This window comes from Pteropus medius, unplaced genomic scaffold (assembly GCF_902729225.1).
Source record: "Pteropus medius unplaced genomic scaffold, Ma_sr-lr_union100, whole genome shotgun sequence".
Taxonomy (NCBI): Eukaryota; Metazoa; Chordata; class Mammalia; order Chiroptera; family Pteropodidae; genus Pteropus; species Pteropus medius.
The window spans coordinates 11840067-11912155 of record NW_024354499.1 but is presented as its reverse complement, the minus strand read 5'-3'; the positions used below and the strand labels follow the sequence as shown (position 1 = coordinate 11912155).

The 72089-nt window shown below is 33.8% G+C and overlaps 1 pseudogene; it reads right to left on the bottom strand.

Moving 5' to 3' along the window:
• Window positions 1–36910: 36910 nt before the first annotated feature.
• On the bottom strand, window positions 36911–63755 carry LOC120594486 (serine/threonine-protein kinase 35-like; annotated as a pseudogene).
• Window positions 63756–72089: the final 8334 nt, after the last annotated feature.

Sequence of the window (72089 nt, the reverse complement as noted above, 5' to 3'; positions counted from 1 at the left end):
ATGATTTCTTCAGAGAACATAAACAATATAATAGTCTAATGTTACTATATGAGTACCATTTACTGAAACTTCATAATGCTTAATGGCTTATGTAAAAGAAATGTGTATGGATAAAGCTATGCATGAAAAACAGTACTCTAAAGAAGGCCTGATTTCATCATCACTTGCAGCAAATGAGAAAAGTATTTGCAGAAGCAAACATGAGAGAGAGAAGGATTTAGATTTCTGGTGGAAGGAATCAGAATTTCTGATCATAGCAAACTCCTCATGGTTCTATAATACTAGCAAAGAGCAAAGCAACCCCAAGGTCAATGAAATCTTTACTGTGATGTACAAAAGATCTATTTCAAATATTTCTGCTGAGTCTATACAGAAAATAAGCTAAAATTACATATATTTTTTCTACTCCTTGGTTCATTTCCATTTCTATTCAACTAAAATAATTCTAATAGCAGCTAGAGCTATGAAGGACATTTTATACAGGCATTATGTTTATATGTTTCCTCTGTAAACTGACCAAACAAGCCAAAATATTAAGGAAGCAAATCTCCAGTAGATCTCAATTCATCTTCCCCTTCCAAGAGAATCTTCACTTCAGAACAGAGCCTGAGGTTATAGAGCATCAAATGCCTATTTTATTATTCTGATCTATAATCTGAGACGAAGAATACTGAAAAATTTTGAAAAGAAAAAACCCTAAGCTCTACCTTACTCCTCCAAATGTACTTTCACATTGATTCTGCACATGCCTATTGGTACATTGTTTTTACAGAGTTTCTAGGACCCCAAACGAAATGAACTTGTCTACACAAAGTTCAAAACTGTGACTTTAGCATTAGCAAACCTCAGGGGAATAAATATAAGCAACTGCTCTCAGATAAAGCTGAATCACTTACATTATCATTTCAGCTGGCTATCATTGTGTGATTGGTGGAATATCAATCCAGTTCTTTTTCTTTATAAAATATTATTTATTGTGTTAAAAATTAAGCTGAATGGATTTTGAAGCCCCACAGAATTAGATTCTAATTCTAGCATTAAATACTAATAGTCTTAGGCAAGTGTCTTTGAGGTTTAGTTTCTTCACATATGTGATGAATGCATTCATTATACTACATCTAAACTTCCATTTCTTGCGTTATGATAGATTATGTATCCAGAATAATCATATAAAATAAAGTGCCAAATAATATGCAAAAAGGATGCATTGCTGAGCAATATTTTTCATCACAAAACCTTCTAAATATCCCAAATGTTAATCGATGATGGTTTGGTTGAACAAATTATGGTAAAATCATACATTGTAGTAGGTAACTAAAAAAAAAAGTTATATCTTTATATATTGCAGTGAAATATATTCAGATTACACTGCTGAATTAAAAAGATAAGTGTATAAAATATGTACAGAATGCTAAAATTTATCAAAATTGAAGTATGTTTATATTTAAACATGTTAAAACATCAAAAGATTATACATAAAACAAAATGAACATTACCAGAAGGAAAGTGAATGAAAAGGATGGAATGAGATAACATATTTAGAAGCTAGATTTCTTAGAATATACCTTGTTTTTTAGATTTGCCTTTATAACCATATAAATAATTTACAAAACTTTAGAATAAAAGTAAGTCCAAAATATTGATATCTAAAAACAATGAGTGATTTGCTGGTAACGGGTATTATTAGTTTCTAAATAATTTGTGGGTTTCTTGAAGTAATGGCTGATTCTTGGTTGGGGAAGAAAATACATAAATGACCTGAAAATACCTTGTGGTAACAGAAAGAAAGCAAACTATCAAAGACTATGAGGGTCATGTTCAGTTCTCAGGAGCCACCTTAAATGTCAACTAGACAACTACGGGACAATTAGATATCATCAAGGAAAATGTCTACAATTAATTGATTCACATAAATTATGTTAACATCCATAGATTTATAATGATAGTAATAACTCCCATACAATTAAACAAACCACTATAAGGTGCAAGTGAATTAACTCATAATTTTGCAAGCATCAAATAAAGATAAAGAATCAAATATTTATAATGTATCTTCTATACAGTTTGAAAGTAAAGCTTCCCCAAACCGGCTTTTAACCTTGCAGATCTCTTGACGGCAGAATGTTGTGCAAAGAATAAAACATGAATCCTTATACCCAGCCAAACAAGGAACTCTAAAGGAAGGGTTCAGGAAATAAAATATCCCTCTGAGAACTCATAACAACAAGCCAGCCCAAAGGCAAGTTTGTAGTAAGTTTTTTATGCTATCCATGTCACTGGAGAAACCTCATTTTTCTAAAATGTGGTCCTGAATTAGCAAGAGATGTTGGCCAAAAATTTAAAAATTAAAAATCTCCAAAGGACCATAAAATAATCAGGCCATAAAATAACCTATACAAATGAATTTCAAAAAAAATTAGTACTTCGTGTCAAAATTTAAAAACAAAAGAGAAAAACAGGCACTGAGTTGGGAACTAGATAAAATAAAATAGACAAAATCAGACATGCAGGACCTTAGATGTTAAAATTTTCTATCAAAGCATTAAAGATAAGTAAGCTCACTCATAGCTGTTAAAATAAATAAGCACTGTCCATGCAACTCTACTGGGATAGGACAGCGATTACTATGAAGCTAAAAATGCCCTCCACAGAAATGAGAGGCTCAGGAAAATGTAAATAAGTAATGTAATACTCATAGTTGAGTTACTGACTCAAAATTATCAGATGCTTATGATGATTGATTATGACAATGATACTGATATTTTTCAATAGCCAATATTAGTGTCATACAAGTAGATACTAACAAATATTTATTATATTTACTTATGCTGAGTTTAATAAGAGAGGTAACTATAAAATAACTCTGGAGAATACTGAATCTCAGAAGTGTACAGAAATCTTCAGTTTTGTATCAGTTTTGCTATTGACTTGATCATTAACTTTGCAAAAGGCACTCCTTTTTCTTATTTGTAAGGCAAGGGATTTGGATCCCAAGATATCCAACGATTTTTTTTTTTGTCTTTATTATTCTGTCATGGAGTAGTCCCAAATTTCGGGTGGCCAACTGGAGAATATTTCATAGAGAATGTTGTGTATATGTGCACGTGCTTTGTCCTTGGGATGTTAATCTCTTCTATGTTAAAAAAAAAAAAGTTTAATTCCAGATATTGAAAGATTTTTAAAATTCCTTTTACATTAAGGTTATTAACTTAAAAAAAGTACCTAAGACCAGATCCACAACAAAGGAGATAACCCTGATTCTGACAGCCTTTCTTTCACACAACCATGTATGTTTATAGCATATACTATAATCGAAGGAAAAGAGTAATCAATCCAGAAAAGCAAAGCAGTTATCTCATTTGTTCTAATAATTTCTTTCAATGATATATTTAGATTCAGTATGTTGAGGTAGTGATTAAACCATGTAATCTGGAATTTGATTGTTTTTATTCAAATGTGAACTCTGCTAATTATTTATGTAACTAGGTTAGCTACTAAACCTACTACTCAGTTCTTCATTCTTAAATGAAGTATACACCTACCATTCAGCTCAGCAATCTCACTCCTAGGTAATATCTCAAGAGAAAAGAAAACATAAGTCTCAATAAATGTATATCTAGACAAAAATTATCTGACACAAATATTTAATGTGGCTTTATGTGTGATCACCTTAAACAACCCAACTATCCATTAACTTGTAAATGGACAAGCTATGATACATCCATATAATGTACGACTACTCAAGAATAAAAATGAATTACTGGTAAACGCATGGATATGTGCAACGGTGTAGATGAATCTTGAATGCATTATGCAAAGTGAAAAAAGCCAAAAGTAAAAGGCCGTATATTATATAATTCCATTTGTATAGTAATATGAAAAGGCAAAAGCATGAGGCCACAGTATAATTCAGTAGTTATCATGAGCTGTGGGTGAGAAGAGAGTATTAACTCCAATAAGGCATGCGGGAATTTTGGGAATAATGGAATTGTTAAATGAAGTGTGATTAGATGACTTCATGTTTTTATCAAAGCTCATGGAACTGTACATTAACAAAGAATGACTTTGTCAGTTATACCTCAAAACACCTAAAAAAAAAAAAGAGGCATGATAGAACTACCTACTTTATCAGGTTGTTGTGAAAATTAAGAAAAATAATGTATAGAAAGCACTGTAGTGTTTAACATATTAAGCACTCAACAAATGCTAGCTATCATTGTTTACATAAACATGATTTTTCAGAATTGTAATGGTGACTATTCTGTTAGCTGAAAATAATTTCTATATAAAAAACAGTCACTCCTTAATAATTAACATTTTATAAAAATTGATGTTTTTTGATTTACTAATAGTTTGGTTTATAGTGAGGCCTACCTCTTCCTAACATATTAAAAATGATTACTATACTCTCAGGACTGTGATTTCAAGACAGATTCATGTATCGGGGCTGCCCATGAATTTTAGTGTCAAATAAGATCTAGTCATCCTCAAAACTAAGATGAAAAGGAAATCTGCTTACTTTTCAGAGCCATTCATTTTTTTTTTCCAAAGCCCCCAAACCTCTAGCCTAGAGACCAAGATCAGGACACTTCCTTTATGTCTCCAGGGTTTTGCTCTCTTTCATCTCTATCTTCTCAGCACCTTCTCTCAGTTCCCTTTTACACAGACCCATATTATGAATAAAAGACATGGAATTGCCCATCCCCTGTATCCATGTCACATGCCTCCCAATTATATCCCAATTTTCACACCCATCCAATTCTGTGATTGGCTAAGCCAATCGAATCATCTCATCTCCTTTAAAAGGTACCTCTTTGTTCCTTAAACCAATTGGAAATACATTAATATATTTAACAATATATAATAATATTAATATATTTAATAAAACTTAATAAAATATAGTAAACTGGCAAGTAAAAGCATCTCAACCAATAATACACTTACTTTTCCTATTAATATTTCAGTTTTTCAAGTCCATAAGGTTCACGATAGCTGAAGCTCAACTAATGTGATAGATTAATATATATTAAGCCTGTAGTGACATGTAATATACCGATTCTAACGGATATATACCTTTTAATAGATCAGTTAGAAATTTTAGTGTTTTTTTTTAATGTAAATTGGATAAAACAAGGCAGATTTTATAAAAAATGTTTTTAAAAAGCCAGGAAATTTCCTGTCAAGTCCTCACAATTTCAAAATAATCAAATAATCTATATTTCTTCAACTGATTTCGAACATCAAATAGTGTTTGATAGATTAAAAGTGCACAATTTCTTTGGTTCACAAAAATAAATAAAATTACTTAGAATTTTAACAAGTACGTCTAAATTAAGTGTAGAGACTGTAAACTAATTTCCTTGACTATTTCTCTAAAAAATAAAGACTTCTTTAAAAATGGTATGATTTAAAACTTGAAAAAGTGTACATCAGATATCTTGCACAAACACTAGTTCTTTTGAGTGAAAACAAAACTTGAGTGAAGATATCATCAATGATGAAAATAAAACAAGTGATTAACAATAAATCATTTGCTTTTTAAATTTATTTTATGTTATAGCAATCTTATACACCAAGTCATTACATCCTGTCATTCTTGGATTTTCAGTAAGATCTCTGTATCTACAAAACTTTCTTACCCTTGACCTTATTTACATTTGAAGTCTCATAATGGGAACTTTTCCCCAATTTATGTGATTTTTTTTCATTCAGAAACTAAAATATCCTATGAAGGAGTTAGTACTTCAATTTCTGACTACTTTCTGGAACTCAGTACCAACACGGTCATTTTTTTACTTCAAGTTTTAAAATGAGTAATCGAGAATAAATGAAGACAATTAAAATACATTGAAGTAGAAAAAGAGACAAAACTGTTAAAGACAGAGGCTCACAATGAATAAACAAGTTGAGGAAAACAGAAAAGAGAAAGAGAAGGTCAAGTCTGAATGACCACGACCGCTACTTCCAGTGCTGTCATCTTTTATCCTTGGGATGATCATGCTCTCCTGCCACATAAGGCCACCAGAGGGCCTAGAAGTAAGCTTGCCAACTAAGTACAGGCTCTGCTTAGGGGTATAAAAGAGGATGGATAAATCCCTGCCTTTAGGAAAAGAAAAAGAAAGAAAGAAAAAAATAAACAAAAGCTGATTGCCAAGAAAGGACTACAAAGAAAGAAGCCAAACTGATAGAATGGATTAAATAAATTTCACAACCAAAAGGAGAGAGAACTAGATTTCTTAAAGTTTACCTAGTCCAAAAGTTTTCAACCTATGCGGAACCCCAGCCTTGATAAATATAAATATCTTATACCTCTATTAAAATTATTTGAAATTCATATTAAATATTATTACTAGAATATATCAAAGAAAACTGACTTTTCCTTTCTTTATTTCCATGACACACAAGACTTCCTTGTAATTTTTATATCATAGCTCTCCTATTCCACAACATTCCTTCCTCCCCTAATTTCAAAATAACCAAAAGAGTCTAATATGACTCTCTCAATTTAAAGAAAATAAAAAGACAAAAACAAACTGTGACCCCATTGTATTAGAGTAAAAGATATGCTAAAGGCTACCTAGATAGCGAGAAACAGAACAAGAAATGAATCTTGTATGCCTGACTGGCATATAATCAACTCCTAGAATGTAAGGGAAAGATAGAACTACAAAATTTATTCTAAGAAGGGAAAGATAGACTGATTAACAGCACCCTCGGGGTCAGACCGCCTGGGTGCACATAAAGGGTCATCCATGTGCTGCTCTGAGACATAAAGTAAGCAATTAATGTCTCTGTCTTTCTGTTTCTATACCTGAAAATAGAAAGAGGATGTGGTTGTGAGAAAAACAGATGATGCAGGTAAAGATAAAGAACACAGCATGGTTCTCAGGACATAGAAAGCATACATTTAACTGCAATTATTATTATTATTATTAAAAGACGTCAAAGTGAAAATGGTAGATGAACTATGTGGGACCTGTCCAACCTCTCTCTCTGTTATGGACTAAACTATGTATTCCCAAAATTTATATGTTCAAACTCTAATACCCAATGTGACTGTATTTGCAGTGTCAGCCGATGGTCGTCGGTGCCAATTCAACAACAAAAGAAATCCCCAATTTGGGGCATTGTGAAGGACGAAACTTTATTCAGTAGAAACAGCTCAACTGTAATATAGCATGGCTGTGGAAGAGCTCCACAGTGTTACAGCTCAATTGCAGAACAGCAGGACTATGGAACAGCACAGCTATGTGGCTGCCCTAAGGCCAGACAGCCCTCAGATGATGTCCCTCTCCAGTTAAATGCCTCAGCTCCACTCTGGTCAGGTCCACTCCACTCCAGCCTGCTTTGCTCTGGTTCAGCGACACATCATCAGTGTTTCAGCTCCAGCCAAGGAAACGCAATCCTCAGACTTTAGTGGAAAGGGAAAGTGTGCTTCTGAGCCAGAGAGCAGCTTACCTATACAGCAAAAAGTCCTTGCCCTGGTTCCTGATTGGTCTGGCCTCATGCAAATGAAGACTCCAAATACTCACAGTTTGATTGGTCCAAAAAGCATTGTCTCTATCAGTTGTAATGGAGCCAGTCTGATTGTTCAGTGAAGATGCTAATAAGGAAATAGCTGTGCAGCTCTGATGGGACAGGGAAAGTCTCAGCCCCATTGGTTGAAATACAATTCAAGAAACTCCTTTATAAGGACCGGCTCAGACAGCAGGAAAACAGTACAGTCAGTTCAGTGCGGGCAGTGGACAGTTTAGTTTAGGCTTCTCCCTGAAGCCTGGCTTGCATGAGAGGCTCCTGTTTAACAATGGCTGCTAGGTTCTGTTTATAAATTTGAGCCCAGTTGGCCACCAGGAGCCCTTCTCAACAGGTCCATCATTCTTAGGATCAACTGTAGATAGGGCCTTTATAGAAGCAATTAAGGTGAAATGAGGCCATAAGAGTGGGGCCCTAATCTCATAAAACTGGGGTCCTTATAAGAAGAGAAGAGACCACAGAGATTGCTCTTTCTTTACAAGCATACAGAGAAAAGTCCATTTGAATACACAGCAAGGAAAGCCAGGAAGAGGAAAGCCAGAAAGCAACTCCACCAGCACCTTCGCTTTGGTCTTCCAGGCTACAGAAATATAAGAAAATAAATTTCTGTTGCTATAGCTGCCCAAGAAGATGAATAGACTACTCATTCTTGCTCTATCACTTCTGAGACTGGAACTTCTAATAGCTTCTTCCTCACAAGTGTGTGAGGCCAAAGAAGGTCACTGACAAAATGCTGCCATCAATTTCTGTCTTACACCAAGCTGGCAAACTTTTTCTGTACAGAGCCAGGTAGTATTTTAAACTTTGCAGACCATATGGTCTGCCATTGCTACTCAACTCTGCCATTGTAATGTGAAAGTCACTATAGATAATACATAAACTTGTAAATGTGATAGCATTCTGATAAAATTTTATGTATAGACATTGACATTTAAATTTCACATTAGTTTAATGTGTCAAAAATATTCTTTTGATTTTTTTCAATCATTTAAAAACGAAAAAAGCATTCTTAGCTTGCCACCCCGTCTTAGAGCATTTGTTTAATTACCATTTACTCTCTCTTCAATTTCTTTTGTATTGAAATGGCTTTTCCAACTTCTATTCACTTATGTCAATGCACACTGTAAAGTTTTACTGATTAAAGAAAAGTTTGGAAATCTGTGAGCATCCCCAAAGACCCTGGTTCCTAGATCTTACCACCTTGCCTCAGATCACAGGAATGCACTCTAATAAAAGAGACCGTTCCCTCTGCAGAATCCTTTCCCCCACGGGACAAATTGGATTGGTAACTCTTGCTTTCTACCTGGTTTTAATATCATTAAATGGGATAATTATGCAAAAGAGTTCTAAAAGACTTAAAGTACTATTTAAATAAAAATAATGCGGTACAATAAAAATTCTTTAAGGCCAGCCACTCTCTCTCACACACACACACATATATCTGAGACCCTAGTAAAATGCCTGAGAGGTAACAGACTCATCAATAACAATTTATATTAAATTAAGTAATAAAAATGATGATGATGATGACTATATTTAATACTCAAAAGGATCACTAATTTTTGTTCCAGTCTTGTCCAAACTACTCATTATTTTCCCCATTAATCCATGCACTTGACACTCTTGTGCATAGCTGAATCATCATTTGCCATATGGTTATCTATACACCACTGTCTTTCCAATCATTTTGGAAGAATGTAACTCAAAAGTCTAGAGTGAAAAAGCAGATATATTTTTTACTTTCTTTTCAGTTCATCCACATTGGTCAATCACCAAGTTATGCAGAGCTAATCACTATAGCTCTTTCTCAGCTGCCCGCTCTTTTTTTTTTTAGTATTTCTAATCTGGGTTCTGGTGTTCACTATTTCCAACATGTGTGAATGTAATATTCTCTTAGTCTTACTTCATATCTTCTCATTTATTTTCCTACTCAAATTTATCCTCCCCAGTACAAATTACTTAAAAAATCCTTTCACCTCAGCATTTAACATTCTCCATCTTTGTGCTTTGGCTCAAGCTCCCCACCCACCTGGAATTTTTACTTATCTCTCTGCCCACATATCATAATTCTATCCATCCTTAAAAGTTCATCTCAAATATGTCTGTCACCGAAACATTTCCCAATGCCCCTACTCAATGTGTCTTCTTTGCATCTCCATAGTAATTTGTTTCTTGCCTACGTCATTGTAAATGCCCTATGGTTTTGGATATATCTTTATTCTTTCCTTTAGTGGATTCTACATTTCTGAAAGGCACAGACTATTCTTTTAAACTTCGTATTCTCTGCCTCCCTTATATATTATAAAGTCAAGAATAAATATGTCGTTTGCCTCAATATCTCCTCCCAATTCAAAATTGATATTTCTTTCTCATCTCAGGCATTTAGCAAGGTCCTCTTTGAATGTGGACAAAAATGAAGTTGATTCTCTGATCACTTAATTAACTAATCACTTAATTAAACTGGAGTCACAGTAAGTATAATTTGTGCTTAAAATGGTGGCAATAAAGAATTTGATGTTAATGAAGTTTTTATTCAATCTTAAAATTATTAAGATATAAATACTCTACTTTCTTTTGAACAGCTAAAATCCTATTGAATTAAGGGCTCCAAGAATTTAAACAGGAACATTATATGTATTACTAGTTAATGTTTATTCTTTTAGACTTCATTTGGAACATGGCCTCATATTTATGCACACTATCTCTCTGCTGAAGTCATCTGTCCATTATCACTTGCCATTTGCACCATGCTACCAAGGAGTGGGCAGGCAGTGTTGTCAGACTTAATCCAGTAGATGAAGCAGTGCCAGTGAGAACAATCGAAAATGGATGTGTGCTAATTTCAGACTTTTAGTTAAAGAAAGAGAAGCTGTGAGGTATAATGTGATAATGTAGTTGAATAGAAACTTCATTCTTGTTAAAGATATCTTATTTGTCTGGGTTATTCTTTTGTTTTGGCCTGAAAATTTTTAAAGAATTTAACAAAAGACTGATTATATGCATGACTGAACTGTCTTATCACTGAAGAAATAGAACTGGTGTGAAGTTTCTGTTCTCTGGAGGCTGGAGATGCAGTGTGATTTGTTGTGACATTTTGAAGGGTGTGAATTGATTTAGAAGAACAGTGTAATGGACACAGATTGCATTTTAAATGAGCTACAAAATGGTTTTCTAAGCTCAAGAAGCATCAACGAATTTACTGATCTTTCATTGTTTTAGAGGCCAAACATGAGTAGGAATATTATACTAATTTATTTAAAGCTGATTTATATTAGAGTTTTCAAAAGCACATTATCAAAGATATTAAAATTTCATGGAGGACCGTGACTTTATATAAATGTAGACCCATGAGAAACTGATATTTTATCTGTCATCTAGATATTTTTTCCCTATTTCCCAAGGTTTGGAATAGCGGGTGTCATGTGGATCCAGAATAAAATTGATTGACTAGATGGCTGGATATTTTAAGGAACAGATTCTTTCTTCTTCTGAAAGTCTGACTTTGATTACACATTACAGTGTTAAGTACATTGTTTGACAACTCACTTACTAAAGGTAGCATTAAAGAGATCTAGAAATATATCCCAGAAAAGTTACTCTTAATTATATACAAAACTGAAGCAGTTTGAAAACATTGAATTCCCTAATAAATCAGAATTTGCTTAGGCATCAGGAGATTTCCTAAGGTATGTTTGCATTTCATGTTTTGGCCCATTTGGTTAACTTGGCTCTCTCCTTAATTTCAGTTTCCTAGGTGTGTATCGTGGCTTCTCTTTCTAATTCCACCAACTCACAGAGCTACCAACCAGTAGCTGACTTGACCGTAAGAGCTTGGCTGTGGTTCTCACTACTCAACAGGAACAACTCACAGAACACCAGCATCAGACGAGGTAACTGTGCTCTGTTGGGATAAGACAAAGCAAGACAACCATAACCATGTGTGAACACAGCCAAACACCAGCATTGTACAAAACACACAATGACCAAACATCTCCCTCTCCCAACTAACAAAAGAGATTGCTGCTCCTTTACCAATTATGGCATTATACTTACACTATTCCTGCTGCTCCTGGATAAAGATTACTGATGTGCCCAGAGAATTACCCTCAATTTCTGACAGCAGCCAAATCAGAGAAAAGACCTGTTTTTTTGATCCTTCTCAAAATTACGTAACATGAGCCCAAATTTTATTAATGATTCCTCCTGACACCTTTTATCTGAGACAGCTTTCTGTTTCCCAAGGTATGCATCTTCTATTTTGCAGCAAATAATAGACTCAGCTTTGTTTGCTAATGAGTGTGTTCCTGATGGTCACTGGCAGGTAGGCATTGATGGTTTATAGGCTGTGCATTTATTGTATGAGTTCCATAACCATAGTACTCGGGTAGATACCACGGTAAATAAAACCTATGAAGATGTCTCTGTTTCAGAAAGGCAAATGGCATTCTGGCGATTGAAACAGTATCAACGATTCCTGTATGTTAGATACTATACTAATAATTTTCTGAGCCTTAGCTCAGTGGTCCTTGCTATAGTCCCGGAGGATGGCAGTACTCTTACTTTTACTGTGCCCATTATAAAACTGGTCTTACAAGAGTTAAGATACTGCCCACAGTCTATATGGCAGAGATTAAAATCCATCACTCGGATTATCTGCTGAGGGGAGCACAGTGGACTGACAGCTCCAGCTGCCACACTCTTAATCCACCTCTGTGTTGCCATCAAGGCCCATGCTTCTCTTAAGTGCCCGCAAGCAAAAACAGAGCACAGTGGGAGTTATTAGTGGTGGACCATTCCTACAGAACAGAACTCTATATGATAGCTACAGCTCAAAGACTCCCCACTGGCCTAACCAAACTTTTCTTAGAATCGAACAGCATTTCGAGACCTTCCTACTAAACTTCTCCTTCCTTCCCTATCTTTATCGTGGTCTAAAGTCTATTTTGCTGTTTCTCTCTTTTCTATCACAGGTGTTTCCCCAGTGCATCACTTATACTTCTAATCTCATCTGGCATCTATTTCTTAGAAGACTGGAATTCACACAATCAAAGCATCAACAGAGGAGTTAAATTTTAATACCAGACAGTCTATTGCTGTCCCTAATGCTTTTAACAATCAGTGAAATAATGAAACCACTTTAACTGTCAAATTTTGAAGGAAGACTTTAAGATGTCAAAAGAGCACACTTAACAAAGATACTGCCAAACGTTTTGCAAAATTTGTCTGAACTGTATCATGCTTAATTTCACATGTGAGATATGAATTTCTTTCTTCAATGAGTCTCTCCATTTATTTCTGGAACTTCTGCTTGCTGCTTGCCTCTGATACCTATATTTGAATTGTGAATTTCTATATTCTGTTATCTCCAACCAAAACTTTCTTTCCTCCTATAAAATTATTTTATCCTTCAAATTCACTCTGCTTCTTGAGGGAGGATCTCAAGGCTTAATCTGGGTTGCTCTTTTCCATTCACCCATAGCACTTTGCGCTAATCACGTATGATGAAAATCACTGGTTCTCCTACTTTTTATGTAAAGAAGAAATGATATTTTAAAAAATAATTTTAGCTCCTAGAATAGTTTCTGATATGTCATTGTTAATAAATATATTATTTTATTATTAAGTGAATGATTAAGTGAATGAATGAATAATCATTTATTCTTTACTCTAATTCACCTCTGAATTTCATATTTTGGCATATACTAAGTAGTCTTGGTTCTGACCCCTGTGACTGGCTGGTATTTCCACTGTTCCTTGCCCACTGTACTGACTCATAAAACAGAATCACATGCTCTACTAGGTCCTATATTACCAGCCCTGTATTTCTTAACTGTTTTTTTTTTTTTCTGGAAAATTACAAATCCTTGGATATTACATTATAGATATATGATAACATGAAGTTCAATGACTTCATCTGTCCTGTCATTGCTTTGTCTTGCATCTGACATGTGTTAGGAACTCAATGAATGAGTATGATAACAGAATATATAGAATGCTATATAAACACAACAGAAGGTCCTGTTAAGAAGACCTAATACAGATTTCTTAAAGGGGTAGAGGCTTGACATTTAGAGAAGGAGCAGATGAACTTAATTAAAAAATTAGATTATTGGAAACTCTTCAGCGCTGGGGAGCTCTAACAATTATACAAAGGCCCTGCTTTTTGAAAGGTTGCCTTACACCATTTCACTTTTATGGAAGTCTACATAAGTAACTGTTTTCACTAACTGAAAGAATCCAAAGAAGGTTTTTGCTTTTATGAAAAAAGGCGAAAGTGAAAACAGCATTAAACATTTGTTTTGCCACAAGCACCTACCCGGACCAGGGAGAGGGACCCCGCCAAGCTTCTTCCCCCGGAAACCCCACTCAGCATCTCAGCATCAAGCCACCATAGCTTTGAACTGTCCCTTGAACATCTGTAACTTATGTCAATTTACTTTGTGCATCCATTAGCAAGATGTGTTGTAAGATATCAGAAAAGCCTAAGAGAGCTACTATTCCTAAGGGTGTTAAACTTAGCGTGAAACTGGATATGACTGTTTGATCTGCTGAATGACAGAAAGACGTTGTATGAGTTTAGGTCTGGAAATGCTCAAAAATGTTTCCATCTAAATTAATAGTAATTGCTTCTTTGCTTTACACAATTTCGGTTTACGAAAGGTTTCCTAGAACAGCAAGGGAAACCTGTACTTATATATGAACCTCGGGGATGGCAGAACATTATGTAAGTGACCTCATCAAACTTCATCCACTTATGATTGTGCTGTGAATAACTGAAGTAGCCATCTTTAGCTCAGGTAGTAAAATATTTTAAGTCCAGAATCTGGATAGGGAGGTAGTAGAGATATGAAATTTGAAACTGTTTTGTGCATCTGGTATGGGATGTGGCTGCAGTTCTGGTAAGCACTATTTCACTGCAGATAACCCAGTTTATGATCCACACAAAATATATAAGGCTATCTGGATTTGGTAAATGGTGTTATATTTAGTAAAGAATGAATGGTCTATAGATATGGTCTATAGATTTAAATATAAATAACAGCCTCTTTAATGTGAAGGGGTTTCTATGCAGAGAATTGACTATTTACTGATAGGGCAATAAATCCTTATTGAGATGTCATAAATTTGGGAGACTCTCTTCCAGATGGCAACAGTTCCTGTGACAGTCATGAATCTATAAAGTACCTACCAGAATATCTGAATTATAATGGAATATGATTGAAAATATCATATGGATGCTTGGGCAAGACAAAGCAAAAAATATTATTAAATCATGTTATCAAGAAATAATATACACCTCCTCATGGCAGGAGAAAGCTGATTAGAAAAATTTTCAATAAAATCGTTAATAACATTTTCACTTAGTAATGGCAGGCTATCTTTGTGAAGTTTAGGGTAGTTATAAGCATGGAAATACTTATTTCTGACAGTCCTGATGGTAAATTGTGCTGACTGACCTGACTTACCAGGAATACTCAACAATATTTCAGTTATGACTTTGATGTTTCAAAAAAAAGAGAGGCTCATATTGACCTAAATCGATTACAAAAGAGTATAATAAAATTCAAAATCAGTTCTTGGCATGGAGCTACTACCTTATCAAAATGAACTTTGCACTGCCTCAAATCTCTCACTTATATTTAGATAATTATTCAATCATGTATCTGTCAAATCCTTCCTGATTGCCCAGTAAGTTCCTAGTAACTGGGAGGCTACAGAATTCAGTGTGGAAGAAAAGGGAGGTAAGCCTCCTCCAAGAGTCAACATGCTCCTCAGCTCATACAGATGCTTCAGCTTCCTCATAAACAGGTGACCATCAAAGTCCCAGTGCAGGACAAACTGAGGCTACACAATGGAGAAAAAGATCAACAGTTTCAAACTGGAAGCCATCTGATCTTAAATCCCCACCATCTTGGACCAACAATTCTCGTGTTGTTTTATTTGGTACATCTGCTTATGGGGATATAAATCAAGAGATCTACAGAAAACTGGAAGATTCTCATCTTCTGTTGCGGAATAAAAAACTTAGAAACATTGCCATTTACAATGATATGGATGGATCTTCAGAGTATTATGCCAAGTTAAATAAGTCATACAGAAAAAAACAGGAACTATACGATTTCACTTACATGTGGGATATAAAACCAAAAAGCAACAAATGAAACAAACAAAAAAACAAAAAAAATAACTCATAGATACAAACAGAATGGTGGTTAACAGAGGGGGTGGGAGGAGGGCAAAGAGGGTAAAAGGGATCAAATTATATGGTGATGGAAGAAGACTAAGCAGTGAGTACACAGTAGAGTGTACAGATATGTAATGAAGCCAAAACTTATATATGAGTAAACCAATGTTATCCCAATAAATAAAAAAAACTGTTTTTTCAAAATAGCTATCAAATGTTATTGAAATAAAATTTTTACCAGAAAAAAAAAAAAACACTTCTAATGATCAGTCTGAAGCAGAGAGCAGAGTACACAGACCAATCCAAATAAATTACCTACATTATGCCTTTTAATCACAATAACTTGGAAATTGAATAAAGCAAAATTCAATATCTTGCCCAAGGTTACAATACCAGAAAATGGCTGACCTGGGATCTGAAGCCAGAATCCATATTCTTTAACCTCTGCTATATCTTATAATATTTCAAAGGAATATGAGTAAGACTGATGGATAACATTTACACAGAGATAAATTTCTATTCAAATAAAAAGTATTTTTAGTCTTTATAGTGCTGCATTAATTAAACACACTGATTCTTAGTGTAACGGCTTCATATACTAGGTCTTATGTCCTGGGAGTATTGAAGTAGAAATTAACCAGTCATCTATCACAGAGAGTGTATGTGGATCTAAACTATGTTTCTACTGACTATAAATTATTGTAGCATTTAAATGTTAAAACATTCTTGTCTTAGCCTAAAACTTTAGCTTCAAAAACAAAATTCAGTCCAAGTAGTTTAATACAGATTAATCATAATTAGAAGAATAAAAAGAAAATCTCAAGGAAGTTAAGCTAAAAGTAGAGAAAGGTCCCAAGGTGAACTAGGATGATGTCCAGTTCCTCTCTTGATAGACAGATACATAAACAGAAAAATGTATGTAAATATATATATTATAGTAAAATGAACTTATATATTTCAAATGTATTTAGCATATTATGTATCAATTTTACCTAAAATGTTTAAAAGTTGAATCTTGAGCTTGACTAGATAGCTGAGTTGGTTAGAGTGTGGTGCTAATAAAAGGTAAATATCTTCTGAAAAAGTAATACAAGTTGTTTCTTTAGCTCTGCATATATATATACACACATCATTTTGTATATATGCACATAATGTATATATATGTTATGTGTACATATACATTATGTGTATATATGTACATATAACTTGTGTATGTGCATACATACATATACATGTGTGTGTGTGTGTGTGTGTGTGTGTGTATACATATGCACGCAGAGAGAGTTTTATTCTCACCTCCTAAAGCATAAACCTACAGTTAGCTTTGCATTGTTGACACAATAGCTCAGGCACTAGGGCTATACGATCATATGGAGTTAGGAAAAAAAATGCACCCCTTCCTCAATTTGGGTCATACATCCACCACCGGCACAACCATTAGTAGTTAGAGAGTAGGGTCACCAAATACTAATATGACTTTCCAAAATCACTACAATAACTGGGACTGAACGGGGTGTGTGGAGTCATTACAAAGTAGCGTGTGTGTGTGTGTGTGTGTGTGTGTGTGTGTGTGAGCGCCACGCACTCATGCGTGTGCATGCATGCACATGCGCATGCACACACACATATATGTATGCGCTGAATAGATTTCTATTTGAAGCTCAGCTTGGTCGGGATTCACACCCCCTTCATTTCCTTGTTCTTCTGAATCTCCTCAATAATCTATTCCTACTTCAATTAAACCTCTAAATTCTTTGATGCTAAATTCCTAATGTAGAAGAGAAATTAAAGTGAGTTAGGATAACTTATTTGATTAGAAGTTATGCCAAGTTTCAATCATTCTGTTTTTCTATCGTTATTCACCTGCTATCAGTTTAGATTACCAAATTATTTCAAGATTTGGAGCCAGAGTCAACAAGCCACTCTTTAACCCCTATGAATCTGAGTTGGGTAGGGAAAGCATTTTCATTTTATGTAGAAATCAGTTAGCATTAAACTTTTCTCTGAATATACATGATGTCTCCATTCATTATTTAATCTTTTGGCCACCGACATCCCTCCAAACTGAGACTTTTATGTGAATGTGCCAGACCAGCACTTTTTTGTAAGTGACAAATTTGGACTGTCATCCCAAGATGAGAGATTAGCCATATGATCTGAATTATCACCCATCAATGAGCAGTGACAGATGCCCTAAATGAGTGATAGAGCTAGCAAAGATTTATATCAGTCTATATGTTCTAATTTGACCCAGGGCATCAAGCAGATTGAATGTCTTCCCTTCTACACAAACATTTAGCTTATTTTAGTTACTCTCTTTGCCAAAGCACTGTTTTGCGATTTCATGAAATTCTTTACATACCTCAGCACTTGTTTTACTTCATGAATAAGATAAGGATAATTATACTTATGTTCAACTTTCCAGGAAGGCTATCTCCAAGGGATAGTATAGATTAAGGTAGTGACTCTACCAAGTCTGCAAAGAAGAATGAATCTAAAATAGTATGCACATATGTAGACCTAGAGAAAAAATTTTATTCATAATTTTTAGAGAAGCTTCACCTTTTTAAACATTTATTCAAGTATAATTGATATTCAATATGCTAAATACAATTGAGCTGTACAATTTGATGAGTTTAGGCATATGTATATACCTGTGAAATCGTCATTACAATGAAAAGCATGAACATATCAATCGCCCAAAAACTATCCTCTTGTCCCTTTGTAATTTCTCGCCTTACTCCCTCTAGTCTCTCGAAGCAATCATCTATCTGCACATATATTATATTGTATTTTTTTTAGAAGTTTATAGAAATGGCATCATAAACTATTCACTTTTTTTATTTCACTTCTTTCTTTCAGCCTATTTTCAGATTCACTTAAGTTGTTGCAAGTTTCAGCAGATCATTTCTTATTGCAAAGTAATTTTCTATAGTAGTTTTATACTATTATTTGTTTACCCATTCATCTGATAATGAACATCTACACTGTTTCCACTTTTTGATTATTCCAGGTAAAACTGGTATGAACATTTGAGTCCACCTTTTGGTAGAGATGTATGCTTTAATTTCTCTTATGTAAATTCCTAGAAGTGGAATGGCTGGTCAAAAGTATGTCTTTACCTTTTTAAGAAATATCCAAAGTATTTCATGGTTTTTCATAATTGAGTTTTGCATGTTCTTCTTATATATTAGATACAATTCCTTCCTCAGATAAACAATTGGCAAATATTTTCTCCTTGGTTTCGACTTGTATTTTCATTATTTCAACAATGTATTTTGAAGCAGAAAGTATTTTAAAGTTTTGATATGATAAAATCTAATTTATATTTTTTAAATATAGAATATACTTTTGGTGGTATGTCTAAGAAACTTCTGATTCACCCTGTCTCACAAAAGATTTTTCTCATATGGTTTTGTTTAGTAGTTTTATAGATTTAGATTTTATAATTGTGTTTGTGGTTCATTTTGCATATAATATTTGGTACAGAGTGAAAATAATTTTTTTTGGATATGATCATCCAATTGTCTCAGCATCATTTGTTGAAAATTATCATTCCTCCCCAGAATTGTTATTGTGCCTTTGCTGAAAATCAATTGTCCATATAAGCAGGAATCTATTTCGGTAGTCTTTCTTCTGTTTCACTGATCTTTTTTCTACTTTTAAACCAATACCACACTATCTTAGTTACTGTAACTTCATAATAAATTTTGAAATAAAGTTGTGTCAGACATTCACATAATTCATTTCCACATACATTTTATATTAGACTGATAAATTTCTACAATAAAAGCCCACTGGGATTTTGATTGAGATTGTATTGAAAATATAGATTAATCTGATGAAAATGACATCTTAATATTGGTTGTTCTGATTTATAACATATTTTTCAGTATTTATTTAGGTTTTATTTATCTCAGCAATGTTTTACATTATTTATTGTACAAATCTTGAACATATTTTGCCAGATTTATTCTTAAGTACTTCATATTTTTGTTGCTATTATAAACGGTACTGTTTTTAAATTTTAATTTCAAAATTTGCATAACCATATAGAAATACAATTGATATTTATATATTGATCTGTCTTGTAACCTTGCTAATCTTGTTGAATTGTATGTTTTGTTTTGCATTTTTTGTATAATCCATCAGATGTTCTACTAGATTAGCATAGCAAATATAAATTAAAAACATTTGTACCTCTTCATTTCCAATTTGATACCTCTCCTTTCTTTCACTTAATGTTATTGTGCTAGCTAGAACCTCCAGTAAAATAATGAATAGAAGTGAGGATGGACATTCATGTCTTGTTCTTGATCCTAGGAGAAAAGTATTCAGTCATTCACAATGAAACAAATGTAGGTTTGTTTTATTTTATTTTACTTTATATCTATGAATAAATATATGTTTGTTTGTTTGTTTGTTTTATTTTTTGCAGATGCCCTATTAGATTGAAAGAGGAGTTTTTTTTTTTTGTTTTTCCTATCTGCAAGTTGCTGAGTATCTTTTCTTGGATTTTGTATTTTGTCAAATGTTTTGTGTGTGTATGTATGTCTGTGTGTGTCTATTGAGATAATAACCTGTTATTTTTTTTCAGTTTGCTAATATGATGAACTTAATTTTTTTTTCAAATGTTAAGTCAATCTTGCTGTTTGGAGATGAACCCTATTAAGTAATTGTTTTAGTCAGGGTTCTCCAGATAAATAGCACTGATCAAAAATATGGATACATAGATTCATATCTATATAGATCTATTTATCTATCTATATTTCCCTTATCTATCCTCTGAGGAAGAGAGAATGTGAGAGACAGAGAGGCTTTAAGGAGCTGGCTCCTCACAAGTGTGAGGCCTGGAAAGTCTGAAACCCAGAGGGCAGCCTTGCAGTGTGGGGACTGGGAACTCGGGCAGGACTTCTGCATTACAGACTTGAAGCAGAATTCCTTCAACTCTGGGAAACCTCAGCTTTTGTTCTTAAGGCTTTCAACTTATTGGGTATCCAAAGTAATTTCTTTTACTTAAAGTCAGCTGATTGTAAATGTTATTCATATCTGCCAAATATCTTCACAGTAGCATCTATACTATAAGTTTGAATAACGGCACCATAGCCTAGCCGAGTTGAAATATAGAATTAAAAGTTTCAGTTATAGTATCTTTGTTATAAATTGTTAGATACAGTGGTTTTTCATCTATTTTCAAGAATGATATTAGTCTGAAGTTTGTTGTTTTGTTTTTGTTTCTGATAATGTCTCTTACACTGGTTTTGGTATGAGGCTATTTCTCATCTCACTGATTGAGTTTTAAATTTTTAAATTTTCTGGAAGATTTTTTATAGAATTATTATTATTTATTCTTGAAATATTTGGTAGAATTCACCAGTGAAGTCATACATATTTGGAATATTCTTTGTGGGAAGTTTTTTTATTTGTTTGGTTTCCACTAATATTGAACTTTAACAATATTATAGGACAATCACCTCTTAAGAGGTTATTTCTTCTTTAAGTTTTAGTAGTTGCATCACTCAAGGGATTTCCCCATTTTATCTAAGTAACTAAATTCATTGATATAAATTCATTTACATTAGATCTTTATTTTCTTTTGAATATCTGTAGATTCTGCAATGATGTTCCTATAAAATTCCATATGTTATTAATTTGTGTATTCACTCATTTTTTACTGGTCAGTCTAAATGAAAATTTCTCAATTTTATTGATCTTCTCAAAAACCCAGCTTTCAGTTTCATTTATTCTTTTTTAGTGTTTTCTGTGTTCTGTTTAAGTGATTTTGGCTTTTATCTATGTTTTCCCTTTCTTCTGCTTTTTTCTAGTTCATTGATTTAAGGTCATTGATATGGTGCCTTTCTTTTATTTTTTGATAGGCTATAAATTTCCAAGTAAACACTGCTTTAGTAGCATCCCACAATGCTACTAAATATGTTGTATTTTCACTTTATTTTAGTACATAATGTTTCCTATTTTCCTTTATGATTCTTCTTTGAACCATAGCTTATATACAAGTATGTTATTCGATTTAAAAATATATACTATTTTTCAGAGATCTTTTGTAAATATTTTTAACTTAATTTCATTGTGGTCAGAGTACATACTTTGCATAAATTAAAACCTTTTATATTTGAGACTTTTGTTATATCTCAGAATATTTTCTCTTTTAAATGAATCAAGTGAACTTGAAAATAATATGAATTCTACTGTTGTGCAAAATATTATATAAATTTCAATTAGGTCAAATTGGCTGAAATTGTTATTCAGGTCTTCCATATCCTTTCTAATTTCTGTCTACTTGTTCTATCAATTTTTCAATATGGGTACTGAAATTTTGTAATGTAATATTGTCTTTGTTTTTCTCTTTCTCCGTGCAGTTCAGCAAGGTTTTGCTTCATGCATTGGAAGCTCTGTTATTATTGCATAAATGTTTAAGATTTGTATAATTTCTTGATAACCCAATACTTTTATCACTATGAAATGACTTTACGTCAGATAATATTCTTTACTCCAAAATTTATTTGGTATGATATTAATATAGATACTCAAACCGTCTTTTTATTAGCGTTAGCATATATCATTTCCCACTATTTTACTTTTAACTTATTTGTGTCTTTATATTAAAACTATATTCCAATGTAAGTAGTATTAACTAGAGTAATGCTTTTTCAACCAATCTCTAACTCTTAATTATATTTAATGTAATGATCAATGTAGTTAGTGTGAATATATCTTTTAATTGTTTTATAATCTATATTTTTAATCTCTCCTTTGTTTTTCTTCTTTTTGTGCCTTCTTTTGGATCAAGTCTTTTATGATTCTGTTTTATATCTGTTAATCTGTGAAGTATAAGTCTTCGTATTTCTACTTTTACGAGCTGCTTTAGTTTATAACATACATCTTTATCATCAAAGTTGACTTTTAAATAACATGATATAAATTCAATATATAGTTAAGAACCATACAATAATATACTTCCATGTCTCACCTTCTAGTCTTTATGCTATTGTTTATGCTACTGTTGCCATAACTTTATTTACACACATATTACAAACCTGAGTCCATTGTAATTTTTCTTTAAATAGTCAGTTATACTTTAAAGGTATTTACCTCATAAAAAATAATGTTATATAAGTATCTATGCAATTACCTTTCTTGGCACACTTTGTTTCCTTTTTTTTCACATGGAAATAGTTTCTCTTTGCATGAATGACTTCTTTTAATATGTTTTGAAATGTGAATTTACTGGTGATATATACTTCTAGATATTGTATGTCTGAAATGTTGCTATTTTGCCTTCTTTTTTAGAAGATAATTTTGCTGGTTATAGAGCTACAGGTTTAGCGGGGATTTTTGTTTGTTTTTTTGTTCCTCTACATTGTTGTTCCACACTCTTTCTAAAAAGTTGCTCTACATTCTTTTCAATTGGTTTTTTTTTTTGGAGAGTTTTCTGTTTATATTACAAAAAGAATTGGACGTCTATTTTCTAGTCTGATATATAAAGAGCTTGGGACCTATCACTTCCACCCTCACAACAACAACTGAAAATCAACACTTCTTACATCTGTCAGAGAATTAGGGTCATTGGACAAGTAACTGAAATCTGGAGAGAGTGTCAGATACAGAGAATCATATCTTACTAAAAGCAGAACCCACCACTGGAGCCAGCATCAAGTAGGAATGCTTAAAGGGTAGTAGACTAACTGCTGGAGACTGCATATGGACTAGCTTGAGAGATTAAAACTCCTGGATGCCTGTGCTTGGTGGCACCTCCACACTTTTATGAGTTCAATCTCCAAGTGGTCCAGTAGATTCTCATTGTAAATATTGGAGAAAAATTCCTTCCTGCTTCCAGCAGAAAGAGAGAAAAAGTAGCCATTATGAAATAAGCCTACAGCTTTCTGTATTCCTTAACAAATGCTTGTCTTCATCTTCAGGGAAACTATTTTACAGAGCTTAACCAAGGTGGGAGAAAGGAAATACCTACCTTTGGACCATTCTAGTGTACTTATCATCTAAGGGATGAAAAATAAGGCTGAAAAGCACTTAGACAGGTTATAGAACAGGTGAAGAGACTCACTATAAGACTGAGATTCAATTGCAGGGTTAAAAAATGCTTCTTCCCCACTCCCCCACATATTGCTATCGTAACAGCAGGACTCTAGTATAATAACAAGAGATTACAGCTGAAAAACTTTCAAGATTCAAACCCTATTTAAGAAGTCCCTAGGGAAATACAAAGACATTATAGGAGACAAAAACTAAGTCACCAGAAGAAATTTTAGCTCTGACACCTATAGCTACAGCAAACAATAAATATAGCCTAACTACCAGCCATATAATCATAAAATCATACATTGAAGACCTATTTATTTTACTTCACTTTACCTGATATATCATGTGTGCCTTTCAACAAAAATAAGTCATGCTAAAAGGCAAAATTATAGTCTGAATGGCATACATCAGAACTAGAGCCAGATATGACATAGATTTTTTAAAATATCAGACCTACAACATAAATAACCTTAATTAATATGCTAAAGGCCCGTACTGAATAAACTGGTCTATGTGTAAGACAGATGGATAATGTCAACAGAAAGGAACTCGAGAGAGTATCATAAGAAACTGCTAGAAATCAAAAACTGTAACAGAAATAAAGAATGCCTTTGATGGGCTCATCGGTAGATTGTATACAGGCATGGAAAGAATCAGTAAGCTCAAGGATACCTCCCAAAGTGAAATGTAAAGAGAAAAAAAAAAAAGAATGAAAAAGATAGAATAGAATATCTAAGAACCCTGGAACAGTTACAAAAGGTATAATATACACATAATGGGAATACCAAAAGAAGACAGATGGAAAGAAACAGTAGAAATGTTTAAAATAATAGAGGCTGAGAAATTTACAAATTTCTTGTCAGATACAAAGCCAGGAAGCTCACAGAACATTGAGCAGGATAATACCAAAATATCTACACCTACGCATTTCAAAATGAAACTTCGGAACATTAAAGACAAAGAGAAAATCTTTAAAGAAGCCAGCGGGGAATTCCTTATTCATAGAGTTACAAGAATAAGAATTACATCAGTCTTCAGGCATTATTCGAGCAAGAAGAAAATGGAGGAAAATATTTAAGTGTGAAAACAAAGAAACCTAGAATTCTAGATTCAGTAAAATTATCCTTCGAAAAGTGAAAAATAAACAAAGACTTTCTCAGACAAACGAAATTTGAGAAAATTTGTTGCCAGTAGACCTGACTTGTAAGAAATGTTAAAAGATTTTTAAAGGGAAGGAAAATCATATGTCAGAAATTCAGACTTACATAAAGAATGGAAATCCATGTGAGAAGAAATAAAGGTAAAATAAAATCTTTTTTTACTCTTAAATGTTCTAACAGATAGCAGTTTGTTCCAAATAATAATAGCAACAATACTTTGAATAATTATAGCTTATGGTTAAGTGAAATGTATACCAATGATGTTATAAGAAATGGGAAGGAGAAATTTTAAATACTCAATTATAAAGTAACAAAACAGACCATGAAGTTGCATAGTATTATTTAAAAGTAAACATAGATTAGTTGTAAATGTATATTGCAAACTCTAGAGCAGCCACTAAAATAAGAAGAAGAAGAAGAAGCAGAAGAAGAAGAAGAAGAAGAAGAAGAAGTAGTAGTAGTAGTAGTAGTAGTAGTATAATTGATATGGTAAGATAGATGAGAAAATTAAATCATATAAAATGCTCAATTAAAAACAGAATGTGTCTACGGCCATGCCACCCTGAACGTGTTCGATCTTGTCTGATCTTGGAAGCTAAGCAGGGTTGGGCCTGGTTAGTACTTGGATGGGAGACCACCTAGGTGCTGTAGGTGTAAAACAAACAAACAAACAAACAAACAAAAAAAACGGAATGCAAGAAAAAATAGGAGACAAAAAAAGGAAATAAAGATAAGGGCAACAAATAGAACATATTAACAAACAGAACATATTAACAAGTACGATAAATATTAAAGAAACTTTATCAATAATTATTTTAAATGTGAATAGTCTTAACATACATACAGTCTATCAGAATGAATTACAAAAAAAGTGTATGTTGACCACAAGAATCCCAATTTAAATATAAATAAAGATAGATTAAAAGTAAAGGTATGAAGAATATATTATAGTAACATTGACCAAAAGAAAGCTAGAGTAGATATATTACTTTTGAACAAAGCAGATTTAATGTAAGGAAAATGATCAGATATAAAGAGGGCATCACATAAAGATATGGGGTCAGTTCTTCAAGTAGGCATACCATTCTTAATGTGTGTACCCAACAATTATACATTGGAATAAGTGAGGAAAGCGCTGGTAGAACTGAAAGAACATACCCACTATTATAGTTCAAGACTTTAAATCTTAATATCAGTAACAGACAGATCCAGGAGGCAGAAAATCAGTAACTATATAGCTGAACTGAACAGCACCATCATTCAACTGAATCTATTTGACATTTATAAAATAGTCCATCGAATAACACTGAAATATACATTCTTTTAAGCTCACATAGAACATTCCCCAAAATAGACTGCATCCTGAATCATAAAACACATCTTTGCAAATTTAAAAGAATATAAATTATATAAAGTACATTCTCAGATGGTCACAGAATTAAACTAGAAATCTATAAAAGAAGCTAGACAGTCCCAAAATAGTTGGGTATTTGGATATTAAATAACATATTTTTTAGTATATAAGTAAAAAAAGTTTTAGAGAAATTTCAAAAAGTATTTTGAACTAAATGAAAATAGAAATACTTTTCAAATTTTGTGTGTTATAGCCAAAGTAGTGCTTACAGAAAATTGTATATTAAATACATATATAAGAAAAGATAAAAATTGAAAATCAATAATCTAAGTTTCAACATTAAGAAACAAAAAAGTAAATTAAATTAAAAAATAATAAAAATCAGAATAGAAATCAATGAAATTGCAAACAGGAAATTAATAAAGTAAGCAGGAAAAAAATAATAAAAATAAAAATAAAAATTGATGAAATTATAAACAGCAACTTAATAGAGAAAATTAATAAAACTAAAATTCATCCTAGAAAAGAGAAATAAAATTGATAAAACATTGAGCTAAGTTAAACAGAAAAAACACGAAGACATTAAATATTAATGTCAGAAATAAAATTGGGGGCCAACACACAACTGATCTCATGGTCATTAAAATGGCAATAAAGGAATATTATGAGCAATTCTCTGTCCCCAAAGTTAAATGAAATGGGCCGTTTCCTTGAAAAACATGATATATCAAAAGAAACACAAGGAGGAGATAATTCAATTTGGCCTATATCTATTGAAGAAATTGAAGCAACAGGTAATAACCTCCCAAAAACAAACAAACAAACAATAAAACAGGCCCAAATGGTTTCCCTGTAAATTTTACCAAACACTTAAAGAAAAATACCATTTTCTATAATCTCATACAGAAGATAGAAGCAGAGGGAATATTACATAACAAACATGTTTCATTACACTAATACCAAATCCAAACAACAGCATTACTAGGGAGAAAGTTATAGATCAATATTTCTCATGAACATAAATATAAATATTTTCAGCAAAATATCAGCAACTGAATCTAACAATGTATAGAAAAAATTATACATCATATTCAAGTGGAAATATTTCAAGTATGCAAGGCTGGTTTAATAGTTAAAATCTATTTTGTAACCTATCATATCCACAGGCTAAATAAGAAAACTCATATGATATCCACAAGAGCAGAAAAAAAGCATGTGACCAATCTAATATCTACACATGATAAAAAACTTTTACCAAACCAAACATGAACGGAACTTCCTCAACTTGATAAAGAACATCTACAAAATCACCTAGAGCTGACATAATACATAATGGTAAGAAACTAGTTGTTTTCCTGCTATAATCAGGATCAAGGTATGTCCTTTCTCACCACCACTCCTATTCAACATCATACTGGAAGACAAGAAAAGGAAATAAAAGGCATGCAGACTGAGAAAGAAGAATAAACCTGTCTCTGTTCCTGGATGATATGACTGTCTATGTAGAAAATTCCAAAGAACTGACAAAAAAAATAAAAATAAATAAAAAATAACTCTTGGAACTACTATGCAATTATAGAATAGTTGCACGATATGAGGTTAATATACAAAAGTCAATCGGTTTCTTATATGGCAGCAATGAACAATTTGAATTTGAAATTAAAAACATTAGCAGCATCAAAAATGAACAGGTATAACTATAACAAAATATGTATAGATTAGAGATCTATACGAGGAAAACTACAAACTCTGATGAAAGAAATCAAATAGCAAAATAAGAGATATTCCATGTTCATAGATACTGATACTGAAGTCGATTCTTCCTAACTTGATCTATAGATTCAATACAATCCAAATCAAAATCATAGCAGGTTATTTTGTGTACATCAACAAACTAATTCCAAAGTTTATATGAAAATTCAAAAGACCCAGAAAAGCCAATACAATACTGACTACATGACTTCAAGACCTACTATAAAGCTACAGTGATTTAAGAGTTGGTGGTAAGGTGAAATAATAGACAGATCAATGGACCAAATTAGGGGGTCGAGACATAGAATCACACAAATATAGTTAACTTATCTTTGACAAAGAAGCAAAGGCAATTCAATGGTAAAAAGTTACTAATTTCAACAAACGGTGCTAAAACAAGCAGACATCCATATGCAGAAACGACAAAAAGAATCTAAACATAGTCCTTATAGCTTTGCAAAAATTAAAACAAATTGATCATAGATGTAAACATAAAATTTTAAAAAACATAGTTTCTAGAACATAACATAGGAAAAAATCTAGATGACCTTGAATTGGCATTGATTTTTTTTAGATACAGCATCAAAAGTATGATTCATCAAATAAAAAAAAATTAATGTTTGACTTCATTAAAATTAAAAACTGTCCTGAAAAAGAACATAGGAGAGAAAAAACACTATTCACAGACAGGAAAACATTATTTCAAAACACTATTTCAAAACAATTATTTCATATCTGGTAAACACCTGATATTCAAAATATATAAGAGCTCATAATACTGAACAATAAGAAAACAATGAAAACAATGGGCAACCGATCTAAACAGATATCTCACCAAAGAAAATATAGAGATGGCAAATAACCATATAAAAATGTGTTCAATGCATATGTCACTAGGGAAATAAAAATTAAAACATTATTGAGATATCTCTACACACGTATTAGATGCTTAAATCCAAAATACTGACAGCACCCAATGTTGGTGGTGATATGGAGCAATAGGAATACTCATTCGTTGCTGGTGGCCATGCCAAATAGTATACCCACTTTAGAAGACAGTTTGGAAGTTTCTTATAAAACTCAATATTGGCTTATAACACGATCCAGAAATCACGCTCCTAGATATTTACACAAATAAGATAAAACCTTAAGTCCACACAAATATCTACACATGAATATTTATAGCAGCTTTATTCATAACTGGAAAAACTTGGAAGAAATCAAGATGTCTTTCAATGGATGAATGTATAAACAAACACTAGTAAGTCCACACGACTGAGTATTATCAATGGTAAAGAGAAAAATTAACTGTAAAGTAAAAAAAAAAAAAAAAAAAAAAAAAAATCAACAAAAACAACAACAACAAAAAACATGGAGGAACCTTAAATGCATATTGTTAAGTAAAAAAGCCAGTCTGAAAAGTAACATGCTGTATAATTCCAACTATATCACATTCTGGAAAACACAAAGCGGTAGATAAGGTGAAGTTCAGTGGTTTCCAGGGATTCAGAATAAAGGGAGTTGGGATGAATATGTGAAGCAAAGGGCATTTTTAGGGCACTGAAACTATTCTGCATTATGCTGTAAAGGTGGACATATAACATTATATATTTATCAAAATCCAAAAAACTTTACAACTCTAAGAGTGAAAACAATATAAACCATGTACTTTAGTTAATAATAATATATCAATATTGGTTCACCAATGGTTATAAATGTATCACACTATTAGAATATGTTAATAATAATGGAGAATGTGTATTGGAGGAAAGGGTTAAGAACCAGTATAGGCAACGCTGTACTTTCTGCACAAGATTCTGTAAACCTAAAACTGCTTATTTAAATAAAAGGCTATAAAAGGCCTTTAAAAAATTTTTTAGAATAAATGAATTTATTGATCGCAATAGATGGAATTTTATTACTTTATGTTGCAAAAATAAACTTTTATTAATTATGTTTTTAAAGGGCTGCCTATACAGTTTCATGCATAAATTATCTTAGAATTAATTTGTGTATTGCTTGTGTAACCTGGAGGATAAAGCATAAAAAAAATAAAAATTCTTGTTACTTAGACATGTTATCACTACACTTTATTCATTCCCTTTAATTTCCATATCCTCACAAATTTTGTTACCTGTGTTTTATATACCTAATACCTGGTAGTTATCTGGCCACCATCCCTCCTCATTTCCACTAGGAGTTCTAGTACAATGATGAATTAATAAAATATTAGAACAAATTTTAGCAATAAGGAGGTAAAATGGTATTTGGAACTAGGATTTGATTCATTTTAACTTAATTTAAAATTCAAAGCTTGCTTTCTCTTTAAACTCCTTTAAGAATTTTAAATGAGAACCCCATATGACTAAATAAAATATTATAAATTATCCATTCAACAGTTTTAAAAGATACTAAAAGAATAATAATTAAATATTGATTTGCCTCTTCCAGTAAGAAAATATGTATTTTGAATATACTTCCAATTCATCATTTAGGCTTGAGATATGGTGATGTCACTTTCACTCTCATGAAGGGACTTGGAGTCTAAATCTCATAATAGCAAAAGTGGCCTGATCTGGCATGTTTACTGCTATGTAAATAAATTGATCTAAAGTGGTCCTTTAATTCTAATCCCTCCTGGGCCTTTAATTCTAATCCCTCCTGGGCCTTGTTGACACTATGCCTATGCACACAAATGACTCACTCAGTAGATAGGTAACAGAGTTCAGAGCATTTAGCATCCAGTGTAGTACTGTATTAAAATAAATATAGTTTATCTCCATATGCTTATGCACTGACCATAATTAAAATAATAATAATGACTACTATGTACTGTGTCCTATGTTTCAGATATTTTGTTCACAGTTGAGATATACTGTTATACTTAATAATCACAAAACTCTAGAGGCAGATATTATCAGAATTTTTTTAAAAAGAACTCTAAGTTTTATGTAGTTTAAGCTCCAAAGTCTCATGGAAAATAACAGGCAGAGGAGCAAGAATTCGAACATATTTATTTGACTCAGAGTTGATGTTCAAAGTCACTACAATAATCAAAGAAAAAATCCTATTAGAAGAAGGATATTAAAAATAAACATCAATGCATCATATCTATTTTCACAATAATGCTGCGTAATAAAAACTCCACAAAATTTAGTGATATACAATAATAATAATTTCACACATATGAGTCTATGGGTCAACTGCAGCATGGCTGATTTAAGCAAAGCTGAGCAAGGTTCCAAACTCTGCATTAGATAATAATCTGCTTTATGTGATTCTTAATCTCATTAGATCAGCCCTCACTCGAAGTATGTTCTTCTTATGGCAAAATTCAGGAGCTTGAAAAAGCAAGCACAGCTGCACAGATATTTTGAGCTTTTGCTTGTTCTACATACCACTGTTTAAAACCTAACATCAAAAGTGAAGAAAAGTACATCTTACATTGCGGTCAACTGGGAGATGGTGAATCTTTCCTATACAATCATCAAATCTAACACACACACACACACACACACACACACACACACACTAATATACACTTCACCAACACCTAACCTCATAGATATATTTTGCATACGGGTGCCAATTAATTTCTAATCAAAAATTTCTATTATTCCTCAACTCAAATTACCCAATCTTCTACTCTCTCTCAGGCATTTGGTTTAGTTCTTTGAGTTTGATAGTCTAATTCCTAAAACCATCCTATTTATAATTTCTTTTCAAACAAAGAATGAATGGCTCCTGCTGGGCTTAATTTCTCACCTATATATTTGAAGAAGAATCAATTTGATATCACTGGAGAGATATAAGATGCTAATGACTTAGTCTTAACCACTTGAAAAAGAAAAGAGGAAAGGAGTGGGGATGAAGATAGATTCACCCTTAAGTGGGAGTAGTTAAAGTCAAAGACATAGGTTGTAATACTTTTGGCTATTTAAATATCAAACTCGTCCGCTTATAAACATATTTCACAAATAAACAGTCATATATGGTAATCCAATAAAGTCTATGAAGTTTGACAATTTGATCATTTTTCTGGCAGGATATAAGCTTTTTGGTGCCATATTAAGAGATCCATAGGTATGAGGTTATTCAAACCAAGAGGTGGGGGTAGGGCTTTATCCACTTAAGGCCTTTAAAAACCGACTTTTAAATTAATATGTCATGCCTGAATGTGTTCTGAACACCCAAATCCAGGAGGGGAAGAGGAATTTGAGGATATTACTCACTCAGGGTCATAATATGGTGAGCAATCTTTTTTTCAGTAATAAAAATATTTGCTTCATAAAATCATTGAATGGTTTTAAAAGTCATGTGGCAAACAAATTTGTCTTATGCAAGTGAGAATCAATTTTGAAAAGCTGCCTATGCCTTCTCCACCACATGTTCAGCCTTATAAACTTATTTCTTAGTATTCAAAACAAACATTTGGGAAGATTCTGGGATTATCCAGCAAGTTCTCCTCATTTTGCATTGCCATCTGGATGCAGAATCCAAAGCAGCACTGTTTCTTCAAAAAAGCTATTCCTGGAAAACAGAGAGCTTGGGTTGAATTGAGGAATGCTCTGATTTAATGCTTAGTCTGATTCCATCAGAATACCAACCAATTTAAGGCAGAGAAGAGAGAGGAATCCTTTCCAGAACCTCAGAATATGGTCTAAACTTAGTCACTTTTCAACCACATGATATGGTATAGACTCAATTTATGATTTTTTTTTCTTTTGTTATGTAAGATAAGGAAGTGAGTAAGGACTTGTCACTGGGTCTGCCATTCTCAGGCTCTATGCAAGATGACAGTAAAAACATAAAAATGAAGAATGCTGAAATGAGGTTATTACGAAGAAGGCTGGACAGATTTTTGCTTAGAACAGACTGAAAACTTGTTACTATACATTCTAGGAAGGGAATTATTAAAGTTTATACAATTACAATGCAGATGAAGCATATGGACATAGCATCATCAAAGTCTGAAAGATGTATTAGGGAGTCAGAGAGAGGGATGCACGGCTTAAAGGATATAGGTCTCACCTAAATTATATGCTCTTATGAACAGCAGTTACATGAACTTTACTCTTAAGGCAGTTTAGGCTGGTATTGTAAATTGTTATGAATAGCTTTCATTGATTCACAGCTATTTCTATTGAGCATTTTATTCCCCCTCAAGTCAAAGCTACATGCTTTAGTATTTATTTCCCAATGGTCTTCCTTCTACCTCCACATTACCACACTTGTGCCTATTAAATAGTGTCAGATAGTGATAATCTGAAATCCCCGTTGTGGCTGAATATTACATCTTTTTTCTTAACTGATATTATGAACAATTTAATACAGTATGTTCTGCTCTATAGACACTGCACATGAGAAAAAGCCATAATGTTAAAATGTATATCTAAGTATCTGAGGTGCAAGGACAATGTGAAAAAGTTTATGATTCATTTGGAAAAAAGTTTCTGGGGTCAGCAAGATGGCAGTATAGGAATTTCTAGTACTACTTGTTCCCTTTCAAAAATACCAATTATTTGAACAAATAATTGCTCATGAAAATGCCTTCGGGGGTGCAAAGGATTCCAGTAGCTAGAGTTACAGCACCTGTGTGTAACACAGAAATAAGAAGCGATGCATTGAAGAAGGTAGGAAAGGCAGTTTCACACTTCTCCTGTAACCCCAAACCTAGTCAGCCCTGCACAGAGAGAAATACCTTCCATTCAGAAACCCCAGCACCAGGCTTGCACCAGTGCCACTGGCTCCCATGATAACAGGCTCCCAGCCCACCTTAGCCCCAGGAGGATGCCCATGGTCTCATGCCCCCGGGCACTTGGGTTCCCATGGTTCCAGGCTCCCAGCCTGCCCCAGCACCAGGCCAGCACCTGCAGACCCAGGCTCCTACCTTGTCACAGTGCCAGGCCAGCCCCTATAAACTCAGCCTCTACACCAGCTCTCATGGCCACAATGCTCCATGTCTGCCCCAGTACCAAGCTATTACCAATGGTACCAACCTCCAAGGCAGCTTTCAAGAACCCAGACTCCCAGCCTGCCTCAACACTGGGCCTGCCTCATGGACCCAGACGCTGGGCCCACCCACGCAGATCTAGAGTACTATAATCAAAACAGTATGGTATTGGCATGAAAACAGACACATTGACCACTGGAACAGAATTGAGAGCCCAGATATAAACCCATACATATATGGTCAATTAATGTCTGATAAAAGAGCCAAGAATATACAACGGGGAAACTCTAGTCTCTTCAATAAAGGAAGAATGTTGGGAAAATTGAATAATCACATATAGAATAAGGAAACTGGACCCCTATCATAAATCACTCATTAAAATTAACTTAACACGGATTAAAGATTTATGTAAAACCTGAAACTGCAAAACTCTTTGGAGAAAACATACAAAAAACTTTTAACATTTGTCTTGACAACGATTTTTTGGATATGATATCAAAAGTGCAAGCAACAAAAGCAAAAATAAACAAATTGGGCTATATAAAACGTAAAACCTTCTGCACAGCAAAGGAAACAATCAACAGAATTAAGAGGCAATCTACTGAATGGGAGAAAATACTTGCAAACTATATATCTAATAAGAGGTTAATATCCAAAATATATAAGGAACTTATACAACTCAATATCAGAAAAAAAGTAATCCAATTTTTTTTTTTTAAAAATGGGCAGAGGACTTGAATAGACAGACATTGCCCCAAAGGTAACATATAAATAACCAACAGGTATGTAAAAGTGCTCATCACTAATAATCAGGGAAATGCAAATAAAAATCACCTCACACCTGTTAGAATGGCTATTATCAAAAAGACAGAGATAACAAGCGTTGACTAGGATATGGAGAAAAGAGAACATTTATGCACTATTGGTGGGAATGAAAATTGGTACAGCTACTTTAGAAAGCAGTATTAAGGTTCTTCAAAAAATCTAAACATAAAAGTACCATATGACCCAGCAATCCCACTTCTGAGTTTATATCCAAAAGAAATAAAATCAGAATCTTAAAAGAGATATTTGAACTCTCATGTTCACTGAAGCATTATTAATAACAGCCAAGACATGAAAACAATCTAAGTGTCCATGAAAGAATAAATGTAAAAAGAAACATGATATAGACATATGCACACACACCATGGCATATTATTCAGACATAAAAAAGGAAATCCTGCCTTTTTGTGACAATGTGGATGGGCTTTGTGGTATTATCCTGAGAAATAATTCAGAGAGAGAAAGACAAGTAGTATATGACCGTACTTATCTATGAACTCTAAAAAAGCTACACTCATAGAAACAGAGAGTAGAATGGTGGTTATTAGAGCCTGAGGAGTGGTGAAATTGGAGATACTGATCAAAAAGTACAAACTTCCAGTTATAAGATGAATAAATTCAGGGTTTGTAATGTACAGCATGGTGACTATAGTTAAAAATACTGTATTACATACTTGAAAGTTGAAAGTTGCTGAGAGTAGATCTTAAATGTTCTTACCACACACACACACACACGCTAAAAGTAATCACATGACAGATGGAGGTGTTAACTAAACTTACTACTATTTCACAATATATACATGTATCAAATCATGTTATACATCTTAAATTTGCATAATATTATATATCAATTATATCTCTAAAAGGCTGAAAAAAAGAAGCTTCTGGGTCCCCATGAAGGGTAAATCAACCAAAAATCTTTCTACGGACTTTGTACTGACTCAAAGAATACTAGGGTTTCACACCCTCTTCTAGAAAAATAGACCTTAAATAATTTATATCAGCCACTTTAATTTGGTCCAAAGAAAATGATTTTCTGGAACAAACAGCACTGCATTATGTGGCACACTGATTTCCATTTTTCCTAAAACTATGTCTGGCCTCTGAGGTCCTATAGTTTTCTAGTGTAGCCCTAACGTCAAAGGTGTGAATTACACACACACAAAGGCAAGGATTAAAACAGAATGAAACAGTTACAAGAGAATTTGCTTTATTTTTTTTCTTTCTTCAGTAATCCTTATTCGGATTATCCACTTAAACTGGATAAAATTTGTCCTTTTATTTTCATGCTGCCCAGACATCCATTAATGTCAAAAAAATGGTCACTGATTAATGTTTAACTAATAGGCAGTCCCACAATAAGATTCCAGGTTCCAAATAAGAGCTCTTAATCTTCCCAAGTGTAACCGCCTGGAACCTTCATTCTCTCCCAAATATATACCTCCCATCATTTTTTTCACAGCTTCGAAATGGGTTTTTAGCCAATAAATGTTTCCTTGCTATGGAATGAAATTCCTGTTCCTGGTGTTTGCTGTCAAGTCTGTCTTTTTCTTTTTTTTTTTCAGTTACTACTGAAACAATGGTATTGACAGAATGTTTGTGTATATATAATAAAAAGAGGTAGTAGAGAGCTCCCTAAAATTTGAAGGAAGAACACTTTACATGCTATGCAACCGAAGAACACTTAATGTCCTCTTTAATTTAAAGAGGATAATAATAACTGATTATTTTAATTTATAATTTGCTCTTCAAGTCCCTCCCTTTTTGCGTTTTCTACAGTAAGTATTTATTAACGGATGATGAGATAAAGTGTTCTAAAAAACGTTAAGAGACTCAGCTCAAATGCAACTCCTACTCACAAGGCTTCTCTGGATTTTGCAATTCATACTCAAATAATCTCACATATCTCCTCATTGAGATTTCGGGGGAAATCTGATAATAAGCACTTAGTTCTTTTCAACCCTGCATTTTCCCCCAAGCCCATGGGACCCAATCCAGAGCCCAGGATGAAGAATCCAGTTTAGTAAGTATACATGAAGAACAAAATGTGCACTCACCTAGTTTAAAAACACCCAAGATGCTTTGTCCTGACTTTAAGCAGCATATGTGACTTGATCCATTCAGGTTTCAGGTTCAAAGGCATCAGGCTGTCCCTGTGGGTTAGCACTTAACATATCCTTCAAGAGCTTCTTGGTCCCCTTGGACATGGAAGTTCCGCCTTTCTCGGGGATATGCAAGTCCATCTGTGGGTTTTCTACCTGTGTGTCTCACCAACAGACGATCACCAGGTCTCCGGGAGCTCCTTCTTGGTCTCAAGAGTCAATGAAAAAGGTTCTTTCTAGTATTGCTCAGATAAAAATGTCCACGGCAAAGATTTTGGCTTTGGCTGTTTAGGGTCCCTCCCAGACTTCAGGGGCCATGTAGAAGTCTGAGCCACGGGTTGAGGACAGCTACTATTTATTCACATTCACACTGCTGTTGTCTGGATTGCCCTCTTTGCCTGGGGAGTGGGAAAGGAGGTGGACACCCAGCATGGACCGCAGACCTGAAGTCTGCCACCTTCAGGATAGTGGTCCCAGAGCATCCCAATCAAACTGATTGGAATGATGTCTGGCTTTAGGTCCCTGTACCTGACGTGGTTTTGAGCAGGAAGGCAATGGTGTTCCTGGGCTGTAGCATGAAACTTTTGTTGATTAGCTGGGTCTGGTCTCCACGACATGATGTACTGATTCAGGACTTCACAGAGCTGCAGAACAAACCAGAGATAGCAGGGCTGCTCAGCATAACCCAGGACCCTTTTCTCACCTGATCGAGGTCTCCACCAGGTGCAGGTGCTGCTGCGAGCTCTCATGGCCGGGTTCGTGCGCAGGGCTCGCCCGCGGTGCTGCAAGGCACCCTCCTCCAACTGCACCACGTTCTGGTGATGCCACCTGAGACTGCTCGGGACCCAAATCCCGAAAGCTTGGCTGCAAATTCTTGGGGCTTCCAGCAACTCTTTTTGACCGCTACACGGCCCCACTGCGTCCAGCTGCATCCGGTCACTGCCACGTAATCCACGTAATACACGCAAACTCCGCAGCACCTGGTGCGCCCGCTCTCCGCCAATAGGCTGTGACGCCGCCAGGAGGACCCTCCTCTCTCGGGCCCCGTAGCCACCTAAGTAGGCCAAGCCACAGGTATCAAGGCCACGGAAGTAAAGTTTCAAGAAAAACTAGAAAGTTCAATTTATGATAAAAGAGTTTCGTTTTAAAATTCGCCCTTTGTTAGTCATAGCTTTCATGGCAGTGTGAATGTAATTTTAATATGAATTACAAAGTGCAAGTTATAGCTCTGCTAAGAGGATTAAAAACGTTTCTATTTTCTTCTGTCTGAGTCCCACCTGCCTCATCCTTCCTATCTAAACAGATGGATCATAATAACATGGGTTCACCCAGGAACATTTAGTCTCATCCCATTACACCTGCTGGCCAAGAGAGGGGTACAAAACAGCCACTCTCCAATTCATATATTTATAAACCATCCAAGAGAATGGTTCTGCAGGCCTTACTCACCAATTGGGTTTGTTCTTGGTGTGTTATCAATAGTTTTTAAAAAGTGAATTATAGTAATTGCTGACCATTAACCAGCACACGTATGCAGGCCCTAAGAACTATTGACTAGGTAAAGAAAATGAATCCCTAGTACGTACAAAATGTGAGGAATATATATATTTTTTAAATTCTTAGTTTGAAGAAATGGTCGAGAAACAAGCCTTGTTCAAAGGACCACACAAATCAATGCCATCTTTTAAACTGGCATACCCATTTTCAGGGATCCTGTGCAATGTTCCCTAAGGAACATCATCTGCATGTGAAAATACGTAAGTATGTTTATGAGAGTTTACCATCTGTCATACAAATGGTAGGGAATGACCCAAATCTGTTTATGATGGACTGTATGAATAAACTATGGTATGTGTATACAATGAAAAACTAGGTGTACATTAAGAAAGATGAGTAAAATGGAAGTTATCGAAATGTGTATTTACTCATGAAAAGGCATATTGCATAAATTGTCTCTTATAATACAATAAAATTTGGATATTTTTGTATTTTCAATTGCATCTATGTTTAGAATAACCGAATGAAATTTGTAAGTTGCTTAATTTATCTTTTATCTTTCACCCTACCAAGAGCCAATTCAGTCATTTTCCTTAAATCGTTCAAGCCGATGAAAAAAAATAGGTCAAAACTCTTAATAGTTATTTGAAAGAGAAATAATAGACAAATTTCTCAAACTGAAAATTTCTATATACTTAGCTTCCTATTTCCTTCTTTAGGTTTCCAATCACGAAAAGGGAAACAGTGACATACCTAACTGCTGTTTTTCTTTTCCATCAACTGAGAGAATATTTATCATTCTGTTTGCTCTAACACCGCTTAGAAAATATGTGTAAGGCCCTCACTTGTCGGGAAGCCCCTTTATCCGAGTAAGGTTGTATATGAGATTTCATCCTTAAAGAACTCTCCAAAACAATAGTCAAAGAATGTGCATTTTAATTAATTGAAGAGAAGAGAGAGCCATCTGTCTCAGCTGATCTACACTTTCACCAGTGTGAAGCCAGGATGAGAGACCAGGTGATGTCTTCAGACAACACTTAGCCCAGGAGTGCAAAAATCAAAGACTTTTGTTTGTTTAGATTACAGTCATCATCACATTAACCTGCCCTTTATTCAAAATATCCATATTTCATGAAAATATGCAATATGAGTTAAAAAATAAAGGTGAACTGATGTTGAAAATGGCACCCAAAGGTGTAGATGTGACAACAGATCACATGGAACTTGTTAAGACCTTAGAAAAAGAGAGTTTTTGTGTGCAATCTTTCACTTATCAAAATTCAGTCAGACGTGCCTTCCATCTCTCTTGGCAGGTATGTTGATAAAATTATCAGTTCTCTATTACCATATGTTTTACTTCTTGGATGTTTGTTTATGGGAAAAATTAATGTAGCATGCAACTGGCAATTAGTTTTTATACTGTTAATGACAGGTTCCCATAAAATGCCTTGCATTGAAATATGGAAAGCGATGGCATTAATAAAGTATACAGATGCTTAGGAAAAAGGATCTGAAAAAGGAAGCCAAGTCAACTGAGTTTACTGAAAACAAATTTCAGTCATTTGACAGAATCCCTAGAAATTTTGCAATAGGTTACCTGTTTAGTAACTTGAATGTTAAGGAGCTATTTACAGCCAAAGTCCTCATACAATTTGGCCCTGGTGGTTAAGGTTAAGTAATGAGCAAGTTACTCATATTTAACTGTATATATATACATGTATATATATACACATACACATATACAAATATCTCAGGTTATGGTGAGTGCTTAAGTTCAGTCTGCTGAAAAACTTCTTTGGACGTGGTTTGAAAGGTGAACATATCAATAAAGCATGGTCCTTGCCCTCCAAAGACTGGTTATACGACTGATTCCTGTATGTCATTAAAAAAAACCCTGGAAAATATTTTCAGAAATAGAGATTTCCAAGACTTTCCTACCAAAACTTCTTATATAGTTTGCGATTAATTAACTCCTGAGTTAGGTTTAGACACCTACATTTCCCATATCTGAGGTAACAAGTTAGCTAACTAAAAACTGAGAATCCCCCCTAGTGTAGTTCCTTTTATGTTCTTTGAATGTAGTTACCTCCATCTGTAATGTTTTCCTCTTTCAATTTTCCACAATATATAAAACTTAAAAAAAATAACTTATGTAACATTTCTTCATGCTGCTTATCATTTCAAAACCTCTGACAATGACTACTGCAGATCTTTGCCTCATTCTCTAATAATAGAAAGACAAATAGTAAGTATACAAATACTTAGCCTTTCCTATGGATTTTCCTATGCTGTATATTTCATATAATTGGAACGATACAATATGTGGCCTTTTTTGTCTGCCTTATTTTACTATGCATAATTTTTTAAAGGCTCGTCCATGTTATAGTATGAGTCAGTACTTTATTATCTTTAGTATAGCTGAATAATATTTTATCCTACAGATATACCACATTTGTTCAGCCATTCAGCAGTTGATGAACATTTGGGTTATTTCCACATTTTGACTATTATGAAGAATGCTCCTATGTACATTCAGTTTCTCATTTTTTGTGGGGGCATATGTTTTAAAATCTTAGGTATGTACCTGAGAATAATATTTCTGGTCATATGATGACTCTGTTTAATCTTTTGAGGAACTGTCAGACTGTTTTCTAAACAGATGCATCATTCTACATTCCCACCAGCAGTGTATGAGGATTTCAATTTCTCTATACCCAAGACTTGTTATTGTTTACCTTTTGACAATAGCCATTCTAGTGTGTGTGAAGTAGTATAACATTGTGATTGTGATTTATATTTCCTAATGACTAATGGCGTTGAGCATCATTTCATGTGCTTATTTGCTATTTGTATATCTTCTGTGGAGAAATGTCTGTTCAAGTCTATTTTTAATGGGCTATTTGTCTTTTTATTATTGAGTTGTAAAGTTTTTTTTTTTTTTAATATTGTGGATGCCAGATCCGTATATGATATATGAGTTACAATTACCTCTTTAATTCTTAGAGTTGTCATTTCACTTTCTGATAGTGTCTTTTGAAGAACAAAAGGTCTTCATTTTGATGAAGTCCAATTTACAGATTTTTCCTTTGGTTGCTTGCGTTTTTCATGTCAAAGTTAAGAAACAATTGTACAATCCAAATTCCTGAGGATATCTATTTATGTATTCTAAAAGTTTCATAATTTTGTCTCTTTTATCCATTTTTATTTAAATGCTGTGTATATTGTCAGGTTGAGGTCCAACTTTATTCTTTTGTATGTAGATATCTAGTTGTCCCAGTACCATTTGTTAAAGAGACTATTTTTTCATCATTAAATTTTTCTTGTCTGTGTTGCTATAACAGAATACTGTTTACTGAGTAGCTAATAAACAACAGAAATTTATTACTCACAGTGCTAGAGGCTGGGACTTTCAAGATCAATGAGGCTGGTGCCAGCAGATTCATTGTCTGATGATAGCCAGCTTCCTATAACTTCAAATGGCAAAAGGTGTAAGGAAGCTCTCTGGGGTCTTCTCTGTTAGAGCATTAGTCTCATTCAAGGGCTCTGCCCTCATGATCTGATCATCTCCTAAAGGCCACACCTCCAAAAAACATCACATTGGGAAATAGGTTTCAACATAAATTTGAGGGGGAACACAAATATTCAGTCTATAGTAAATTGTCTTGACAACCTTGTCAGAAACAAATTGAAAAAAATATTTGGGTTTATTTCTGGCCTTCCAATTCTGTTCCATTGGCCCATATGTCTGTTCCTATGCCAGTATCACACTATTTTGATTACTATAGCTTTTTAGTTAAGTTTTCTAATTGAAAAGTGTGACTCCTCCAACTTTATTTTTTCTGTTTGTTTGGCTCTTCTTGGTCCCTTATGCATTTATGTAAATTTTAGGATCAATTTATAAATTTCAGCAAAAAAGGCAGCTGGGTTTTTAACAGAATTACACTGAGTCTATAAATCAATTTAAAAAATAAATTATCTTAAAAGTTAAGGCCTTCAATCCATGAATGCAAGATGATTTTCAATTTATTTAGGTCTTCTTCAATTTCTTTCAATAATATTTTGTATTTTTCAGTGTACACGTCTTACACTTTTGTTGTTAAATTCATACATTAGTGTTTTATCTTTTGATGCTATCGTACATGGAATTATATTCTTAATTTCATTTTGGGGTTGTTCATTGCTAATCTACAGGAAAAAAATCTTAAGGTGAAAGATTGCCTCTTTAAAAGCCCTGTCTCCAAATACAGTTGCATTGTAAGATACTAAGGTTGGTACTTCAACATATGAATTTTAAGAGGACACAACACAGCCCATAAGAATGCCATTAGGCATACCCCCTTGCAGACTTACCATTGACATGTCTTGTGAACAATACTTTAATATATTTTATGCTTGTCGAGTGACTAAAATTTGAGGTTTTGGTTGCTACACATAATCTAGTGAATTCTGGATGCCATATTTCACTCGATAACAATATTTTATACATCAATCTATGTAAAAGATAAAACAGCAAGTCAAAAGCACAATGTTTCTACTTCAATGAACTTAAATTTTAGTGGGGCGGGGGGAGGTAATGAGTGCTAAATAGAAAAAGAAAGTAAGTAGATGATGGGTTAAAAGTCCTTGTGAACTAATCTGAGATTGTAAACTCTTCTGGAAATCAATTCATACAATTCATGAAATTTAATAATGTATATAGTACTATAATACACAATCCATGTAAAGGTCATTGAAAACTAACTGAAAACCATTTTAAAGACATATTTACATTGTTTTCTTTTGTTATACTAAAAATATATTTTATACATTTAGACTTTTATCCATGGTAAAGCTGAGGATCAGATAACTTATTAAACTGTCTAAGGTCACAAAACTAGTTAGGGGGAAAATGTTAGGCCCATAAAAAGACTTTGTTCACAGACCTTTCATATTTTTTCTAGTTCACCATTACATTTTTACCTGAATGACTCAAATTTTAATTTTAAAACAATAGGAGTTCTTTGATTCATGACTTAAAATCCTAGAGGGCAGGTGAACTATACTGTCCATGGGAAACAGCCTTCACCACATTCCTCGCTTGATTAAGCACATCACTGAGTCCTTTGTTTCTTATCCATTAAGTATTCATTATCTGGCGTGAGATGAAGAACCTAATGTGTCTAATCTATATATAGCATCTAATAGATGGATATTAACTTTTTAAAGTATAATTCAAAAAGACCTCAGTTCACAGAATTCACTTTTTAAATCCTGAAAAGTTAAGCCATTGATAGAATTCAGCATTTTATAATTATAATGAACTCGATTTCTTTGAAAACATGCAAATCATGTTATTGGCCTTTTCCTGTTTGTATCTATGAAACTATTTTTCCTTGTTTCTACCAAAAGATACAATTATGGGATTAGCTATAATCCTATTAATTTATGTGGATACTCTTTATAAGATTAGCAGTTTCCCTCTGTGGTATTCAATTACATGTTTTCCAAAGAAGGTTCTGTGCTTTACCTGTGAACATCTTGCATGTGATAAATACCAGCTGATATGACAACAGCCTGGTAGAATATTGATTCAAAGTGTTCAGTACAGTAAAAAGAGTAAATAGTCAGTAGTATTCCATCAAAGAGATAAAAAGTGAACAAAAAGGCAAGTTTTCTGCATATTTGACTTTACATTAGAAATTCTATATAGAATATAATAGTATTACTGTAGAGGTCAGGAAGCAAAAATCATAATAGATTAATACAGAAATTCCAAATTTCTAGGCCTGAGTTGGTCTCCCTATACCTCCCCCCAAAAAAATAATAATAAAGAACAAATGTTATTAAATTAAAGCAAATTGGCATATTTTGGGATTGAAAGACTAAATCTAAGTTTAAAGAGATAGAGTAGAAGAATTTAATAAAGACCATAATGTTTTGATATTGAAATAATTTATAAATCAAAGTATAATACTTTCTTTTAAATTTGATAGATTATATTTTACTTCTACAGAGTAAGTTTATTTTCCTCCCCCAATTTTTTCCATGATTAAAGAAACAAAGCTGTGGTCATCATTACTTTATCATATTTTCTACTTCTAATTTCTTTCACAAAGTTTGCAGAGAAGTTTATTGGCCTTGGCTTGCATCTTCCAGTATCCCTGAAATTTTCTCATAAAAGAAGTATCAACCAGCTTCTGAGGTCTGTAAAAGAAATGTTAGCCTAGAGGTTGTAGAGCTGCATTTGAAGTCTGATTTATGAGTTCTATCATTTTGTCTCCTATCATTTTCTTGAGCACTAAAAAAAAAAAAAAAAAAATTTAAGATGAAAAATCTTTCCAGAAATTAACATGATATTATAGTTTGATAGATATCTTCACTTAGGTTAACTCAGATTAAACCATCTAAAATCCAATTTATTTTGATATATAGGTATAATATACATATATCTGATCTTTAGGTTGGTGTGGACACTTCACTCAGCCCCCAAAAACGTAGACTACAAAGTGGTTCTTGAGATTTGTATTGTTAAATGTTCTGCAATTGTCTTGTGCAATCAGATAAGTCAAGCCCCTATCAAGCTCTCCTAATAACATTGTTTAAGCTCTTTAAGACTCAGCTCCTTCATGTGTAAGATGGAAATGATAATCTTATTATGTAAGATACACACTAACACTATCCATATCATAGAAATGATGTCTTAAGTTTTATACATTTTATCTTTCCTTAAATTAAACCATCTTAGTTTATAGAACCAGTTATGCCTTATGGAATTGCAGGTCTTTCAAAAAGACCACATTAAAAATAATGACCATATTAAAAAATTTTAAAAAGACCATATTCAGCTCTATGCTTTTTTGAGTGACTAAAACCTGCCACATTCTTTTATTCATGTCTGCAGCTAATCTTGTCTCCTTTCTGAACCCTTATCCTATGGACCAGCTGAGAAAGTAATACTTACCAATCTAAAATGTCTCATTCCTTCTAGTGTAAAAAAAATCTCTTTCAGTTGAAATAGTCAGTCTTCTAAATATTCTAAATATTTAATTATATTTAATAATAGTCTGCATATTGAAACTCCTATCTCTTATCTTGAGTAGCTTAAATAAGTTCTTACAGATGATTCAGTCCATTTAGAAAAATTATTCATCCCGAAGTTCTATCCTCTTCTTTTAATGGAATCTAGACATATACAGATACTTAATATATTTCATAATTGTGGAGAGAAGGGGCTTTTCCATGAATGCAGTATTTTCTGAATCCCTCTTACATAGTGACTAATCGAGGGCCCTCTCTCAAGGGTTATAGCTGAGGTAACATTGCAAGGTGACATGCTGGAACCCACCTGCTGGAGTTCTTGGTTGCTCATGCTTGCTAAGCCACTGAAAGGGTTCAGAAAATGTCTCCTCAAAATATGTAACTTTGTCGCATTGATTATTTTGAAATAAAAGCACTTAAGAAACAGCATGAGAAGGACACTCTGACTCTCTTTTGTCTTCTGGAAAGCAGAGAAAGACTTCCCATGTGAAAGATATGACTCCATTCCAAGAGTTTAGGAGACATCTTTATTACTAGAGACAGGGAACTTGGGGCCAAGAAATCAGCACAAATAAACCTTGTTAAACTAACCCTTACCTTCCTGTTTATATTTTCACCATTTACTATCCCTACCCTAAACCTCTTTGTTTTGTCAATTCTTAACAAATTTATAGTTTCTTTGACTAAGGTATAAAAGCTTCCTGCTCTGGTCATATCCTTGGGTCTTCATTCTCTTCTGATGGCTCCCATGTATGTGTGAAAATTCAATATAAATTATATGATTTTCTTATGTTAATTTATCTTGCATCAATTTAATTCTTAGGATCATCCAGAGACCCAAAGATAGTAGAAGAAAATTTTTTTCTCCTACAGCACAGACACCCTGGCACCTGGGACCAGGAGCTGAGTCTTGTGTAAGGCAGTCACCAAAGCAAACAGGAACACCTGGGGCCCGGCACACTACAGGCAGCTGAGGAGGAGCCTAGAACAAGGCATCGGACTCATCTGTGTAGATGTGCACATCTAGGTCATTGTGCCCTGCCACTTATCTCCTTAGAAGTAGTCATTGGCAGGATTTCTCTTAATAGTTGGGTGCTTTGGTCTCAGACTTCCCACATCCATCTGGATCTTCCTCTTGGCTCTCCTACCACCCCAGGAGAAAGGGAGTCATACCCACTGATATGTGTCAGCCTCTCTCTTTCCCTTTTCCTCAGATCTCTGACCTAGAAATTCTAGATTCTTCATACACTCCAATTCCTCCCCTGGGTTTTATTTCTTTTCTAGTAGGTATTAACTCTAAGGCATAATGTGGCTGAGTTTTTTGTGGATGCAATTCAATGGAGAAAAAATAATGTTTAAAAATTTTATAACAAATAAATATATACATGTATTAGATGTGTGTGATTTATATATTAGCAGAGTTTAATGGAAAAATATGGAATGAGAGGTATGTGACCTGTTTTCTGGGTTTGTTTCTATTTTGTAATTATTTTAAAGCCAAATCCTTGCTAACTCTAATAGTTTATTCTATAAAATACTTTTTAAAAGTTTTAATTTGAACTTAAGGGAATAAAGTTTTTCTTTCATTTATCAGTAAGTCTTTTCCCTCTGCTTTCAGTCTTGTACCAGGTATGTTCCATGTAGCATGTTAACTCCATGTGGCAACAAATTAGCCGCTTCATCTGACTTATGTGTATTTTATGTTTTATGATAAGGCTATGCGCATGCTGAAACATGTCACCCTGTTTCCAAAAACCTACCTGAAATTGGTATCTGTCAGTAGAAGTCTTGAAAGTTCAGGTTCAAAGGAACTAAAAGGTGAATTCTGACTAATTGTGATGCAAGGAGCAGAATAATGTTCGTGGTTTGTATGCTGCACCGTGAGTTAGTGATTTTGTTTGTCTCCACTCATGTTCCATTAACTTTTTTCATAAAATGATTGAAACACAGGGATATATCCTTTACCAGTATGAAAACAGATGGCAAAAAAGCAAGACAATATGCTGCCTGACATTGATTATTTGCTAGAAAGACAGCACAATATCCTAGGACATTGTTCTAAGTGATTAAATCGGTATCTTCATTGATCAGCACATTAGATTTTTAGAATAGATTCAATTGTATTAGTACATGGCACATAAAAAGGGCAAAAACACATTTCTCTGACCTCTGAAACTGCAGGGTACGGTTGCCTAATATAAGCAGTACCATTTCATTATGGAAAAGCATTATAATGGTTGTATGGAACACCATCCATCAAAAGTTGTAGGAACTTGAGCAAATCACTAGATCGTGGGCTTCACTTTCTTTTCCAGCACTCCTTCCCCTGAATTTTTACTCTGTTCTAGTCATTGTCATGTTTTACACAGATTATTTACATAAGAACCTTAAAATATAGGTACACGGTATTTGCTCATTTTGTAGACAGGAAAACTGAGGCTAGAGAAAGTATGCCTATTGGCCAAAGGCATATAGTAAATAGAGAAGTTGGGTATGAAGTCAGGCAGTCTGGCTTTCAAGTGCATGTTTTCACAATCAATGTGTTAGCCTCAAAGACTTCTGCTTGTTTCAATATTCAATTGGACTGTGGATATCAATATTTTAAGTGTGAAAATATATATCACTACAATACCAGAACCACTCAGGTAAATAGACAAGAAAGACTTGGTCTATCCCAAGAGGCAAGCAAAGTAGAGCCCTGGGGCAAAATCTGCCATGACATCTTATCGTAAATAAAATTTTATTGGGACACAGCCATGCCCCTTTGTTTATGTATTATCTATGGCTGCTTTCTTGCTACAATTGAACAATGGAGTAGTTGCAACAGAGATTTATGGCCTGAAACAAATAAAACATTTACTATCTGACCTTTGGAGAAATGTGATGACCCATGGTATCCTATAGACTTTATTATTCTCTCTTGAATCACTTGAACAACCTGTCACATTCTAGCTTTCAAATGCAGTGGCAAAATTTCCAGTCCCAGGTGAGGTAGTATCATCAGAAAAGTATCTAGCAGTTGGCAGTTGATACACACATCACAGTGATATTGTGGATATTTGGTAGAGTACCAGGGCTAGAGGGAAATAGAACTGGAAATCTGTGAAGGTGAATTAATTCATGCATTGCAACAAATTACTAAGGAGTGCCTAATTTGTCATAAGATTTGCAGTGGGCATTTAGAATACAGTAGTAAAGGAGAAAAAAATGTCTCTTATCTTCTTGTGGCTTAAGAGAGATTGCTGAAAATAAGAGGCTGCTGTTCCCTTATAATACATAGAGCTGACCATATAAGATACTTCCACCCTTAGCATCCACCTGATGGCAGCTGTACTGAGTCCTTTCTTCCTTCACCATTCTGCATATGTCCTTCATTAGAATTATTTCCCTGTATAGCTATTAAGAATTTCTATCTTCCAGTTGCCCGCCTTAATATCTGCTCCTGTTCTTCTTGCCTACTTATCATCCTATTGCCCCACTGTTTCTGAACCCAGAATTTCACAGGGAGTTTAAACAGATCTGGAAGAAAGAGTACACCATGCCAATCAAACTCACTGAGATAAAATTATAAGGTTAGTGGCTAGGAGTGTACAGTGGATGCTATATATCTGAGCTGAAGCAAAGAATTTGATGAAATGTCTCATGAATTTTTCACATATAAAATTGGTTCAAATTGTTCAGAAAAAGAGCACTGCCAAATTGAGAATTGGCAAGGACCTAAGAGCCAAAAACAAAGAGAGCTTTAGTCTGATATGTGCAGTGTTCACAAATATCTGGTCTTGTATAAATTGGTGGCAGATGAGATTCAGATTTTATTTTATTTTACTTTTTAGCAGTGATGCAGGGAAGAGAATGGAAATAATATTTATTACATACCAAGATTTCAAGGAATATAATATATCTCCACAAAATTCTCCCTTTCTCTGGCCCTTCCCTATTAAAAAAACATAATCATTTTTTTCATGCAGACCAATACCAAAGCTATTGAAGCTCATGAAGAATGTAGATAAAATTGGACCAAATCCAGGTTGTACAAGAATCTGTTTCTTTTCTCTCCACATCACCATGTTAGATACTTCCTTTTGCCAGATATTCAAGATCTTAGTTATGATATTTCACTACTACGTTTCTAAAACTCCTTACCCCTCCGAATTATCCCATAGCATGAGCTATATTCTCTATCTCCTTTTTTAGGCTTTATGGACTTGATTGCCCAACCAAATTCATTCCCTCTAACCAGCTGCCCACACCTGGTCATTCAACTATAGACCATTTTAGACTCAGAACTATTTCTCAAGCTTTGTCTTTACTGTCTCTGCTGATAGGAAAGAGTGCATAACTCTACCTGGATGAAGGCAACAGATTCATCTAGATTGGTAGTTCTCAAATACTGGTGAATGTCTGAATTATCTGGAGAGCTTGTTCAAATACTCTAGGTCTATATTCTAGAGTTTCTGATTCAGGATCTCTGGGGCAGAGACTAAGAATTTACATTTCTATCAAGTTTCCAGGTGATGCTGATTTCTGATCTGGAAACGATATTTGGAGAATGACTGCTCTACAACTCCAGGCTTTGTTCTCCTCTTACTTCACTGTCAGAATCTGCATATTTATCCAAAAAAATCTAAAACACTCATTCAAAAATCTATGTATCTCTATGTTCATTATAGCATAATTCATAACAACCAAGATATGAAAGCAACCTAGGTATCAATCAATAGATGAATGGATAAAGAAGAGGAGGTATATATATACAATGGACAATGGAATATTATTTCATCATGAATAAAAAGAATGAAATCTTACTATTTACGACAACATGAATGGACCTAGAGAGTATTATGCTAAGCGAAATAAGTCAGACAGAGAAAGACGAACACCACATGATTTCACTTATATATGGAATCTAAAAAACAAAATTAACAAAATAAAAATGAACTCATAGAAACAGAGAACAAAATGATGGTTGCTAGATGAGAAGGGGGTTGGGAAGCCTGAAAGAAAAAGTTAAAGAAATTAAGAAGTACAAATTGGCAGTTACAAAATAGTCATGGGGGTGTCAAGTGTAACATAGAGAATATAGTCAATAATATTGTAATAACTATGTGTAGTGTCTGGTGGGTACTAGACTTACCAGAAGTATCATTTTGTAAGATATATAAATGTCTATCCACTATGCTGTACACCTAAAACTAATACAATATTGAATGTCAATTGTAATTGAAAAAAAAAAAAGAAAATAACTTCTGAATTCTAAAAATGTTAGCCTCTTGCTTTCAATTCTCAGGTAGAATTAAGAACTGCTTCCCATGTATCTAGTAATAAATCCCAGTTTCTAATTCCAGCCTGTACTCTTGCTAAAGCCCTTGGACTCTGTTTACCATGTATGATACGTTAGTCACACCAAATTACTTTTGAATCTCTAGAGATCCCTTGCCATTTCTTCCTGTCATCTCTGCACATGCCAATTCTTTTTGTCTGCCTGACAATCTGGCTTGAGAGCATTGGTTTACATAGATAATTTAACCTTTCCTATAAAGCATTCTCACTTTCCCTGAAAGTATTAGGCACTCCATTTTCTACAGGTCTTGTCTTCCCATATTTTAGGGCATTTATTCCATTGTGTTGCAACTGGTTTCTTTCTTGTCCTTCTCTAGGAAGGGGTTATATGTTCCGAAACTGTGCTGACGGAGATGTCTTAATTGTCAGCATACAATCTCAGAGCATCTTGTATAGAACTGGCACACTTTAGGTACTCAATATTTTTTTTAATAAATGATTTCTCCCTTCTGACACTTCCCCCTAGATCTGCTCTGTAAGCTAGATCTTTCCTTTCTTCCTAATGCTTCCTCTGCAAAACTTAAGCTGACCAATGCATTATAACAGCACTAGTTATAAGAGGTAGAGGTTTTCCTCAAATCCTTCAAAATCCTGTTAGAAGCAGTATCTTAGCCTCACTCTATGCAGAGTCAACCTTAAAATAATGACATGGTATGCTTTATTATAATAAGAAAAATAAATTTAACATCTGAAATATATTCTATTGCCTACTTTTTATGTGTTTGGAGCTATTGCTTACAATTAATTTTTCATGAATTTTCAAAACAATTATCTAATGAGTGCTATTGTTAGTTCCATATTACGGATGGAGGAAAAGAGAAATTAAGTATAGTTTTCAATTTCCTCCAGATTGTAAATGGTAGTTGTTGATTTTAGCCGAGGCCGTCTAAATTTCAGTGCCCTAGATTAAAGTACTCTGGATATATGTTCACAAATACACCCTTCCAGATTAATATTATTTCAGTATTTGTAAGATTCCTAGAATAATTCTTGAATTTAAAGCATATTTCTCTTAAGAAATAATTTATCCTATACTTTGTATGAGAGAGATGCAGATTGTACATTGTAAGATTTTTTTAGTCAGCCTCAAGAAATTTGAGTGGTGGCCCAGTGTGACACATCTGTGAGTCAGGACTATGTCCACAATTCCTGGTTCTTGAGTAGAATTTCTAATTCAGTTAGAGTAATGGGAGAAGACAACCCCTTTACTACCAGAACTCAAAAATAGATGAAGTTTGTAAAACCTAAAATAGATTTTGTGATTTAGAAGACCCTAGAAGTCATAAAATATACCGAAGGGGTGCAATGGGTCATAGACTAGTATGAGAGGATGAAAGAAAGCGAGACAGTCAAATAAAAAATATCCTGCTAGAATAATGATCTTGATTAACACAGAGAGGCTCCCTGAGTTATCCAACAAACTATTTCTTCTCAACGAAATTAGAACTGTTCCTTACTGTATGACCTTGTGATCATTTTACTGCATCATTGTATATTCATTATTTGCATTCTATTATACCAGGTAACAAAGAGTTTGATTCTATCCCATGCCATAGATATTTTTAAAAAATTGCAACATTAGCTTCTTTCATGTAATAAGAACTATATATCTTGGAAACAATCACTTCTGTTCAGTTAAGCTCATTCCTATAAATATTTGTAGAGTGACTACTATATATGTGGCTATGAACCAGGTACTTATCACAGCTAAGTGGATCAATAAGACTCAGTCTTACTCTCTTCTTTTTTTTTTTACACAGAATTTATGTTTATGGCAAACAAAACAAAAACAAAAATATCAAACAAAGAGAAAGAGAGAAGAAAAGAGAGAAAAAGAGAGGCACAAGATATTAGTTTAAGAATTTAGAAGCATCTTACATTCTGCCTCAATGGCAGCATATTTAATAGGAGCAAACAGCAGTTTCACTGCCTGCTGTAGCCAGCAGAAATTTTGGCAGACTTAATAAGCAAATTTTGTGAAATATGTAGTGTGAAGGAAGAAAGCGCGGCTGATCATTACTGTGGACTTAGGGCTTCCGATGTTTCACACTGGCATCCCCTGCTTGGCCTGCTGAGCCATGTGGCTTTCAACAATTGGGTCCTCTGTAGTTGGGCTGAGAGATGACTTTTCTACTTGAACAAAGTTTTAAACCCAGACAGTCAGCTGCCAGATCCCACAGTCCAAATCACTACTCTATTCTCTTTAGTAAGTGAGAACAATCCTTGAGAAGGACACTGATATGGTTAGAGATGCATATTAGGAAGATTAAATCAGGTGGCAGTGTTGAGAAATTTTGTACTAGGTGGTGTCTGCAGAAGGTATGACCTGAAAAGAGAAGGTGTGGAGCAGTGCTCAAAAGGCTTCTCTTGACTCAAATTCTAATCTACTTTTTTGCTATGTATTTTAAATAATTTGTTTAACTATTCTGAACCTAATTTTCCTTATGGGGAAGATACCAATGTTACTGTGATGATTCATTGAGGTAAGGCACATGAATTACTTAACAAAGTACATGGCATTTAACGAGTGTTCAATAGTTGTTATTGTTAATATGATGCCATTGTTATCATTTCTGTTTTTTAGTGTGGGGACAAAGGAAGATATATATACTAAGGATATTATAGGAGAACAAAAATACAACTCGCACACATGTGGAGAGAGGAGCAAGAAGGAGATGCCGAGGTGACTCTAAATTATTAATTCAAGGTGAAGGGAGAAAGAGCATCATGAGTAGATATGAGAACCACAATGATTCCTGCTCTTTAAGCCATCTCCTGGGAACAGAGCTAGCAATAACAAATGCAAAGAAGATTATTTGGATTCAGCTTTTCATCATCTTTTTTCAAGTTCATCTATCCCCAATAAGGAGTACCAGACTTATGTAATTTAGGAACAAAGAGTGACAGCAAGCCAACAAAATTATTTTCACGAGTGACTATGTTTTGGAGTCAAAGTCACGGTAATCAAGGAAACCAACAAAATCCGTTTTTATTTTTTTGCAGAATAAGTTATATCTATAATGTTTTTGTTTTGTCATTTCTTATTGTTCATTTCTAACATGTTATATGGCCAGAATTTGCAATTTCAATCTCAGAATGTTCCTCCCAAAACATGTTGATTAATATATCCTGAAAAGTTAAAGATTATAGACTGTTCAGCATTACTTATTTTGAGTAAATGATAATTTAGACATGCTTAAAAACATAAGAAAGTATAACCATGGCAACATTCTTTACAGTCTACAGAATAAGAAAAGATTAAAATTTATGTTCCAATGATTTTGCTACTAAATAAAAATCTAATGATTCTTAGCCACTGAGTAGTTGGAACTTTCTTGAACCAAAGGAAGGAAAGCTCCATTGGCCAACAAAATTTTCTTTTCTTTCCTTTTTTTTTTTTTTTAGTGCATAGACCTGGTGAACACATAACTTACTGACAAAGCTTAAGTTTTCTTCCATATAAAATTATATAAAGTTGATTGTAAAACCTACAAATGAACAGATCAATTAAAACTATAGTTATTCTCATTAGAGCAAAAATATGCTTTATAATATTATATATGTAAAGAAAATGAGTTTGTAAGGATTGTGAAAAAATACCTGTGTAAAGTAGCACAAAGAGAGCATTAATTCTTTCCTTGGCTTAGATCCATCTTGCTCCTGTCTAATGAATACAGGGGCACCTGCAGACTAATATTCCACTCCAGGAACCAGGAGTGATAAGAACTCATGCTGAGATAGTATTCAATTAGGGAATCTTACTGGGAGGTTGCATTGAATACTTTAAGAAATGTCTTCCGAAGGCCTCTCCTGAGCATCCCATGATAAGGCTAAGTTTTATCACCTGAGCTTTCATTCCTGTGTCTCTTAGAAACCCAGGTCCTTTCTTCTGTTTCCTCCCATTTTGTAACCCAGCACTGTGGAGAAGCTCTTCTCTACACTCAAGTTCTTTTCCAAGGATTGGTTTGATATTTAACAAAATTGTACTTTGTTTTCTAAGTGTTTTCTCGAATTAGATCTTGATTCTCTCATCAACTTTTGACATTCCAAAAAATATATTTTACTTTTTAAGTATTTAAGAGCTACTTTACTCAACCCTTATACCCCATGTTAATATTAGTTCCCACTCCTGTTCAATTTAGTCCTTTATTGCTTTCAAGATAATCTTCAGAAGCCCATTAGGCAAAAGTATATTGTCAATATTTAACACTGGAAAATAGAACTAGATAAAGGAGACTCAAAATTACTTCTCATAAATGAAAGGTTTTCTACACCACTCCCCTGATACTAGATTTTCTGGAAACAAAATCATATTAAGTGGCAAGTCACCACAAAGCCAAAGGAAGCAAATTATTATATATAAAACTTTCCAGAAGCAAAAAAATATTTGAGAATGAATAACAGATCTTAAATTTGGCTACAGTGAGGGTTCTACATGAGTCAAAACTTTCTTCTCAAGAGATCTGTACTAATGGTATATACTGATTGCTAAAAATTGCCATGAAATTTAAAAGTTAAACAGGAAACTCTGGCACAGATATTATTTTTGTTTTCTTGGTAGTTATATATTAGATATGAAGAACAAATTTTTCTCTCTGAGAACAGAGCATGAGTGTGTGGTGTGTATGTGCGTGAGCATGTGTTACAAAAGGAGTGTGCAGGCATATTCTCACAAGGATACATACAATTTCACTAAAGATTAATCCATTAAAAATTAGAACTGTGCTTCCATTATTAACATGCACTGAGCTTTACTTCTGAGCATTTGGCCTCCTCTAACAGTTCCCATCATAAGGGACAATGCCGAAAGTTCAACATTACATTATCTTAATTTCATGTGAAATTTCCATCTTGGTTAAAATGCAAATATTTTCAAAGAACTTTATTTATGTATTTAATTCCAGATTATTTTATGAGTATGAGATTTACTGAGAGTGGAAAAAGGGAATACTTGATATCTTAATATTTTGAAGAAAGAACAGAAGCGGGAGAGGTACAGAAATGAAGATCGTAACATTATATGGGTTTTTAAACTCGATTTAATTCCTCCTACCTCTTGACTTCTCTAACATAAGAGCTATTTTTCTGGAAAACAAAGTTATCAAATATTCAGCTTCATTATTTCCAGCCACCATTTTCTTTTTTCTCTTTGCCAGGGTTAGTTTGACTTTCATAACAGACTCCCTATCTTTTAGTTGATCTATTTTATTGTTGAACTACTTCTGCTTTAAAATATTATTTCTTAAATGATGCTGAAATTTGACTCACTGCTTCTTGTCTTTTCCTCTGAGGCAATTCAGAAGTCAAATCCTGTCCTTGAGAGTTTTTCAAATAATGATGGAACTGTCATGTTTGCTTGTAAATCTTACCATCTAGATAGGTAGGGATTATTACTATTTTCCTGGGTTTAATATAACACTAAATTCCAGGTTGAAGAACTTTTTATTGTTGAAATCAATTTATTTTGGCATCATGTGACTATGATCCTGTGGGTTCCTAATGTTTTCTTCTTCCAAACTCCTGCCTAGAAAGAAATATCACAAGCTGAAAAGACCTTTAAAAGTTTAGTACAGCTTTATATGTCATGGAATCATCAAATGAAGTGGTAATTATGGTTTTTCAAAGATTTTGAAGATTGTTGAATTGAAAAAACAATATATGATTAGAAAGTCCAAAGCGATAAATTTGGTTATTAGCCATTAGAAAGAAAATTCAAGGAAAAACCTTAAAAGCCTTTAACACTTTTTCTGCCTTCTAAAAATAATCAGCTACATTTTTATGAAGGAAAAACATATTTTTTTTAGAAATAACATGACTTTCTTTTGGCTTAGATTATTGTTCCATCTCATAATTTTACACATCTGTTTTTGTACTACAGTTTTCAACTCTATTTTATAAATTATTTTATAGATTATTCATAGCACAGTTAATGAAGAATTAGAAGTTTCAGGATACAATATTAATCTATAAAAGTTATTTCCTGTCAATAAACAAATGGAGTTTGAAATTAAAAGCACAATGCAATTTACATTAGCAATCCTTCTAAAATAAAATATTTAAGTGTAAATATAACAAAATATGTACAAGATTTATACGAGAAAAACTACAACATTCTGATTAACAAAAATCAAAGAACAAATATATAAAGGAAGAGGTAGGTATTCCATGTTCAGGTATAGAAAAACTCAGTATTGTTAAGAAGTCAGATTGTCCCAGATTGATCTATAGATTCAATGAAATCACAACCAATATATGAGCAAGTTATTTTGTGAATATTGGTAACTGATTTTAAAGGTTATATAGAGAGGCAAAAGACCCGGAGTAGCCAATATAATGTTGAAGAACAAGAGTAAAGTTGGAGAACCAATACCAGCTAACTTCAAAACTTACTATAAAGCTACAATAATCAAGATAGTGTGGCACTAGCAAATAAATAAATGGAGCAATGGAAGAGAATAAAGGTCCTAGGAATAGACCTCCATACATATAATTGATTGATCTCTGACAAAGAAATAAAGGCAATATAATGGAGCAAAGATAATTTTTTTAACAAATGATGCTGGAATAATTAGTCATCCACATACAAAAAAAGGATCAAGTTGGAGATTTTATATCTTTCTCAAAAATTAACTCAAAATGAATCATAAACAAAATGTAAAATGTAGCTTTATTCATAATTGTCAAAACTTGAAAGCAACAACCGTATCCTTCAGTAGGTGATGAATAAATAAACTGTGGTACATTCAATGAAATATTATTCAGCACAAAAAAGAAATGAGGCATCAAGCCATGGGGAGACATGGATAAACCTTAAATGCATATTAGCAAGTGAAAGTAGCCAATCTAAAAAGGTCACATGCTGTATGATTCCAACTATATGACATTCTAGAAAAGGCAAAACTGTGGAGACAGAAGATCAGTGGCTGCTAGAGTTGGGGATGGGGGGTAAAGGTGAATTGGTGGGGGCAAAAGATTTTTAGGACAGTGAAAATATTCTGTATGATATTATAATGATGGATATATGACATTATATATTTGTCTAAATTCATAGATTATATAAAACCAAAAGTAAACCATAATATAAACTCTGGACTTTGGCTGATATAATACATCAATGTGGTTTCATCCATGGTAAAAATAATGTACCACTCTGGTGATGGATGTTGATAATGGTGAAGGTTATACCTATGTGGAAACAGAGGGTATTTAGGAAATCTCTGTACATTCACCTGAATTTTGTTGTAAACTAAAAACTTCTCTAGAAATTGTCTTTAAAAAATGTAGTCCTAGGCATGAGGAATATAAAATGTTCAACTTTATTTATCACCAGATACATGTAAGTTAAAATGCTCATGAGATACTACTATATACTTACTAGAGATGAACAGCATTTAATAAAACCAATTGTTGACAAGAATTGGGAGCCAGAGAAACCCTTGTGTACTGCTGATTATAGTAATACCTGGAGACACTTCGTGGTATGAAGATGATGGATACCCCAAGATAGAGTGGTCTCAATCTTAGATGTATTTCCAGGAAACACTTTTACAATTCACAAAGAAAAGATATTCAACCTAATACTGCAAGGAATTAGAGGCAACACAGATGTCTGTAACCTGTGGAATAGAAAACAGGATTCAGGAATACACAAAATGAAATTTTGTGGAGCATCAAAAAGAAATGAGGCTGACAGACACGAGACAGCATGGATACATCTTTTAAAAAGGTGCTGAGGAATGGAAGTAAGAAGATGATGAGATTTATAGCACAATATTCTTCTATATAAACTAAGCAAACATAAATTGACAAATCAATATTGAAATAACACTGGTTCTCTCTCTGAGGTCTGTCTTTACTGATGCACACTCACATCTCTCCCCTTTATTACTATCTGATTTTCCTCTTCTAACTCCGGGGAGGAAGAGCGAAGTTATCTCTGGTGACATAGCAAAACTAGACAGAAATTTTTAGTAAAAATAAGATACTGAAGTTATATAAAAAGAAGTGGTCAATATTATCCGAAAGACCAAAGTTGATTGATTGTTTGTTTTTAACAATTAGCACAAAGCTCTAGGGAAATTTTTCACTTGTTTGAAGGTTGGAGCCAGCAGTGCAGAGGAATAGTTTCAAGAGAGGAGATGACTGAAAAAGGTTGGGAGATGAAGAAATTCCATGCCACTATCTGAATTCAACCGCACATAGACTGAAAAGAAATTCAGAGAAATTAGACATATTTTTTGACCTTTTATGGTTGATTAATAACCAAATTTTAAAAATATGGTCTATCCCTGCATTTCCTTGTAGAAAAAAATTTTTAAAGTTATAAAAGAATTAAAACTTAAGAAATTTGCTAACTTGGCGATGCCTATCTGAAAAATTCTAGAGGGGATGAGTCTGGAAGAGGAATTTACAAAAATAGGAAAAGGCTGTGGTGTGTATAAATGAATGTGAATCATACAACTCCAAACCCAGAACTCTTTCTAATATATTTCAGCTGTGTTTCTAACAAAGGTAATACATTCCAAAACACTCTGTAAACTGCAAAATATTAAACAAACAAACAGAATTAGTTTGTTGATACATTAGCTACCAGAAATTATTCTTCAGCTCCAAATACTGCATAATGCATTCAGTTTGGTCACTTGGTGGGCAATATATCAAATTGCAATTTACAGTTGAATGTGTTATAAGAAAACACAAAAACTCTGGCAAACTGGACAAACGTTTTGCAAACATGTAGCCTGACTTAGTTATATTTAATAAAATTCTACCATGCTTATATGACAGATATTCCCCAAGAGAAAATACTTAGGGACATAGATTTATAGATCAGCTATTCCTGTAGTCCCACTTGAACTTTTAGCCCTCAAGGCTAGGAGACAGGTCTAGCCAAACTTTGAAAATATTAATCACACTCATAGCCTGTCACAAGTCCCTTTATGCCGAGGCTACCAAGATTATATAGTTTAATTTATGTTCAATTATAATTATTCTATTAGCCAAAATACTTAGCATATTTAGATCCCATTCCATCTACATAATATATGAACTTAACATTTAAAGTGGTCTTAGTTTTAATGTCTTCTATTGTAAGCAAACTTGAAAACTTTTAGAGATATAAATTAAATTGTCAATGAACAACAATTAAATTAATATATATGGTTTTGGTGAGAGATTTTAAGGAGAAAGCAGATAATTCTCCTGTCTATATTGCAAACATGGCACTTAGAAAAGCACCTGACCCAAGAAGATGCTTGAAGAATAGTTGCAAAAGGAAGATAAAGAAAGGAAGAAAGGGAGGAAGAGAAAGAGATAAAAACAGATGCAGTTCTAAAATACAAGTGTAGCCATCATACCACTTTTATTATTTTCCATTTTCACCCTGCCTCCAATCCCCATCCCTTCTGGAGACTATAAATTTGTTCTCTGTATCTATGAGGGTTTTTTTTCCATTTTGTTTTTTTGTTTATTTTGTTTATTAGATTCCACATATAAGTGAAATCATATAATATTTTTCTTTCTCCTTTCTCTGTCTGATTTGTTTCACTTACATAATATACTCTAGATGTATCCACCTTGTTGTAAATGGCAAGATTTCATTATTTTTTACAGCATAGAGAATATAGTCAAAATATGGTAATACCATATATGGTGTCAGGTGGGTACTAGCCTTATTGGGGGGTCACTTAGGAAGGTATGTAGATTTCTAACCACTGTGATATGCACCTGAAACTAATATAATATTGAGTCAATTGTAATTGAAAAATAAAATTTAGAAAAATATTATATGTTTGTTTTTTTTTAATGAAGGCAATTGCTAGTCAAGTTTATCAGGGATAGATTCCTAAAAGAAAATGAACCAAACTGTGAGGGGTAAGATAAGCATGTTTTAGGCAGGAGAACAGCATGATTGATAGAGGCAGAAATGTGGTACTGGGTAGGGAGAGAGGGATGTAACAGTAAGAAGATAAGAAATAACACGTGTACTGTCTATTCCATAGTCCCTAGTATAAGTTATTTAATTCAGAGATTTGATGTTGATGAATGAACATGATTTATTTAATATTTTCTTAACATTGACCTACTCTTTTCCTCAAATAAACTCATTCATAAAGAAAACAATGTAGCACATCCACAAACAGAAAATATGCTTTAATAGTAGGAAACCATAATATAAACTGAAAACACAGCAAATTTTTGAATTCTAGCAAAATACTGATGCCTTCCTATGTCCCTACCTAAATTTCTGAGTCCAAAAGTCTACTTTTCCTGTTACTTTAATGGAAATTAATAATGATGTTAGAAATGGCAAATTGATTTTGAACATTTATTATGTGTGAGTTGCCCTGTTTTTAAAATACTTTATTTGGGTATGATACTCTCATTGCATCCTGGCAATAATTCATTGAGGTAAGAGTTTTTATTATCTCTTCTTTAAGGATAAGAAAACTATAACTTAGCGATTATTTAGAAAGTGGTAGAGAGATAGTAAAGATAGCCACAAAGTCTTTGATAGCCACAAAGTCTTTTTACTCAATCAACAAAAGGAGCTGAAAGAAACATGAGAAAGAAGGTGATTTTTCAGCAATGAGTTTCAATATTTTGCCTAAGTATTGTTTAATGTCAGATGTTCCAGGACTTCGCCTAACCTCTTCTCTTACCACTTGATCCATGCTTGGGACATTAAGGGAGAGGATCAAGGGTGTATAACACTAAAGTTGTAACATGGTTACTCTTTTGTGAGCTAGACAATGACATTCTGTTTGGTATACAAACACATTCCTATGGGTAGGTGGAGAGAAGGAAGGACAAGCGGCATTGAGTTACTTTGCATTTCCGTTGATCTAAGATTCACATTTGCAGAAAACAAAAGGAAATAAAGCATAAAGACACCTATAAAGTAAAAGAGAATCTCATAGAAGAGAACATGGATTGAATTATGTGGGATTTTTTCTTAATAACAAAAATTGAGTATTGACAAATGAACAAGGAGTTAAATTTCAGGCATTCAGACGGGATTTCATCAGTAGCTCATAGCATTCCCCGGCTCCCACCTTTTTTTTTTTTTTTCTGGCTGAAAAATTGATTTCTACTAAAGTTTCTGTTTTATATGCCGATTTATGCAAAGTGTTTGTGTTTCTCTATGGGTATCACTACAACAAATTCATGGAAGATTTATAAATCACATAGGTTCTGAATTGCAAAATATGAGGTCCAGATCAATATGACCATGTCTGCATAACACCACACAGTTAGATTTACTAATGAAAAAAAGGAAAGCATTTAAAAAGCTTCACTGCTTCCCTCTCTTCTAATAAAGTGAGTATGCAATGCATCCCAAATCATAGTCCCCTGAGTGGTGTTGCAGATTCCATGGAAGAGAAGCACCTCTCATGGTCCATGTGAATGGAGCAATCCATCCTAGGGAGAAAAAGAAACATGCAAAATTCCATTCTCCTAAATAATTAATATTTTTTTCACCCACAATATCAGGTTATCCAAGCTTGGAGCTACTGAACACTGTTTATACTATTTGGTGTGCACCCAATGTCCTTTTTCACAAATTCTCTGTACCGTCTAAACATCAATTAAACAAAATAAGTGCTATGTCTGAGGTGGAATGCTCTAATCACAGTCAGCAAATCACTATGGTGAAGATAAACTGCTCTCTGGATGTGATGCAGTCACAAGACAGTGGGGGGTGAGGAACACGGTTAGCACAGGTGCTGCTAATGAGAAAATGCACAAGAAATTGCTGTTTTCAAAAACTCGAAAGTACTATAGCAGCTTTGTAGGGAAGATGTGATCACTGAAAGGGACATTATGCTGTGCTAAAGATGGTACTTATCTACCTTATGTCTTTGTTAAGTGTCAGTGCTATATAATTTCTGTATAGGCAATTAATTGACCAGTTAATTCAGTCTATGTAAATAGCAAATAGAGGTAAAATCCAGGCCCCATAATTCTTTTCGATATTATGTATTATCAGTATTAAGTATTCAGTATTATCATACAAAAAACAGTAACCATAGGACGAAAGCAGCCAAGGGAATGGTCCATATATAGAATGTTACAAAACTTAAGAAGCACTAGATATTTGAATAAATATAGTGCTACGGAAACTTCACAGAGAAGCCAATTAAACTAAGTATAGGTGTTAGAGAAGGCAGATCGACAGATTTGGGCAGGAAGGTGAGAAACCCACAGGGGCACATATGTGGTCACCATAAGCCTTGATTGGCCCTTAGAGGAGCTCAAAGCCCACAACATCCTGACACAGAGACACAGGTGGCCTTTCTACAAAGATGCATGTGCATATCAGGCCCCATTCACCTTTGGCCAAATTCTTTCCTCATTATAAAGCTATTATAAAAAATTAGCATTATGGCTAAGGCGGTATCCATCATGCATCTGACACCATGACAGTTCCAAAAAACCCAAACAGGGCAAGACAAGAGGCATCTCCCTGATTCCAAGAAAAACCACCTTCTTCCTACACAGAGCTCATCCAAAATCATGAATATTCCACCTTTTAGTTAGATCAATAGATAAAAACCCCAAGCCCACAGGACAGATCTTGCCATCTCTCCAGTCTGAGAGTATACTTTTGCTTTTAAAAGTATATTTTGCTTCTAATAAACTTGAGCTGTTGCTTCATTTTCTTCTCTGTTTGTCAGTGAATTCTTCCTCAAGATGTTGACAAGAACCTAGTCACCTGTCTGGTGACAGAGGCATTCCCCGCTTTTTGAAAGTGTGCATTACGCCACCTCACTTTTACAAAAGACCAACATTACTACTTGTTTTCACTTACCGAAATTTTTGGTTTTACAAAAAAGGCAAAAAGCAAAATAGTGTTCAGTATTTGTGTTGCAGCAAGCCATAAGGCAGAGGGTGCCTGAGCAGCAAGAGTGGCACCTTCTCTGAGAACGACACTTAACATCTCAGAGTCAATCCACCAGAGCTCTGAACTGCTTGTGAGCATCTGTGCTTTATCTTGATTTATTTTGTACACACATTAGCAAGATGTATATTAAGGTTTAGAACAGGGTTACCCTTAACATAAAACTGGACATAATTAAACATATTTGGTATGATTTGGTAGATTATTTTTAGAGTATGGAAAGTCTCAAATTTTTTTTCATATAAATTAATGGTAATCGTTTCTTCGCTTTAGACCACTTTATCTTCCAAAAGTTCTGTTAAGAACCCTCTACTTTCAGATAGTGAGGGATACCCATATTGAAGATTCAACAGGTAATGGAGTAAGACACACATATCACACTGCATGACAACACTATTAAATGCACATTAATGGGGGTGGGGGGAAGTGTTCAAAAACTTGTTTCCGAGGTAGAGTCTTTTTTTGATGAATATCCCCAAAATGTTTTTTAAAGTCTCTCCCCTTTTTTAAACCTCACATTTTAGAGAGCAGATCAAAGCAGAGGAAAAGACAAAACAATATACATGATGAGTCATGTGGACACCTGTGTTGCTAGGGCAACTGCTTCATACCCAGGGAGAGAAGGGAATGTTATTTACCAGCAAATAATTGAATCATATCTACCTCTCATAAAAATGTGTTAGCTTGAGCTGTTCTAGCCAATAAGTGCCTCCAGTTTTGTGAATGTCTTCACAATTGTTTTGTGGATTTAACTTTCTCCAGCAAAGCACAATTGATTTTGTGCTAGCAACCAACAATTTGGTTGTCTTAATATACTCATATTGGTAATGAATTCTTGCAGACACACCTCTCATTTCCTTTACTATATAGATATATTTGTACAAGGCATGAATTTTCCATACAAATCCATTTTTCCAACACATGTTAAAATTGGAAAAAAAGAGTGTGCTTTCAAAAACAGTTTTACCAACTGGACATCCCCATACCTAACCATAGCTATTAAACCCATATTCAGTACTGTCCCCAAAGGTCTGTAAATGCCAGTATAAATTCCATAAGCTGAAATACATTGCTGTACGATTAAGAGAATATCATTGTTAATGATGCCCCTTTGTGCACTTATAATTTCTGTCTGAGAGTTATTGGCTGAGAGACATTCCCAAGCCATATGGATATATATTCTCTAGTAATAATGGAAATTCCAGCGTGAATACTGGTATTCTCATATTTTACTATGGGTTTCATGCGGAGCACAGAATATCCTCAGTTTGCCTCTTTTAAAAAATCGTCTTCAGAGAGGACCAATGTGGCATGCAAAATGAGCTTTCTTCAAAACCAACATTTCTTGGGGACGGTTCTGCACTACGTTTAGGTTTATTTTCCATTTAGCCTGGATCATTAGGTCTCTTAAGTTGCCATCATTCAAGACATTTTTATAATTTGTTTCTGGGTGGCTGCTCCTGGAAAATTCTTGGTTCCACTTTGCACTTTAACATGCAAATCTCCATCGTCAGGATCTCCAAGCAGTAAGAAGAATCAACTAGTAAATCTGGAAAAGGAAGAGACTACTCCAGGGGCTTTTATCACAGAACAAGGCACTTGCACTCTAATGGAACAGTTTGGAGTATTGCAAAAACTGTTTTCAGTCCTGTTCAAGAATCCCATTACATGAGTCCTACAATGCACTGCTGTTCAAATCCAGCATTTTCCATGAACCTGCCCATGGGAATACTCATCCACAGTACAATTATTTTTATATGAACATCTCCTAGATTTTAATTCAATACCATCCAGTCAGGCACTACATCATAACCTTATCATCTATTTTTTTATTGGGAATAATTGAAAGTCAATTGCTTTAGAAAATGATTCTTTGTTTTTGTTTTTTTTTTTTTAGGGTGGCATGCTCAACATTAAAATTTACTTTTATGTAAAAGTTTAAGAATATGAGCATTTTTCAGTCTTTGTCAACTACTAAATGAAAAAAATATATATTTACATATGTGTGTACCCCATACAGTAAAAGAAAAATTAGATGAATTTTCAAGCCTATATGGCTAAAATGTGGCAACGATGGAAATTGAAACCAGGTAAATTATTTATAACTATAGAAGGAGACTCTCAATAGCTGTTCATGAACTGTTAGGGAATCTCATGACTCTAAAATAAAATCTTGAAGATAGCTTTGACATTTGTGTACCATTTACTGCCATCTGCAATCAATTGCCAACTTCTGGTAACTTAGAGCATTATAGTCATCATTTACTGAAGGTCTAAGTGCTGGGCATGGAAATAAAGACTTTACATCTATTGTCATATCTGATAATTTGCAGCAGACCTCTAATATAGGTGATACTATCCTTATTTTCTAGGTAAGATCTGAAGGTTGGAAAGGTTGAAATTTCTTCTTGAGGCCATATTGTCAGTAAGCTGAAGATCAGAGAAATCAGTCGTGGTCTGTCTGTTTCCAAACCCCGAGCTTATCTTATTTTGCCACACTGCCTTGAATTCTCATCTTTTCGCTATTCCATTTTTTCCATCCTCCTCTCATTCCCTCAAGTCTTTGTTTCTTCTCATTTCTGTGTAATTATCATTGTCCTTTGCAAGAACTCTCTATATCCAGTGACTTCTTATCCCAAAACTGTCTGTTTACTATTGCCTGTACAAATTTCTAAAGCATAGCTCAGCTTCATTTCTCATTTCTCTGATCAAAATCTTTAAGTGGTTGGCTCATTGATTTTTCAACGAATAAAATTTGAAATGTTTATCTTGACATCAAAAACCAATCCTAAATTTAAGTCCAAATACTGTCTTCTACAACTCTCTTTCACCCTGAAATCCTACTCAAATGGAAGGGCAGATCTCTGTATAACCTGTGTATCCCCTGTATATTTTGATGTTACAATTTCCTTTTTTGGCTTTCTTTCAAATCTGATTAATAACAAACCAATTATGATTAAAATATCAGTATTTAATGTCTCCCTCTCATATCACGGAAATTGGCAACTCTCTACTCTCTCTGAATTCTCAAAAAACTTGTTCTATTTCTGTTATGAAATGTTTTATCATTTACTTTGTAACACTCTGTACATATATTATCTACTCAATTAGCCTAATAGATTCTTGAATGACTGAAACCTTTTACTTTCTTGGCTATAATTCCATCTCTGAATCTAGCCCATCCCACAATCTGACTTGCCTTTCCTCCCATCTCCAAGTCTAGTACATGTGACTTGTCTTGTCTCATGCAGTTCTGCCAGGTCTTGGTATTGATTGCTAAACTAATTGATTAGACCTCCAATATACTCTAGAGTGACAAACCATCCTGTCTTGCCTGTGACTGTCCCAGTTTCTCTGATATCATCTTACTTTTAGCACTCTATTACCCATGTCTCAAGTAAACCAGGATGGTTTGCCATCTACATACCTTCTGATAATTATGCCCCTTCTCTCTATTGGCTTTATATCAGCAGAGAGCTTAAGTTCTATCTGATTAATGGCTCATCCATCACTTTTCTACACTAATCATAGTATTCTGTACTCTAACCTCTGTGAATATGAGCTGCTTGGATTTGCCTAGACTCTGACTAATTTTTCTCTTCCACACAATATTCTTGCTTCATATATATTTTTTAATTCCCAAAGCTTACACTTTTATTTGTGTGTGTTGTTATTGCTTTGCTGATTTTTTTCAATGTTATATTCATTTAATCGGGATGTTGTTTCTGGCATTATGCAAATCATAAAGATCTGTCAACTATGGACACAGTAGTCTCTAGTCTAATTTTTATTTCTAGAGTTTGAGTTCCAACTCTAGTTTGTTTAATCCCTTTATTTTTAGTTTTTCCTCTTGCAGAAGGCTGCCATATCAGAGACTTCCTTCAAAGAACAGGTTTCTTATGGGTTGGTAAATGTCTGTCAATTTCAGGTTCTTCATCTATAAAATATTATTAATAATAATTTTCCATTAGCTTCTTTGAGAGAATTAACAAGATGGGAAAAAACATAAGTACACATTCCAATGCCTGGTATGTTACAAATGTTCAATGAATCATAATTTATCATTAGAAAAACATAAAGCAGTAGGGGAGTCATTAACAAAAAGAGAAGGTGCCTAGTTTTTTAGTGATACTAATTTCATGCTACTTTACAGGGGTATTCAAGCACTGGGCTATAGGCAACAAAGGATTCACACTTGAGATAACATTCAGGAAAGCCCATCAGTTAAGGTAAACTAATCCCACTCCTGTTTGCGATTCATTTCACCTCAATCTTTTTTACCAATTTGACAGACTATACCATGGTGAGGTTCACTCTGAAATGTATTTAAAAACAAAATCTCTGAATCTACATCTAAAAATATTTCCCAAAGGGCCAGGACTGTCCTGGAATCCAGGACAAGGGTTAGGCAAGTTAGATACTTGCCTCAGGCACACAATTTAAAGATGTTTCAAAAGAATCAGTAGTCTAGATAATAATACTTAATATTTTTTAGAATCAAAATTATTACAAAAATTATGATAAAATGGCAAAATTTAAAATGGAAATATGATCCGTATTACTATTTTTTTCCTTTTGCTCTAGGCTTCAATATGTCTCCTCATACCACTGATACTTCAGTACAAAGACACAGAAAATATAAAAGAATCTAGACTCATAAAAATATATTTAAAAGTTTTTACATATTAGGTACAAGACAAAAAGTATTTCTATGGTGAATTCAGCTCAGAATTTTATATATTTGGTTTCTAGGAGCAAAAATAATAGGAATATTTTGGTAAGTGTTGCGATGATCGTCTCAGAATCAGATAACAACTAGACCTCTGCATTAATGGAAGGATTCTAACATTTGCCTAGGATCTATTATGAATTGTTTATGCCTTTAAGTAGAATGGGATTAATGATGTCTAGCTAGACCAGCAGTTTTATCTTATTATTTTATTATTCTCTCTCTCTCTCTCGCTTGCTCTTTTCTGACCAGCGTAACTGGCTTTCAGACCATGGAAAAAGTCAGTCTCTCTCCCAGTATGTCTTCTCCACCATCTCTCATTTTATAACTTGATTCTTCCAGATGTTCCATTATGCATATATTTTAAAATTATGGAGTACAAATATTCCCGGACCTGTATTCAAATAGTTACAATCAAATAGAAATTATTAGTTTTTATCTCTTACTAGATATCTGCCACATTTTTAAAATAACTCTTGAAAGGCAAGAAATCTGTCTCATACTAATTTATCGACATTCTCCATTTATATCTAATGCAATGCTATAGAAGTCACTCTATACGTTTGATTTGAGGAATAAATTATTTAATCAATCGATATTTATATAATCATAGTGTGGTAGTTTAGATAGTGAAAAAATTAAATCTTGCCTTATTGTAGAACTCTGTATAAATAATTAGCTATTATAATACATTCCAGCCAACAGGGCTCCATGTCTCTAGTTTGCCAAATAAAGGTTTACTTGGTTACTGGGATGAATCTCATCACGGCCAGGAATTGTCAGCAGGCTTGCCAAGTGACCTCAACTAGCTAAAAGGATCTGCCCTTGGTCTTTTGCCACAATGCAATAATGACAAAACCACTTTCAGAGAAATGACTTATCATGTGAAGTGAATGAAAGATTTCAGGATCCCAGGACATAATTTTGCAAATTATATTCTATAGTGCTACAGCTATTCCTTATAAGCATCTGAGAGGGTTGAGTTGTCTTTGGTGAATGACAAATTGTTGCCTTAGGACAAACTACTCAACAATAATAACATTGAAATGGAGAGGGTAGACAAGCTGGAAAATAAATGATCATTGAATAAATGGCAATGATGGGAACCTTGGCCTGTCTTTTGTAGAATAGAAGAGATTCAGTAAAACTATCCCAATCGCTTGAATATTATAGAAAAAGCACTGAGCACCCACCTTCAAAAGAAATAACAAAGAACCATATACTTCTCACAGATTTTCACATCTATCTCCTACCTCATAAAGATACTCTGCACTTACAAATATTTAATAAAATTTTCAAAGGAAGTTAATGTATTTAATTTTAATATATTTCTCTAGAAGTTGTAAAGTTTTTGTTTTTGTTCCATTTCTTTTATGATTTTTTGTTTGCCAATTTTATTTACATAACCACAAAACCCCAATCCACCACATGCAACCACACACAAATTTAGCACTTAACAGACACTTAGGAAATTAACTGTTATGAAATTAGAGCTGTGCAAGGAACTATTAGTAACTTCCATTCAGATATTTTATTGATGTCATGGTTACCATCCACCGTAATAAGGAAACCAAGGCTGTAATTTCTGTCCTGGATGAGATTCTTAAAACTTGGCTAATGATTTAATTACCTCTGACACTTTCTCAAATTCTTCTTTATTTACTTTATGCAGAGTTTTTCAGTTACCCAGCAGTTTCTCATTATGGTGTCTTTGAAATGAATTTAGTTAGTCAATTAAGTAAAAAGAAACACAGATTATGTGTTCACACACTTAATCTTCAAATGTAGATGAATATCGATGGTTTTGAAATCTGTGCATAGTCTCTGATGTATTTTATTTTGTCCACTCTGCCTTGGCCCAGCTTTGAAAGTAAAATATAGACCAGGATATAAAAAGCATATCCTTACCAAGGTTGAAAGAAAACTTGGACATAAACTGTTCATGTTTCTGCAAATGACTCCAGTGGTGAAGGTAAAAAAGGGAAGCACAAAATCTAAAATGTTAAGGTGGTTGATTCAGCAGTTTATGTTTTGTGTTGGGAGAGAAAGTAAGTCATATTGATGGTTCTGACTGTGAGTTTAAGGCCTGAGCCAAAGCAGGCAAGTTGGATAACTCTGATTTGAGAGCGATAGAGGAACCTGGAGGACAGTTGCAGGGTACTGGAGGAATCCAAGTCTAGTTGGCATCAAAGGAAACTCAAAAACAAAATAATTCTGGAAAACAATTCAGTTGTCTATCCATTTATTCTTTCAACCAATAATTATATACTTGTTGTATCAGTATCCATTCTCATCTTGAGGAATATGTTGAATGAGTAGCTGAATTTTAATTTCTATGGAGTGAGAGATTGAGGCCGTACTGTTCTTCTTTGTCAAGACTGGTTTCTACACAGTGCAGGGCCTAGGTAGAGGTCTTTAATAAACTTGGAGGAAGAAATAAAGAAGGCAGAGAAGACAGAGAAAATGAAAAGGAATAAAACAAGGTGAGTGGGGCAGGAAAGAGCCCTTCAGATGTCTAATAATTATTGAGACAAACTTTATTTAAATATTCCTATGATCTCTGCTCATAATTCTCTAAAAAAAAGACACTTTGGATAAAAATGTAATAATGCACTACAGATGTTATTTTACTTTTTGGATGTTTCTCATCCAAACACTGTGTGAATGAACGTCTGGGTGTTTATGTATCTTCACATATCCCAAATACTCATTTTTCTCTTTATCGAGACTTAATACTTGATTTGTCTGGAATCTGTACAGTAAATTCAATGTTTTTTGTCCTCATCTCTTTGTGTTTCAAAAATAGGTTATTTTCTATACATTCTATATTCTTTAGAGCATTTATGAACTAGTTTTATAATTATTTTATTTGTAATGCAGAGATATACTCGATGCAAAATGAAACATTTAACACTACTAAATATAGCAAATTAAACACGAACTCCTAAATTTTATGATGTGGATTTGAGATCAGGTATGTCAATGTCAGGCATATAAAGTCAAGAAATCATTTGTGATAATAAATACACCACAAATATCTCAGGATTAAGGGTCTTTGGTTTTACGAATAATTTCACTTTTTAAAACATTAACACAAATATATCAGGTTGCATGTGAAAAATTAGCTGTTACACAAACCTGTCAGAGCTACAAAGAATTAACCTGAATCAGTTACTAAAAAATAAATATATTTTGCATTTTAAATATAAGAATACATTTTAGTTGTGAAATTAATAAAATTATGTTATATTGACCCTCTTTTAAGTTTTATAAGGCATCATTAATATATTTTTTTAAAAAACTGTTCTAACTCCAAAGCAATGCAAACTAGGTTACATCTACTGATATTCTCTGAAGGGCAAAATTGAAAGCAGTGCTTATTCTCCAAAATACAATTAATAATTATTTTATACATGTCTAACCTAATGCTTTTACTAATCATGACAGATAATCCTCCTCATAATTTTCCTTTAGTATTTCCCCTCAAACTAAATTCAGCCATTTGTTTTTTCTTACTTTCCACTTTCTCCTTTTTCCATCTACCACCATCTTTTGGATATATTGTTTCTCGACACTTTCTTACATACATCAGTTTACCTATATCAGTTTAGGCCATAAACAAATGAGAAGAGGATATGATCCTGTGAGTCACTGTGTTTTCACAATAGAATGATCAACTGAACCCT